We start from the raw sequence: 72,089 nt of genomic DNA on the forward strand, positions 1-72,089 counted from the left end.
CATCTCAAAATAAATACATACATACATACATACATACATACATACATAAATGGTCAACAATTTGCATCAGGTATCTGTGGGAAAAAAATGTGTAGCACATTTTCTCAGTTTAATAAGTGTTTTAATTACTCTGTCATGAGATAAACAGTGGACCATCCAAATAGTACAAAACATCTTCATAGTCACTCTCTGTGATGGTTTCTGGAAAGGTCCACAGGTTTTCTGACCGGTTTCTCATTCACAGAATTTACATCTCCTCCCCTTAAACCCAAGCAGGATTTTGTGATTGCTGTTCTACATGGATCAGAGTGAACTTTGAGCTAATGTAGAAAACGCCCCAGGGCTTTGCAGGTTTATATTGGGCCACTTACTCTGGGTGCTTGCAGCCACCATGTAAGAAGTCCTGCTACCTTGAGGCTGCCATACAGAGCAGCACAGAGAGAGAGACATGCAGGAGGAGTGCCCGCTGCTCTGCCCCAGCTGCTGCATCTTCACCTGGCCTTCAGATGACTGCAGCCTCAGGAGAGACCTCCAGCCTGCACTGCCTGCACGCTCCTGCCTCGCTCAGTGGTGAGACAACCAATAACTCTGGTCTTATCTACTCAGTTTTGGGGAAGCTTGTTATACAACACTAGATACTACACATATATTATTTCATTCTCACAATAACCCCGTGGGTTAGTGTCAGCCCTTTTTAAAAATGAAGAAATTGAAGAATGGAGAGGTTTGACTGTTAGAACATCTAGGATTTAGGCTGGGCACAGTGACTCATACCTGTAATCCCAGCACTTTGGGAGGCTGAGATGGATCACGTGAAGTCAGTAGTTCGAGACCAACCTAACCAACATGGCAAAAACCCCTCTCTACTAAAAATACAAAATTCAGCCGGGTGTGGTGGCACACTCCCGTAATCCCAGCTACTTAGGAGGCTGAGGCAGGAATTGCTTGAACCCAGGAGGCAGAGGTTGCAGTGAGCCGAGATCATGCCACTGCACTGAAGCCTGGGCGACAGAGCAAGACTGTCTCTAAAAAAATAAAAAATAAAATGATTTGTTTAAAAAAGAACATCTGGGTCAGGCTCGGTGGCTCATGCCTGTAATCCCTGCACTTTGGGAGGCTGAGGAGGGCAGATCACCTAAGGTCAGTAGTTCGGGACAAGCCTGGCCAACATGATGAAACCTCGTCTCTACTAAAAATACAAAAAATTAGCTGGACGTGGTGGCACACGCCTGTAATCTGACCACAATACCCGTGGTCCCAGCTACTCAGGAGGCTGAGGCAGGAGAATCACTTGAACCCAGGAGGTAGAGGTTACAGTGAGCCAAGATGGCGCCACTGCACTCCAGCCTAGGAAAAACTCTGTTTCAAAAAAAAAAAGAACGTCTGGGATTCAGTTTCTTTGTGGTCTCCCTCCACAGTTTGAGCGTGGAGTCCTCTGCCTCTCAGCAAAAGAGGACAGAAGCAAGGGTCAAAGGCAGAGGAAGTGATAGATCCAGGTGGGAGACTAGATGTGGGAGTTGGGGGAAGGGAAGCCTTTATAGAACCTGGAGGATTTGAGGAAACACAGGAAGAAAAATAAATTTAAGGAGGAAGATTGAGTTTATACATTTTTATTTTTTATTTTTATTTTTTGAGATTGAGTCTCACCGTTGCCCAGGATGGAGTACAGTGGTATGATCACGGCTTACTGCAGCCTCAATCTCCTGGGCTCAAGCGATCCTCCCACCTCAGCCTCCTGAGTAGCTGGGACCACAGGCACAGACCACCACAGTCAGATAATTTTTAAATTTTTTGTAGAGATGGTGTCTCTCTTTATTGCCTGGGCTGGTCTCAAACTCCTGGGCTCAGGTGATCCTCCCACCTCAGCCTCCCAAAGTGCTGGGATTACAGGTGTGAGCCACTGTGCCCCACTGTTTATACATTTTAAATTACATGTTTGAGTGGTCCACAGATACTGCAAAAGAAAGATGGCCCACATGCAGCTGTCAATTCAGGAACTGAGAGGTAAAGTTGAGGCTCTAAACATGGGTTCAGGAATCAAGTGCCTCTGAAGGTGAGATCATAAAGGAAAGGGTGTTCAGCCAGAAGAGGATGGAAGACAAAGGCTCAGGGAGTGCCTCCCTGTTTAGCTGGTCATACACCTTATCCTACGTGATTAAGTTCCCAATGTTTTCAGAATTTAAAAATGTGTGCTCCATAGTGCCTTTGGATGTACAGTGGAAGAATACACTCTCAGAAGCAGGCAACATTTACTAATCTTACATTTGCATAAGGAGTTTACAAAAATATAACAAATCACCAAATTAGCAAGGATTTTTTAGTTCACACTTTAGGAGTACTTCAGAAATGCATGAAAATAGCAGTATGCTGTGTTTCCTGGTGAAAAGCTTCAGAGGCGTAAGCTAGTATCACTTTCTGCGGCAGATGCTGACTGGCTTACTCCACGCCTCTCCTTCCTCTTCTAGTGTGCTTTCCTGCTGCAGAGCCTGGGATGATAAAACCTGTCATTCCCAAGATGTATTTGCAACTTGAGTTCTAGGAAGTGAGCAGGGAGAGGGTCACAGGGAGAATGGCCTTTCTTGCCAGCGTAATGTTGGAAGATTTCAGTACTTCTGGGACAGCTTTTGGGACATTTTGTGGCCAGTCCTGAGTGTCATAGGTGCTGAGGAGAGACAGTGCTGATAGTGAACTTCCTGCTACAACATCTGGGCATTTCTCTTGGCTACTATTGTTCCTGTCTTTGTAGCAACCAAATTTTGGGCCCAGGTTCTCCTAAAGATAACATAAGCTACCCCAATTCTCTAAGTCCCTTTCTTCCCCCTTTTTTTTTTTTTTTTTGAGACAGAGTCTCACTCTGTCGCCTAGGCTGGAGTATAGTGGTGGGGTCTCAGGTCACTGCAATCTCCACCTCCCAGGTTCAAGTGATTCTTCTGTCTCAGCCTCCTGAGTAGCCAGGACTATGAGCATGCACCACCACTAATTAGCCCAACTAATTTTTGTATTTTTAGTAGAGATGGGGGTCTCCCCATATTGGCCAGGCTGGTCTCGAACTCCTGACCTCGTGATCCGCCCGCCTCAGCCTCCCAAAGTGCTGGGATTACAGGTGTGAGCCACCGTGCCCGGCCAGTCCCTTTCTTAAATGAGCTAGAAGAGATCCCTAATGTATACCAGTTCCATAATAGACTTTACATGTATATTTATTTTCATACAGTAGTAAAACTGTATACCATCAATTTTATCACAGACTGACACATTTTAACAATTTGAAGCTAGATATACTTTTCTAGGATAACTTAGATGAGGTATTAGTTACGTCCAAATAACATTGGCTCAAACAAGATGGAAGTCTTCTGTTTGACTCTCACTTACTCTTCCAAGCGTAACTCTCTGGGGCTGTGATGGTAGCAAAACAGCATCTGGGACCCCAGTTCCTTCTCTTTGGTTGCTCTGCCACTCCTAGGGTGTTGCTTAGGAATGACATCTGCATGGCACACCCATTTTTCACCAAGTCCCTAAAAGGGTGTTTTCCCCTGGGGCAGGTTTAAAGGCTGGTAGAAAGGCACTAACTCAGGCTCTCCCAGCAAGTTTCTACCCTTGAAGGGCTGATGCACCGGGACAGTGAGTGGGCCCCAAATTGCTCCCTGACCACATGGGCAGTCCCTAAACAGAGATAGTGCAATCGTCATCCAAAAGTTTTAGTCCCAGTGTCCCCAAGTCTCTTCCACATTTCACCTCAAGTGTTCTTCCAGTTAGAATCGCATTCATCTACAGATATCCAAATCCCCCGAACAGTGGGGATTATTTTTCTCACCAGAAGTCATGAGGTAAGTAGCCTGAGCTGGTGTGGTAGCTGCAGGACACTGTTCTCCAGAGCATTTTGTAATGCCAAGGCATCCACGCCAGCGCTATAGCCTCCCTCCCACGTGCCAGCCATGGACAGAGGAGGAGGAAGCAGCCAGAGGAAAGGGCAGCCCTCTTTACAGGAAAGCAAAGTTTCCCTAGAAATCCCTAGTAAGTACCTGCTCATATCTCTTTGGCCAGAACTGTAACACGTGGCCATACCTAGCTGCAAAGGAGGCTGGGAACTGGTTTTCTCCTGTGGGCTATGTGGCCAGGCCAAAAGAAACCAGGGTTCTGTTAGTAAGAAAAGAGGGAGATGTGTTATGAGCTGAATTGTGCCCCTGTCCCCCCCCAAAAAGATATTGGAGTTCTAATCCCTAGTACCTCAGAATGTGACTTTGTTTGGAGATAGGGCCTTAACAGAGGTAATCAAGTTGAAGTGAGGTCATCAGGATGGGCCCTAATCCAGTATGACTGGCGTCCCTGTGAGAAGAGGAAACCTGGGCTGGGTGGTGTGGTTCACGTCTATAATCCCATCACTTTAGGAGGCTGAGGCCGGCGGATCACCTGAGGTCAGGAGTTTGAGACCAGGCTGGCCAACATGGTGAAAACCTGTCTCTACTAAAAATACAAAAATTAGCCAGGCATGGTGGTGCACGCCTGTAGTCCCAGCTACTCAGGAGGCTGAGGCAGGAGAATCACTTGAACCCGGGAAGCAGAGGTTGAAATGAGCTGAGATCACGCCACTGCACTACAGCCTGGGCAACAGAGTGAGACTCCATCTCACACACACACACACAAACACACACAAAAGAAAAGAGGAAAAAAATCTGGCCAGGCATGGTGGCTCACCCCTGTAGTCACAGCACTTTGGGAGGCTGAGGCTGGAGGATCACTTGAGCCCAGGAGTTTGGGATGAGCCTGGGCAACATAGGGAGACCCTATCTCCACCAAAACTTTGTTTAAAAAATTAGCTGGGCCTGGTGGCATGCACCTGTGGTCCCAGCTACTTGAGGGGCTGAGGTTGGCGGATCACTTGAGCCCAGGAGGTCGAGGCTGCAGTGAGCCAGGAGAGGAATGGAACAGATTCTCTCCACAGCCCTCACAAGAAATCAACACTGCTGATACTTCCAGCCTCCAGAACTGTGAGACAATACATTTCTGTTTTTTATGCCACCCAATTTATGGTACTTTGTTCCTGCAGCCTAGGAAATTAATACAAGAGGGAAGACAAAAATTGGGTAGGCAACCTGCAGTCTCTGACACATCTATTTTAAAAAATAGGGTTTATAATCATTCTCAGCAAACTACTGCAAGGACAGAAAACCAAACATCACATGTTCTCACTCATAGGTGGGAACTGAACAATGAGAACGCTTGGACACAGGGTGGGGAACATCACACACTGGGGCCTGTCGTGGGGTGGGGGAGAGGGGGAAGGGATAGCCTTAGGAAATATACCTAATGTAAATGACAAGTTAATGGGTGCAGCACACCAACACGGCACATGTATACATGTGTAACAAACCTGCATGTTGTGCACGTATGCCCTAGAACTCGAAGAATAATAATAATAAATATGGTTTATATTTAGAGCAGGTGTAGGGTCACAGAAAAATGGAACAGAAACCATCGAGTTCCCACAGAGCCCCTGCCCATCCATACACACACAAGGCCTCCCTCACTATGTACATTTATTACATTTGATAAACCTACATTGAGACATCATAATTATCCAGTCCATAGGTAACATTCACTTGTGTGTGTGTGTGTGTGACAGAGAGAGAGACAGGGTCTCACTATGTCCCATAGACTGGAGTGCAGTAGAACAATCTCAGCTCACTGCAACCTCTGCCTCCCAGGTTCAAGTGATTTTCCTGCCTCAGGAAAATAGCTGGGATTATAGGCGCCTGCCACCACGCCTGGCTAATTTTTGTATTTTTAGTAGAGACTAGGTTTCACCATGTTGGCCAAGCTGGTCTTGAACTCCCAACCTCAAGTGTTCTGCCCGCGTGGGTCTCCCAAAGTGCTGGGATTACAGGCATGAGCCTCCGCATCTGGCCGAGAATTCTTGTATTATCTCAGGCAAGGTTAGTCTTTATAATTATGACACAAAACTAGAGTAATGGAAAAGACTACTAAGTTACACTACATTAAAATTATTTTCATGCCAAAAACCATTAGGAGAGATGCCATTTGGCAAAAAAAAAAACTAGAAAAAAAAATAAAACTCTTATCACTAACTTTCCCAAAATATTCAGTATCCCTACAAAATGCAAAACAAAATACCCTGACAGAATATGAAGACAATTCAGCAGAAAACGAAATATAAACATTAAATATAAAGATGCTCAACCCTATTCATAAGATAAATGCCAGTTAAAACCACAGTGAGATATCATTTTTCACCTATTAATGTTCCAAATGTCAAAACCTTTGATAATAGACTGTGTTGTCAGTGTGTGAGGAAACAGGCATGCTTTTTATTACTAGCGCAACCTCAGAGGAGGGCGATTAGAAATCCAAATTGCAAATGCAGACACCTTTCATCTAGCAACGTCACTTCTAGGAATTTTCCCTTTGTATATACTCACACATTTGAGAAATGACTTATGTAAAAGGATATTCATTTCGGTAATGTTTATAATAGCAAGATTTGAAACAACCTAAATGTTCATCAAGAGAGGGCTGTCTAAATAATGGCCAACTAAAGGAACTCCATGATGCCTAAAAGAGAATGATGAAGCTTACATATTTTAACATTAATTCATCTCCAGGGTATATTGTTATGTGAAGAAACACACCAAATTCAGGGGCTGGGTGTGATGGCTGGTGTCTGTAATCCCAGCGTGGGAATCGGGGCGGGAGGCCAAGGTGAATGGATCACTTGAGCCCAGGAGTTCCAGAACAGCCTGGGTAAGATGGCAAAACCCTGCCTCTACAAAAAGTACAAAAAATTAGCTGGGTGTTGTGGCACACACCTGTAGTCCCAGCTACTTGGTAGGCTGAGGTGGGAGGATTGCTTTAGCACAGGAGATGGAGGTTGCAGTGAGCCGAGATCACACCACTGCACTCCAGTGTAGGTGATAGATTGAGACCCTGTCTCAAAACAAAAATGAAAACAAACAAACAAAACTTTATGGTACTGGTTCCTTGTGGTAAGAACTGGGGAGCTGGGAGAAAGAGTGGGAAGGAGAATTCACCATTTACTCTTTGTGAATGGTCCAAATATTGAACCATGTGAATCTATTTCCTATACAAAAATTTAACTTAAAAAAAGGAGTCCCATTACTGATCACATTTTATTGAAAGATGGAACTCTCCATTTCCAGCAAGATTAATAATGAGTTGAGAAGTAATAAAATGGCTCCATATACTCTGTTAAGTCTATGGAATGAATAACCAAAACAAAAGTTGAATTGTTTTCATAATTTGAAGAATGTTCTGGGACTCAAAGAAAAATATACAGAATCTTCTATAATTAAATTACTCAGAACAAGAAAAATATCAAAAAGCTTAGGATATAAAACTTAAATAATTTCAAATGACAAGTTTCATCTGACTCAAAACACTTTGAAAAACATATATGAAAATAACATCACAAGAATCAAAATTTTGATAAAGGCAAATTAAAGCAATGTAATAATCTAAAAAATAAAACCAAAGCCTGACTTTTTAAAAAAACATTTGGCCACATACATGAGTGCAACTAGTAGCCCTAGAAAAGAATACTGACTGTTTCATGCAATGAAATAGGAATTTCATTCAAGGTGATCCATTCACCTTGGCCTCCCGCCCCAATTCCCACGCTGGGATTACAGACGCCAGCCATCACACCCAGCCCCTGAATTTGGTGTGTTTCTTCACATAACAATGTACCCTATTGGTCTTTAACTCCTGGGGATTTTAGTTCTAAAGTGCCTCAAATCCGTACTTTTTTCTGCCAATGTTCCAGTTAAAGCTCTTTCTTCTAGGCTATTTCAGTAAGCTGACTGTCACCATGACTTCATCCCCTCATATCCTTCCCATTGCCGCTGGAATTTATGGCATAAATCTAATGGTCTCACTACCTTGCAAAATGCTTTCATTAGTTACCCATTGCCTAAATAGTAAAGTTTAAATGTTTTTGTGTGACTGTCTTCTTTTTTTGCTCCCCTTCCCCCAAAATACCTTCTCTCCTAAATGTGGAAATTGCTTATTTTATCTTTTTTGGCTCTTGGTCTTGGGTGGACACCTGGCTCTTGCCAGGCCAATTAACAGTCTGTGCTGGAAATTTCAACTTTGGGACTGAGAGTTCATCTCTCTTTGGATGCCTGTAGCATCCAAAAGTTCGGAAGTACTCAGTGGCCATGTTTTCTGCTAATTAAACCTAAAAAATGGAAAAGTCTAGTTATAAAAGAAAGAGAAAATGAAGATGTGCAGAGAAGCTGGACCCAGAGTTAGGAAATTGGGTGCTCAATCCCAGCTCTTCTTTGAGTCCAGTCACATCCTTGTCTTCAAGTCCAGCGAGACAAGTCAGACTCCTTACATTAAAATCCCCATTACAAGCTGGTTCAGACTGAGTTTCAGATACTGCACCTAAGTCCGTCCTAATCCCACTGCATATGGCAACTTGGCAGTTTAACCACAACCTACCTTGCTAGCTTCACTTCCGTGTTCTGACCACACCTCCTTTCTATCACATACTCACACTGACCTAGCAGTCACTCCCCACAAATTCAACTCCACTCTTGGGCCCTGCAGTGCATTCACCTGGGATGACTTTATTCCTTCTCCTTTACATGGAGAATGCCTCACATTTACCCTGAGATGCTGCAAAAATGCTTCCACTCATTGTGAAGCTTTTTGATTACCTACTGCTCCCATATCCAAGTCAAAAGACCACTCCATTCTCTGTGGCTCACTGTCCTTTGTATATGCTTCTTTGATTACACTGATCACATTATATTGTAGAATTCCTATTTGTTCATATACTGTTTTTTAAGTTCTTCAAGGACAGTGTCAATGTAGCTCCACTAACACAAATAGAGAACACATGACCCATACTTGATAAATGTTTGACCAATCAGGTTATTCCAACAAACCAAATGCATTCACCCTTGCCACACGGGCTGTAGCAAATGTGCTCTCAAAAGACATGACCAACTTCTTGTCTTAATATCTGATTAAGAAAGCAGTCTTTCATGAATAATGTCAATTTTGTGTTTGAACACAACAAGGGTAACTTATACGTAAACCAGGGGAAGCAGAATCAACATCAGAGGCCCCCACATCCCCAATCCTATGGGGTCTAAATCAGTAACTACAATCTTATACCTGAGATGTAGTTTGTTCTCTTTTCTCATACTTTTTATAGTTATTCATTCTGTTAAATGCTTTTACGTCTAAATACACATCAACCCCTCTTGCACCACTTGCTTTTTGCACCAAAGTATTCTAAAACAAGTTGGATTACTAAACCACACAAATGCAAAAGCTATGTTATCAGCTACTTTTAATACTCTGTTGAGTTTTTTTCCTGAAGTTCTTGTATACATTTAACCTCAAATGTACGTGAGAAAATAAATTTCCAATGGGTTGGGGGCTTCTTGTTGTTTTTAAGTGTATCAGATATATAACATTATCTGGAAACCAGGAGGAAAAAAAGATTGTTTTATTTTATACTCTACCCAGTAACCAAACAAAGGAAATAAAACACAATTTCTTTGTGGCTAAGCTGGTTTATTGAACTTCATTGGGGAAATGTAACAGTGACACTATTCCACAACAAAATTATTTAACTTTAGATTTCATGAGGAAACATGTATTTGCAATATACTTTCAATAATGCATTGTTATTAATAGCTAACTACATTAGAATCTGGGGTAGTTTCCTTTGGTGTTCTCAAATTAAGACTTTTCCAAAACATGTCTGATATTTTAATATTTTCAATTAAAGGTCATAGTTTAAATAAATTCTGCAGATTTTTAAAATGTGTGATTTGTTCCTTAAAAATTAATAATTGGTTGTTAGATAGCTATCATTTTGGAAGTGATCTGCAACAGTCAATGAACTGTTTTATAAATATTTTAAGATATTCAAAGCTTTATCCCCATTCAACTGGTAGGTTCTTTTTAAAAATAAAAACATACATATAAAAAATTAAAATTGTTACAAATGAGATACAAATATTTTAAAACTAATAAATATTAAAGTTAAAAAATAAGTCCTTTCACAGAACTGTGAAGGATACTACTAATTCCTTACAAAAAGAAATAAAGTTACTCTTTTTAAAACCATAATAACAGTAATAAAAAACCATAAATGTGCTTGGAAAGTCTATAAACTTTCTTCCCTAACTTTAGAAAGTATTTTGAAAAGCAATAAACAGATTCCCTTCTTAAAAAAAAAAAAGTTGTTACATCCATCACAGTTACTACAGCTGTCACTGTTTTATTACAAAAATAGTTATAAATCAAGGTTAATTTCCACACAAGTAAAACAATTTTTAATTTTTAATTCCAGCATGATTAAGTAAAATGATCTCCCTAAATGCAAATAAAGCCAATTTGAGTTCTAATACTTAAAATGGAATAATCACTTCCTATAGTTATTATTTTCAGTTAGTTCATTTAATAGAATTACCTTGTCTTTATATTTAAATTATCCAGTTAGGACCACCATGATGATTAAACAAAAATCTTAAACTAGATTAGATTACATTTTTAATTGATTTCCCACATTCTGAAAATACTTTAAGTACAATAATCTTTTGGCTTAATTTCCTCCAAAATTATTAAGGACAGCAATCTATCAAAATTAGTGAATGTGAACACTTTGGTTAAAAGTCATGGCTTATATTCCATTTACGTAAATAGTTTAATATGTAAGCTTGCTATATTTTATGTGCAAAGACTTAAATTCAAAATAAAAGTAGGTTAAAAAACTTTTTGAAATATTATTTCCATCACTGAAGGACAGGCATTTTTCAATATCTAATTTATTTTTCATACTGAGGAGGAACGGCTTCTTGTGACCATAAAATTTAGATATCTTAAAAATTGATAAACACAATACTATTACAGAAATACATGTAGACTAATAGCAATTAGAGCTGTGCCTTCACAGCTACAATCCAAATGCAAATTCATTTGTTAACTTGGCAGTTAGTAATCAAATTTATTGGAGTTGAAGGGAGAGCAAGAGATACCATACCAGATCCACTGCTTGAAATTACTAAAGGCCAAGTAAGAATAGGTCTCCTGTGTTAGCTAGAAGCTATGTTTACCTATTTTCCCCCAAGTTACAACTCTTCATATGCTTTCAGTTAGTTTTACACTGTTTAAATATACCAAAATAAAATATAAAGCACCTATGTCACTTTATTTGCCTTAAAATCTGACTTATTTTTGCATATTTTAATAGGATTTAGTAAGAAAGCAATTCGACCGGGTATGGTGGCTCACACCTGTAATCCCAGCACTTTGGGAAGCTGAGGTGGGTGGATCATGAGGTCAAGAGATTGAGAACATCCTGATCAACATGGTGAAACCCTGTCTATACTAAAAATACAAAATTTAGCCGGGCGTGGTAGCACACGCCTGTAGTCCCAGCTACCCGGGAGGCTGAGGCAGGAGAATCACTTGAACCTGGGAGGTGGAGGTTGCCGTGAGCCGAAATCGCGCCACTGCACTCCAGCCTGGAGACAGCAAGACTCCGTCTCAAAAAAAAAAAAAAAAAAAAAAGAAAGCAACTCAAATAACTCTTTTAAAAAATAACAATGATTTTTGTAGATCTGATAAATATTAATTAGAAAATCAAACATCTAGAACTCTTGGAAAAGTCATTCTTTATGGACTGGGAACCAGGAAATATTCTGTGCCTTCTTATCCCACTGGAACTAAAAGTGTTAGCTCTAAAACATATCAATAATAACAAAACTAAATATGTTAGTAAAACAAAGAAAGGCCAGATGCAGTGGTGAGTACCTACAGTCCCAGTTACTGGGGAGGTTGAGGTGGGAGGATTGCTTGAGCCCAGGAGCTCAAGGCCAGCCTGGGAAACATAGCAAGACCCTGTCTCTACCAAAAAACAAAAAAGGTACTCTGGGGAGAGGCAAATACCAGTTGTTACCCTATTAAGAACACTTCCCATTTCAAGGACATACTATTAGGTGTGTGCTAAACCTTTAATATTTTATTCCAATCCTAGGAACACAACATGGAACCGTTACTGATTCTTTACATTCCATCATGTTCTCGTTTGAAGCTTCCTTCATTGGGCTCTAGATGGACAGATGTTCAGATTCATCCTATCTTTGCTTCATTTGCAATCTCACCTGAAAACCAACTTTTCCTGTGTTGTCACAGTGACAAACTTAAGTAGATACAAAATACAAAAGCGTGACAATGACAAACAGCAAAGTGTCAAGATGACCCATTACAGTTGAGATTAAATCTTATGACTTATTACTGTCATACTTGAAAAGTATTTCTTTAGCCAAAATTAGATAATACAATAAAGACTGTTATTTAGCACCAGCATGTTGTTGCAGGCTTTGGTTCAGGCTTCAGGATAATTTCATTATCAGGGGGTTGACTAAGCATTAATGGTTTGTGGCTCTTAAGCTTATGAGCCAAGGTCATAAAGATAGCTTCCACGTGGTCATTATCATTGGGGTTTTTAGCAGACGTTTCAAACAAAGGCATACTGTGTGTGTCAGCAAATTTTTGTGCCAAGTCTGTGGGTACCTGAATGGCACTTCTCAAATCACATTTATTTCCAACAAGAATCCGTGGTATATCATTGGCTAGCAAATGTTGCTTGCATTCTTCTATCCAAGATGGTAGGCTATGAAAACTAGCCATGTTGGTCATATCATACACGAAGACAACAGCATGTACATTTCTGTAGTAGTGCTGAACCATGCTCTTTCTGAATCGTTCTTGTCCTGCTGTGTCCCATAGCTGGATCTAAAAATGGGAAGAAAAAGAAGAAAACTGAAAATCTCATTCAAATTATACATATCAAGAAATGTAATCATCTTGCACTGTCTTTATTATCTCTTCACTTAAAATATTTTGATTTCTCCCTTTTCAGTGTCTTTTCAGTGTTACCTATGGGATCCAGACTTCATGATACCAGTTACCTCATAATTAAATTATAATACAAGTATCGGAACAAATATTTCAATACAGGATTTTCTAAATTTCTGTAAATCCAATTTGTTTAAATAAAATTATAGCTCAAAATTTTATTTTAAAATGTTGAGAAAAACATAACAGGTGTTAACATGTTAAGCATTTAGTTCCTGTATATTTGGTTACTATATACTCCTCTTTACCTTTCACTAGTCTAATTTAAAATATTAAACCTAGGAAAGATGTTGTTATGAGATCCAGCCTCCAAACAAACATACATGTATGTGTATGTCTATGAAATCCAGGCCCCCTTGAAAATTTAAGAAGGCTAGAAAAAAAGCAAGAATAAAAATACTCAACATACAATTAAAATGCTTAAAACTATGGATGTCAAAACTTACTACAAAGCTACAGTAATCAAGACTGTGAAACTGGCCTAAGATTAATAAACACATAAATCAATGGACCAGAACTGTGGATCCAGAAATGAACCCATGTATCTATAGTCAACTGATTTTTAACAAGATTACCAAAACAATGCAACAGCAGGAAAGATTACTCATTTCAATAAATGGTGCTGGACAACATGCAAAAAATGAGGCTGGATCCCTACCTCACACCATATATAAAAACTTAACTCAAAATGGATCAAAGACCTAAATTTAAGAGCTAAAACTAATTTTTTGTAACCCTGGATTAGGCAATGGTTTCTTAGATATGATATCTAAAGCACAAGCAACCAAAGAAAAAAATAAACTGGACTTCATCAAAATTAAAAATATTTGTGCAGCCAGGTGTAGTGGCTCAGCACTTTGGGAGTCCAAGGCCTCAGGGTCACCTGAACTCAGGAGTTTAAGACCAGCCTGAACAAATAAAATTGGAGGGTGGAGCAAGATGGCAGAATAGAAAGCTCCACCTATCATGCCCCCAACTCCCCGACAAGGACACCAAGTTAGTAACTATCTACACAAGAAAAAAAAAAAAAAAAAAAACTTCATGAGAACCAAAAATCAGGTGAGCACTCATAGTACCTAGTTTTAACTTCATATTGCTGAAAAAGGAACTGAAGAGATAGAAAAAACAGTCCTGAATTGCCAACACCCACTCCCCGCACCCCCAGCAGCAGCAGTGTAGTACAGAGAGCTTCTCTGGGCACTGGGAAAAAGAGAACACAGCAACTGTGAGGCACTGAACTCAGTTCTGTCCTGTTAGAGCAAAAAGGAAAACCAGACCAAACTCAGCTGATGTCTACCCACAGAGGGAACATTTAACCCAGCCCCAGCCAAAGGGGAACCACCAATCCCAGCAGTCCAAACATGAGTTCCCACAAACCTTGCCCTCTGTGTCTCCAAGTAAACTTGAAAGGCAGTCTAGGCCACAAGCATTGCAATTCTGAGGCAAGTCTTAGTGCTAAACTAGGCCTAGAGACAGTGGACTGAGGCAGGCAGAAGACATACTAAGACTCCAGCTGGGGCAGCCAAGGGAGTGCTGCCATCACCCCTTCCCTAACCCCAGGCTGCACAGCTCACAGCTCCAAAAAAGACCACTTCCTTCCATTTGAGGAGGAGAGGAGAGGAGATGAGAGGATAGGACAGGAGAGGGAAGAGTGGGGACGACACTGTCTTGATATTAGATACCAGCTCAGCTATAGCAGGATAGAGCACTGGTCAGTTGTGAGGTCCTCATTCCAGGCCTTAGCTCCTAGATGACATTTCTAAGTACATCTTGGGCAGAAGGGAACCTGCTGCCTTGAAGGAAAAAACCCAATCCTGGCAGCATTCATCACTGCTAAATGAAGAGCCCCTGGGCCCTGAAAAACCAGCAGCCATACCCAGGCACTATGTTGACAGCCATGGATGAACCTCTGAGACTTGCTGGCTGCAAGTGAGACTCAGCATGTAATTAGCTATGGCGGCTATAGGGCAAAACTCCTGCTTGAGAAAAGCAGAGGCAAAAGTAAAGGGGACTTTGTCTTGTACCTTAAGTACCAGCATGGCCACAGGGGGGCCTGTGGGGTCCCAGATTTCAGGACTTGACTCTTGGACAGCATTTTTGGACCTGCCCTGGGCCAGAGGCGACCCCACTACTCTGAAGGGTAAGGCCCAGGCCAGGCAGCATTCATGACAACCTGACTTAAGAGCCCTTGGACCTTAAGGGAACACTGGTGGTAGTCTGGCAGTACTCCTCATGGCCTGGGGTGGCAGTGGCTACAAGTGGGAAGCTCCTCTCCTTGGAAAGGGGAGGAAAGAGTGGGAAGGATTGTGTCATGCAGTTTGAGTGCCAGCTCAGCCACAGTACAACAGAACACCAAGTGGACCTCTAAGATTTTTAACTCTAGTCCCTGACTTCTGGAAGGCACTTCTTGACCAATCTAAGGAAACTTGCCACGCTGAAGAGATGGACACAGGCCTGGCTGGCTTTGCCACCTGCTGATTGTAGAGTCCTAGGGCCTTGAGTGAACACAGGCAGTAGCAAGGGAGTGGTTACAGCAGGCCTTGGGTGAGACACAGTGCTATGCTGGCTTCAGGTCTAGTGCAGTCTAGACCTAGTGCAGAGGCAAAAGTAAAGGGGACTTTGACCTAGTGCAGTCATAGTGGTGGTGGTCACAGGGGTGCTTATGTCACTCCACTCTCAGTATTAGGTGGCTTAGAACAGAGAGAGAGAAAGAGAGACTCTGTAAGTTTGGAAGAAAGGGAAGGGAGCAAGCGTCTCTGCCTGGTTGAGAATTCTCCTGGATGTTGTCTAAGACCATCAAGGTGGTACCTCTACAAGTCTTCAAGAACCACAGTGTTACTGGGCTTAGGGTAACGCCTAAGGCAGATACAGCTTAGATCATGACACTTAAGCCCTTTCAAATGTCTGAAAAGCCTTCCCAAGAAGGACAGCTACAAATAAGCCCAGACAGTGAAGACCTAACCATTCATTGTCCAGACACAGAAGAATATCTACTAGCATCAACATCATCTAGGAAAACATGACCTCACCAAATAAACTAAATAAGGCACCAGGGACCAATCCTGGAGAAACACATATGTGACCTTTCAGAAGAGGATTCAAAATAGCTGTTTTGAAGAAACTCAAGATAACACAGAGAAGGAATTCAGAACACTACCAGATAAATTCAACGAAGAGATTCTTGAAGAATGCATCAGAGACCTTTAACAGAAGAACTGATCAAGCAGAAGAAAGAATAAGCAAGCTCGAAGACAGGCTAATTGAAAATACACGGAAGAGATAAAAGAAAAAAGAATAAAAAACAAGGAAGCATGCCTACAGGATCTAGAAAATAGCCTCAAAAGGGCAAATCTAAGAGCTACTGGCCTTAAAGAGAAGGTAGAGAAAGAGACAGAGATAGAAAGTTTATTCAAAGGGATAATACAAAAAACTTCCCAAACCTAGAAGAAGATATCAAAATTCAAGTATAAGAAAGTTATAGAATGCCAAACAGATTTAACCCAAAGAAGACTACCTGAAGGCATTTAATAATCAAACTCCCAAAGGTCAAGAATAAAGAAAGGATCCTAAAAGCAGCAAGAGAAAAGAAACAAATGACATACAATGGAGCTCCAATAGGTCTGGTAGCAGATGTTTCAATGGAAACCTTACAGGCCAGGACAGACTGGCATGATATATTTCCAACTGCTGAAGAAAAAAACCTTTTACCCTAGAATAGTATATCTGGCAAAAATTTCATTCAAACACGAAGGAGAAATAAAGACTTTCCCAGACAAACAAAAGCTGAGGGGTTTCATCAATACCAGACCTCTGCTACAAGAAATGCTAAAGGCAACACTTCAATCAGAAAGAAAAGGACATTAATGAGCAATATATAATCACCCAAAGATACAAAATTCACTGGTAATAATAAGTACACAGAAAAACACAGAATAACACTGTAACTGTGGTGTGTACACTACTCTTATCCTAAGTAGAAAGACTAAATGATGAACCAATCAAAAATAATAACTATGACTTTTCAAGACATAATCAATACAATAAGATATAAACAGAAACAAGAAAAAGTTAAAAAGTGGGAAGGATGAAGTTAAGGCACACAGTTTTTATTAGTTTTTTGTTTGTTTATATAAAGAGTGTTAACCTGTTATCAGGTGATATGGTTTGAATGTGTCCCCACCCAAATCTCAACTTGAATTCCCATGTGTTGTGGGAGGGATCCTGTGGGAAGTAACTGAATCATGGGGGCAAGTATTTCCTGTGCTGTTGTCATGACAGCGAGTAAGTCTCAAGAGATCTGATGATTTTAAAAAGGGGAGTTCCCTGCACCAGCTCTCTTCTCTTGTCTGCTGCCATGTGAGACATGCCTTTCACTTTCTGCCTTGATTGTAAAGGCCTCCCCAGCCACATGGAACTGTAAGTCCAATAAACTTGTTTCTTTTTTAAATTGCCCAGTCTCAGGTCTTTATCAGCACCACAAAAATGGACTAATGCATCAGGTTAAAATAATGGGTTATAAGATAGTATTTGCAAGCATCAAGGTAACCTCAAGCCAAAAAATATACAATGGATACACAAATAATAAAAAGCAAGAAACTAAATCATATCACCAGAGAAAATTACCTTCACTCGAGGAAGACAGGAAGGAAAGGAAGGAAGACTATAAAACCACCAGAAAACAAATAACAAAATAACAGAAGTAAAATAAAATACCTACGGATTAACCAAAGAAGTTAAAGATCTCTACAATGAAAACTATAAAACATTGATGAAAGAAATTAAAGCGTACACACACAAATATGGAAAAATATTCCATGTCAATGGATTGGAAAAATCAATATTGTTAAAAAATGTCCATAGTACCAGATTAATTTACAGACTCAATGCAATCTCTATTAAAATACCAGTGACATTCTTCACAGAAATAGAAAAAACAATCCGAAAATTTATATGGAACCACAAAAGACCCAGAATAACTCAAACTCTCCAAAGCAAAAAGAACAAAACTGGAGGAATCACATTACCTACCTTCAAATTGTACTTCAGATCTGTAGTAACCAAAACAGCACAATACTGGCATAAAAACAGACATGTAGACCAATGCAACAGAATAGAGAATGCAGACACAAATCCACACACCTACAGTGAACTAATTTTTGACAAAGTTGCCAAGAACACACTGGGGAAAAGACAGTCTCTTCAATAAATGGTGCTGGCAAAACTGGGTATTCACATGTAAAAGAATGAAACTAGACCCCTATCTGTCGCCATATACAAAAATCAAATCAAAATGCATTAAAGGCTTAAATCTAAGACCTCAAACTATGAAACTACTACAAGAAAATATTGGGGAAAATCTTTAGGACACTGGTCTGGGCAAAGAGTTCTTAAGCATTAACCCCACAAGCACAGACAACCAAAGCAAACATGGACAGTGGAATCATAATCAAGTTAAAAAGCTGCTGCACAGCAAAGTAAATAAAAAAGTGAAGAGACAACCCACAGAATGGAAGAAAATATTTGCAAACTATCCCTCTGATAAGGGATTAATAACCAGAATATATTAGGAGCTCAAATTCTATAGCAAAAAATCTAATAATCTAATAAAAATGCGCAAAAGATTTGAACAGACATTTCTCAAAAGAAGACATACAAATGGCAAACAAGTATATGAGAAGGTGCTCAACATCAACAATCATCAGAGAAATACAAATCAAAACTACCATGAGATATCATCTCATTCCAGTTACAATGGCTTGTATCTAAAATTTTAGACAGGCAGTAACAAATGCTGGGGAGGATGTAGAGAAAAGGTAATCCTCCTTCACTGTTGGTGGGAATGTAAATTAGTACAACCACTATGGAGAACAGTTTGGAGGTTCCTCAAAAAACTCAAAATGGAGCTACAATATGATCCAGCAATCCCACTGCCGGGTATATACTACAAAGAAAGGAAATTAGTATATCAAAGAGATATCTGGACTCTTATGTTTTTTGCAGCACTATTTATAACAGCTAAGATCTGGAAGCAACCTAAATGTCCATCAACAGATGAATATATAAAGAAAATGTGGTACATATGCATGATGGAGTACTATTCAGCCATAAAAAAAAGAATGAGATCCAGTCATTTCCAACATCATAGATGGAACTGGAGATCATTATGTTAAATGAAATAAGCCAGACAGAGAAAGACAAACATCACATGTTCTCACTTATTTGTGGGATCTAAAAATCAAATCAACTGACCTCATGAACATAGAGAGTAGAAAGATGGTTACCAGAGGCTGGGAAGGGTAGTGGGGTTTCAGGGTAGGGGAGATGGGGATGGTTAATGGGTACAAAGAAAATAGAAAGTATGAATAAGACCTACTATTTGATAGGCAAAAGGGTGACTATAGTCAATAATAATTGTATATTTTTAATAACTTAAATAATGTAATTGTTTTTTTTTTTTGAGACAGGACATTGCTCTATTGCCTAGGCTGGAGTGCAGCAGCACGATCTCAGCTCACTGCTGCCTCGACCTCCTGGGCTCAAGGAATCCTCCTGCCTCAATCACCTGAGTAGCTAGGACTACAGGTGCAAGCCAACATACCCAGCTAATTTTTTTATTTTTTTGTAGAGATGGGTTTTTGCCATGTTGGCCAGCTGGTCTAAACTCCTCAGCTCAAGCGACCTGCCTGCTTCAGCCTCCCAAAGTGCTGGGATTACAGGCATGACCCACTGCATCTGACCTGAATTGTTTGTAACTCAAAGGATAAATACTTGAGGGAATGAATACCCCATTCTCCATGATGGGCTTATTTCACATTGCATGCCTGTATCAAAACATATAATGTACCCGATAAATATATACACCTATTATGTATCCACAAAAACTTTTTGAAAAGTTTTAAAAATGAAATCAAAATGTTGTTTCATTAAAAAAAAAAAAAAAAAAAAAAAAAACCAGTCTGAACAACATAGGGAGACCCTGTCTCTTAAAAAAAAAAAAAAAAAATTCCCGGGGGTGGGCGGAGGGCCAGGCACAGTGGCTCGTCGCTGTAATTCCAGCACTTTGGAAGGCCAAGGCAGGTGGACCACATGAGTCCAGGAGTTCATGGCCAGCCTGGCCAACATGGTGAAACCCCATCTCTACTAATAATACAAAAATCAGCCAGGTGTGGTGGCAGGTGTCTGTAGTCCCAGCTACTCGAGAGGTTGAGGTGGGAGAATCACTTGAGCCTGGGAGACAGAGGCTGCAGTGAGCTGAGATCATGCCACTGCACTGCAGTCTGGGTGACAGAGCAAGACTCTGTCTCAAAAAAAAAAAAAAAAAAAGTTTGTGCTTCTAAGGACACTATCAAAGTGAAGAGACAACTCACAGAATGGGAGAAAATATCTGCAAATAAAATATACCTGAGACCAGGCATGGTGGCTCACGCCTGTAATCCCAGCGCTTTGGGAGGCTGAGGCAGGCAGACTGCCTGAGTTTAGGAGTTCCTTAAGACCAGCCTGGTCAACAGGGCGAAACCCCATCTCTACCAACAATACAAAAAATTAGCAGGGCATGGTGCATGTGCCTGTAGTCCCAGCTACTTGGGAGTCTGAGGCACAAGATTCGCTTGAACCCGGGAGGTGGAGGTTGCAGTGAGCTGAGATCACGTCACTGCACTCCAGCCTGGGTGACAGAACAAGACTATGTCTCAAAAACAAAAAACAAAACAAAAAACAAACAAACAAACAGAAAACAAAAAAAGGAAAAGACCCTTGAAATTCTATCTTTAGCATTTAGAAAGATATTTTGGTAATAAATTCGATGACCTATATAAAAGCTATCCAAGGGAACTAGAGCTGATTTTTTTCTCTTTTAATAACATTTTCTGTAACTCAGATGTTCAAGCATCACTTCATCAATGAAAAATGACTTACAATGTTTTAAGCAAATTATATTCACAAGATAAAAATGAGATACTATCTCACACCAGTCAGAATGGCTATTATTAAAAAGTCAAAAAATAACATATGCTGGCAAAGTTGCAGAGAAAAGACAACACTGCCGGTGGGAGTGCAAATTAGTTCATCCCCTGCGGAAAGTGGCGTGATTCCTCAAAGAGCTAAAAACAGAATTATCATTTGCCCCAGCAATCCCATTATTGGGTATATACTCAGAGGAACATAAATCATTCTGCCAGAAAGACATCTACACACGTATGTTCATTACAGTACTATCTACAATAGCAAAGACATGGAATCAGCCTAAATGCCCATCAATGGCAGACGGGATAAAGACAATGTGGTATATATATACCATGGAACACTATGCAACCATAAAAAGAACAAGATCATGTCCTTTGCAGCAACATGGAGCCGGAGGCTATTATCCTAAGCAAACTAATGCAGGAACAGAAAACCAAATACTGCATGGACACAAAGACGGGAACAACACACACTGGAGCCTCCTGAAGGGTGGAAGGTGGGAGGAAGAAGATCAGAAAAAATACCTATTGGTACTATGCTTAATATGTGGGTGACAAAATAATCTGTACACCAAAGCCTTGTGACATGAATTTAACTATACAACAAACCTGCACGTGTACCCCCGAATCTAAAATAAAAGTGTTAAGGGGAGGGGGGGACAGAGACAGGTTCTGCTGGAGTGGCTCGATCATAGTGCTCCGTACCCTTGAACTCCTGACCTCAAGCAATGTTCCCACCTCAGCCTCTGGAGTAGCTGGGACTACAGGCACAAGCCACAACACCCAGCTGGAATTTTATAATATAATGGGGAACCAGCCAGGGCGCTTGAGTTAGGGGAGATAAATCTCTTTGAAGTACAACATTCATCTGGCATTTCGGCAACAATGTACAAAATAGATTAACTGAGGACTGGGAGAACAGGTGAACTGCTTCAACTGTTAAGCTGCTCCAACAGTTCAAAGAGAGGTTAAAAAAAGGACTTGAACTAGAATGTTGAAGACAAGACAATTAACAGAAAGTGTGCAGGTGGAAAACCAATTGGACTCAGAGAGCAAAGGAGAGGGGTGACACTACAAGGATAAGAAGGATTACAGCAGTACAACCTAAGTGAATTTTGAATTTCATATGATTTTCATGTGTCATGAAATCTTATGATATTTTCCCTAAACATTAAAAAATGTAAAAAATCATTCTTAGATTGTGGCCATGTAAAAACAGGCAACAGACCATTTTTGGCCCTCAAGTATAGTTTGCTAACCCTTGTACTGTATCATAATTCTCTGTGCTTATCAAAATGTCTTCTTTCCAGCAACTACTCATTAAATATTTGTTTTACCAGTGTGGGGAGAGGTCCTGATTATTTTCCTTTAGTTAATATGTTAATATTAACTAAATTGCACTTAACATGGGAACACTTCATTTCCACCGCTACGAAAAAGTAAGTGACTAAAATGTTCAAGGAGGAACTGCTGACCTCTAATGGGAGGCTGGATTAAATACAACACCAGGCTTTAATAGGTTGGTGTGTGTCTGTCACTGGAAAATGACTGTGCAAAAGGAATACAATTAGTCATGAAGGGGATACACACACGAGGAAGGAGCATAAGGATTAGAGTTAGGAGTCTCAATTTAAAAGCCTAATGTATTTTTATTTCAGGAATTTAATTTTATAATTGTATTTGACTTCCAAAATTTCACAAACAAGATTTTCCTCTTTCAATTACACGCACGTATTGCTTAGGAATGGATTAGCAGATATAGGCTTTCTTACGTTTCATAAAACATTTTAACGGATTCTGAAAGGGCATTGTCGTTAAGTCATGCTTTCTGAAAATTTTCTAGTCCACGATTATCAAAACATTTAACACAATATCTCATTTTTATCAAACAAATAATGTCTAGAATGGCATTTTACTAGTAAAGTAACATAGACCTTTCCAGCTTTAAGATGAAAAACTAGGAAAAATGTCATTTTAGATCAGGCTACAATTTTCCAAAGACATAAATCGAACATTTCAGCAGCACTTAAGATGTATTACAGGTTAACAGAAAAGCAGCAGAAGCAGCACACAGAATAAAGCTCTTTATATCACTTTTCAGTTTTAGAAAAAAAGGGCACTAAAAAAAATTAAGCTCCTGGTTTTAAAAAGAATGCCCAACATAGCTATATCTTTTCCTACTATAGAAACCTCAGAACATGTCTGTAGTCATTTCAACCACAATAAAAATCTCTCTCAAGTCTCACCATTGGTGGCACAAATCAATGGCTAGGGCCTTAGAAGAAAAACAATCTCAGTATCCAAGTCCACATCAATATAACAGGTTAGGCTAAAGTTCGGTAGAAGTAATACCCCCCAAAAATATTTTCTCCTTGCTCTTCCCAACCAGAATTATCAACTCTGTGCTCCCAGATTTGTCATACCTGTGGTTCTGTCTTATTTATCACTGCCAGCACTCACTTCAGTAGTTAGGTAATTGACTTTATACACTGCACATGCTTTGTATTTTTTCAATACTATTATCTCTTAAATTTGCACCTGATTCGTCTGTGATCTTTAAGTATAAATGGCAACCCAGGAACAGATAAAGGGGCCTCAAATCCCAACTCCTCCCCCACCCTCATTCTCTCCACTTTTGAAAGAATTTCCTACTTCCGTTTTTGTTTTTGTTTTGTTTCTGAAATTTCTCTCCCCTTAGCTGTCTACCTATGCCCTCCACTATCTCTGCTTTCAATTTTGGGTGTACAATTGCAGAACTAATGGTGGCAAATAGGAAAAATAATGTTAAGCCACCAGGAAAGACAAAGAATCTTTTTAAAGGTACCAACTATGAACCAGGTGCTTCATATATGCCCTCATTTGATCCTCACAGCAGCCTAATAAGGTATTATGATCCCAGTTTTTCAGAAGAAAAAAAAACAGACTCTGAGAGGTTAAAGAATCTGCCTAAGGTCCATGGTGACCAACTATTTTGGTGTGCTCAATACAGGGAGTCCCCGGGATGTGAGACCCAGTTTCAAAACCTGGACAGTCTTGGGCAAAGTTTGTCACCCTAGTAAGGACACACAGCCCATTCCTACCCTTTCGTAGGTTCAGATTTGAATCCAGTTAGCTGGGCTCCAAAGCCCACGTACTTCCCAGATTCCTGCTTCTCCCGAACTGAACTCCCTTCGAACTTCAGAAGCTCCATTATTTTTCACCCCAAAGGCTTCTGGGCCAAACCTAATTCTGGTGAAAAATATTTAGCCTTTTATTCTATCTTTTCTTCTGCAAGTATACAAATCTTTCTAAACTCCCTAATACAAAGCACCCCCAAAACCACCACTGAGGGCTCATATGGGACATGAAATACTAATGTGAAAAATTAAAAGACAAAAGCACCAAAAAAAGGTTAGTTTCTTTTAACCCTGCTTACTTCACCTCTACCATCATCAGCAGACCTAATGGGGTGGGGGTCGATGATTAGGGAACTGAAAAATAAATTGTTCTTGCCTCAAAGATACGAGGGCAGGAATGTCTGAAGCAAGCCTGTTCTCCCACCACTCCCCACCAAGAGACTGAGGTAAAGATGATCTCTGATTTAAAGCAGTGGTATAAGGCAGGGGAGTTGCACCTATGTTTTAAGGAGTGGCATCAACAGGTGGCATTTAGTGGTGGCTTGCTATGAAGGTGTGTCTAAGGTTTATACCACCAAGAGGCCTAAGCCTTGTCATTGATCCTCATTTCACTGTTACATTCCAACCCCTCAGAACCTCAAACCTGCCCTGGGGCCTATACTACCTTCTCCACTATTACTGTCACTCAGTGTCCCCAGTACCAGGGACCATCAATAACGACTTAAAGGGAATAAAGAATTAGGAGCGTGTCTGAGGTGGCATCGTGAGAAATGCTTTTGGCAACCTGGGTAGGAACTATCACATATAGAATATTTCTGCAGGAAAATAGATTTTTCTAAAATCAGTATCATACAGAAACTACTACAGCAAAACTGTATGCAAGAGAATACCTAAGTACTTCCTCAAAGGCAATGAGCTTTACTTCCACAATACCTAAGGCATTCCTCAAATGAATGTTTAATAACTATTACAGGTTAAATGAATTTTCCATGCTAGCGAAATGTCACTGTTTTTCCTTCGTTCATATTTCACTGACTCCCAGCACATGACACACAGTCAATGGGTCGGTAGATAAACCCTACACTCTTGAACTCAAAGTGTGGTCCACGGACTAGCTGCACCTGCATCATTCGCGAGATTATCAAATCATAACCTGCATTTTCAACAACTAGATCCCCAAGGAAATCGCATGCACACTGAAGTCTGAAAAACAGTGTCTCAGAAGTTTGCAGTATATGAATCCTTCCAATCCCCAACTCCAATCTCATCAGCATGAGAAAAAAATGGAGCGCACACACACCGTGCACAGGGCCAGCGACCAGCCCACGGTGGGGCTGGGACACCTGTCATCCCGTCCTCCCCAACAGTTCCCCATCCGCTCACCTTGATCCGCTCCCCATCAATCTCCACCGCTCGTTCTCGGAAATCCACCCCTATCGTGGCCTCGGTGCGGTCAGGGAAGCGGCCAGCGCAGAAGCGGTAGGTCAGGCACGTCTTGCCCACATTGGAGTCGCCGATCACGATTATCTTGAAGATGCGCGAGCGGGCAGGAGGCAAAAACCCGGAGGCCCCTGACACCGCCCCGCTAGACGAAAAGCTTGCCTCGAGCGACGACTCCATCTCCTCAGCCATTCCCCCGACCCGCCCCAAACTGAGGCAGGGGAAAGGAGACACAGAAAGGCGGAGAGATTACGCCACCTCGAGCTCGCGCGCCCAGCCGGCCAGTTCGGCTGCGCAACTTCCCACGAGCCACCGCCCACCAGCCCAGAGCGCGCCTGCGCACCTTCCCACCCCACCCTCGCCCGCACAGGTGTGGCGCCCGCCCACCCCGCCGCACTGAGCCGCCTGCTCGCGGCCACGCGCCACGCGTCACTCGGGCTGGCGCCGGTCTACCTGGGCAGGCGTGGGGCCTGTCAGGGGCTTTACGGTGGCGCGGAAAGCCAGCCTGCCGAGAGGCTGAGCCGAGCGCCCCAGGCCCAGCGCCCCGGCTGACCCAGCCCCGCCACGTCCGACGTTCCCGCCCTCTGGAGGAAGCCGCGCAATCACTCCGGGGGCGGGGAGAGACAGACAGCTGAGAGGAAGGAGGGACCATGGGCGCTCTCTCGCGAGAGGGCCGCAGAGCCGCCTTTGACGGGGGCGTGTGCCTGGAGAGCGACGGTAAGGATGTCGCCGGGCTCCGGCGTCGGGTCGGTTCCAGCACCGATGTATCGTTTGGTTGCCCCGGAGAGGAGGCAGGTTCCCTCAGCTTGCCGCTGGGGATGTGGCATCGGCTGCGCTCACCACCGCCGCCGCCTCTGTGAACTGCGGGAGTTGGGACGGCGGCCAGGGCTAGATGGGTGGGACGCGAGTCATCGCCGAAAGCCTGCCAGGTGCGGGGCGCACTTGGAGGCGAGCTCTGAGCCGCACTGAGTTTTGAAGTCTAAGGTCTCGGCAGGCGCATTGCTGTGGGCTGCCGGGGAGCAGCCTGGAGTTCGAGGCCGCCCACCGGAGAGCAGGCGAGAGTTCGAGGCCTAGGCACAGCGCATTTCGCTAGGCATCCCCCAAGACCCCAAGAATATCCGCGTGATCCTTGTGACCACAGTTTGTTGGGTTAATGTCCCCAGCCCAAAAAGTAGAGCACATCACACGTCGGCCACCTGGGAGCATTGAACCTGGGAGTCACTAGGCGCCTCTGGTGGAAATAAAACTCATTATGCCCTAGTTGTGTCTTAGTAGTACCTGGGTGACGATAATGTAGCGGTTAAAGATTAACTGAGCGCACTTAGAGGTTGTCTTTGTCTACCTAAGGAAAATATCAATAGATTAAACTCCCAACCTTAAAGAATCTCCGTGAATTCTTCTGAGGAAACGTCCTATATTGTCATACAAAAGGTCCCAAATATGCAGATTGCTTTTTGTTAAAAGTTTGTTTTGTTTTGCAGTAACATCTGTTTGAGCAGATGAATATGCCATTGGCAAAGTCAAGGACTGTCGGAGAGGAGAACATGGCAGGCCTTAACTAAAGTGAGGGGGACAGTTGAGCACTAAAAGTTATAGGAAAGGAGATGAGCTGCTTATTCCGTCAGATGAGATGAAAATGTAGTCAGAACAGATGAGTGGTAGAACTTAAACATGCCCGGAGTTGCCGGGAATTTGCAACAGCCTTGAGATAGAGTAATTTCTGTTGCTCTAGAAAGACTTTCTATAGTCACTAATATACCAAATTATGTTCGCTAGAAAAAAAGTTTACTTACCAAGTTTATAGAAATGGGGTGAAAAATCCTAATTACTTATCTGTGAGGTTATTTTCATGAAGGTTAATCATCCAGAGACTGTTAGAGAGCCTCGGAATATATTTCTTCTAATCTACTCTACCTATCCCATTCAGAGGAGGGAATCTGAAGATTTAAGGACGAAGAGCAGTTGAAAACTGAAAGCTGTGGTTAATGGGAGAATTTCAAGGATGGTGAAAAAACTCAGCATCATTGCACCCCTGTTCTTTTTTGTATTGTGGACTTTTTAGTTTAGATCTTGGTAAGCTACATCAGAAATTCTTTATGCAGAAATTCTTTACGCTAACTCTAACACACTTTTTGGGGTATTGCTAATTTAATCTTTGAATACTGTTTTTGCTGTTTCATGATTATATGTTATGTCCTACCAGCTAGATTGCCAACTCTTGACTACTGACTGGAAGTTTATTGTTTATTCAGCAAATAATGAATTAAGTCAGTGAAGTGAGAGATTTTGTATGTAAGGATTGTTAACTTGAACATTTCACCAATTACACACAGTTCTGTCCCACTTAAATTTTAAAAATCATTGTTGGCCCTTGATATCGTTATAAGGAGTTTTGTATTTTCAGCTTGTATTTTGAGAGTGTCCTCATGTGACTGAAGTATGTGCTACTCTTATTAATTGAATAACCCCAGAATCTCCAGAATTGATAATTGGAGGAGATTCTGCTGTTGGGAAAAATGGATGGATTATGCAGCCCTGTTTTTTGACAGTTCATTTTGTCCTTGGAGTCACTGCCACGTGGCCTCAAAGTGTGAACATGTAACGCTTTCATTAATACTTCGCTACACAGCTGAGCAGAAACTGTAAATTTGGATCCTTTGTCAGTACAACTTAAAATGGAACAATTTCAATGGCTTAGGGTAAGATAAATATGTAAAGATACTTTTGTAATAGAAGAAAAAACATTGGATATTAAAATCACACAGTAGTACCTGGGTGTGGTGGCTCATGCCTGTAATCCCAATGCTTTGGGAGGCCAAGGCAGAAGGACTGCTTGAGGCCAGGAATTTGAGACCAACCTAGCCAACATGGTGAAACCCCATTTGTACCAAAAAATACAGAAATTAGCCTGGTGTGATGGCCCACGCCTGTAATCCCAGATACTCCGGAGGCTGAGGTGGGAGAATCGCTTGAACCAGGGAGGTAGAGTTTGCAGTGAGCTGAAATCGCAAAACTGCACTCCAGTCTGGGCAACAGAGTGAGACCTCCTGTCTCCGAAAAAAAAAAAAAAAAGTGGGTGTGGTTATGTACATGTACACCTCTACTTGCTGCTACTCAGGAGGCTGAGGCTGAAGGATCTCTGGAGCCCAGGAGTTCAAGTCTGCAGTGAGCTATAGTTGCACCGCTGCACTCCAGCCTGGTAACACAGTGAGACTCCCATCTCTAAAACATAAAAGGAAAAAACAGGCTGGGTGCGGTGGCTCATGCCTGTAATCCCAACACTTTGAGAGGGTGGATCATGAGGTCAGGAGTTCGAGACCAGCCTGGCCAACATGGCGAAACCCCATCTCTACTAAAAATACAAAAATTAGCTGAGCGTGGTGCTGGGCACCTTTAAACCAGCTGTTCAGGAGGCTGAGGCAGGAGAATCGCTTGAACCCAGTAGACAGAGGTTGTAGTGAGCCAAGATTGTGCTATTACACTCCAGCCTGGGCGACAAGAGCAAGACTCTGTCTCAAAAGAAAAGTAGAAAACAGAATAGCGTAAGGATAATCTTATATACAAAATAAGACTACTCAATTTCAGCATTTTTTTTTTAACTAGAGATGCCACCTCCTGATGACAGTGCCAATTTTCTAACTTGTCTTAGAAACAGCTCTTAGATGATTTTGCTCTTTAAGTTCAGGTCTGAGCACAGAGGACAAAGAATTCCCTTGATTGCCTACGAAAGAAAGGGTTCTCAACCTTGGTACTATTGACATTTTAAGCTAGATAATTCTTTGTTGTGGAAGGTTGTCCTGTGCATTGTGAGATGTTTATCAGCATCCCTGGCTTCTACCCAGTAAATCCCAGCAGCACCCCACCACCAACCAAAACTGTCTCAAAATGTTGCCAGATGCCGCTTGGGGACAAAAATCCTCTCTCCCTCCCTCCTTCTTGAATGCCACTGGCACTTCTTGAGCCTACAAAAGGGCTCTTCTCACAAGTCTGATACCCTGTGTATCCCAGTTGATAGTGGGAATTACTTCTCCTTTGAAGACACAATTCCAGTTACCCTGAGAAGTATGGCATTGGCCTTGCTGGCCTCCACCAAATTACCATATCACTGTGTTTGGTAATCCCAAACATCATACTAGGGCTTTAATTTCAGTACGTAAGTAGCAAATTAGTATCCTTTTATAGGTTAGCTTAGTCAGTTTCAGAATTTTTCAAGTCATATCTTCATAGTTAAGATCATTGTGGAGTTAATAGCATTTGAACTATGTATTCAGTACTATGCTAGTGGTTGGTGCAGGGGAAGATACGAAAGAAGGTGTGATTTTAGCCCATGAGGAATTAATACTGTATCTGCAGAGGCAAGTTAATATGGAACCGTTAGTGAACACCTGGATAAAATAGAATGCTAAATTTTACCCTAGAGGTGCTTGGCCTGGACTTCAAGAATTCTAAATGAACTGAAGTATGTTCACAGTAAGAAAGGTTAAAAATGACTCTGCCCACTTGTAGGCAAACAGGAAGCTAGGATGGCAGACCTGTATTGGGCAATAAACTGAAGATGAGTGTGCCTGTGGTAGTGGGATTCTTCTAGCTAATAAACCCAAATTGTGAATTAGCAAGACTTGCAAATATTTGATATATGTAAAAAGTACAATCATGGCCTCTTGTTGTTTCCTCATCTCGTTCTCTTTATTAGTCCAGGTTCTCTAGAGGGACAGAACTAATAGATACACACACACACACACACACACACACACACACACATATAGCTATAATAGGAGTTTATTAAGTAGTATTAACTCACATGATCACAAGGTCCCAGAATAGGCCATATGCAAGCTGAGGAGAAAGGAAGCCAGTCAAGTTTCAAAGCTGAAGAACTTGGAGTTCAATGTTCTAGGACAGGAAGCATCCAACATGGGAGAAAGCTGTAGGCTGGGAGGCTAAGCCAATCTAGTGTTTTCATGTTTTTCTGCCTGCTTTATATTCTGGTTGTGCTGGCAGCTGATTAGATGGTGCCCACCCAGATTAAGGGTGGGTCTGCCTTTCCCAGCCTACTGACTCAAATGTTAATCTCCTTTGGTAACACTCTCACAGACACACTCAGGATCAGTACTTTGCATCCTTTAATCCAGTCAAGTTGACTGTATTAACCATCACAAGTCCACCGCTTGTCAAGTTGAACACATACACATCTCCTGAGATCATTCATAATCTTCAAATAATGACAATAATAAGGTCATAATTACATCTAATACAGCTATCCTTTGTACAACTGGAAACACACCAGTCCCCAACCCAGATGCTATTACATAAAGTTAACAATACTTAAATGCTGATATGAAGTAAATCTTATATCACGTGATAAAATGAGACCGGGCGCGGTGGCTGACACCTGTAATCTCAGCACTTTGGGAGGCTGAGGCGAGTAATGGCTTTTGACAGTAATAGAGGGTCTCAACCTGAGTTGTCTTAAGTTTCCATAAGGCTTAGGAGAGGATAAAATAAAGCAGGATCTAGAGATTGGTGAGGAGAAATCAAAGTCCTCATTCTTGACAGCTCTCAGCACTTGCAGCCCTCCTCACACACACAGTCACACTCTCACACACTCACAACCAGATTCACACACATTCCTACACATGCACACACTAACACTCATGCACTTACACTTGTGCGCTTACACATTCACATTCGTATACTCACATGCACACATTCAAGACACTCACATACTCTGCAAACACTCATGTTGCAAAAGGGATTTGTAAGCTGAATGTTTAGACCTCAGAACACATTTTCACAAAAATAATATTACGGCTGGACATGGTGGCTCACACCTGCAATCCCAGCACTTTGGAAGCCCCGCTGGGTGGATCACTTGAGGTCAGGAGTTCAGGACCAGCCTGGCCAACATGGTAAAACCCCGTCTCTACTAAAAATACAAAAGTTAGCCAGGCATGGTTGTGCAAGCCTGTAATCCCAGCTACTCGGGAGGCTGAGGCAGGAGAATCGCTTGATCCCAGGAGGCAGAGGTTGCAGTGAGCCTAGATCTTGCCACTGTACTCCAGCCTAGGCGACAGAGCGAGACTCCATCTCAAAAAAAAAAAAAGAGTGAGGCTCTGTCTTAAGAAAGGAAATGAAGATATTTTCTTAATACAAGTGTATATATGCACGAACATGTTTTTAACAAAAGAAGAAGGAAATACTCAGGACAATTACAATCTTCATTTCTGCAGCTATTCACTTGGTTGTAGTTGGTATGGATGACTAGCCTTCTACTACCCATTCTGTTCCCTTTGCCTTCAGCAAGCACCTCAGCAGATCATGGTTTTTTTCCTGGTGGACTGACCCAAACCTTCATTCCTGAAGAGTCTGGACCATTTGTAGTCCTGCTTGGACTGGGCTTTTATAGTTTCCCATTGACTTCAACCACAGGCCATGGTAATACTGAGAGATGCCCTAATAGATCTCCTGTGTTCCATGCATATGCTTCCTTACCTCCGCTGTGGAGTAGTAGACTGATTTCATCTTGATAGTCTGGGTCAGTCACCCCAGCCAACACTGTAACTCCCTTCCTAGACTGTTGACTTAAAGGTAGGAGGAGCCCCAAGTGTCCAGTTGACAATCTTTCTGTTTAATGGAATCACTGTTGTGTTTCCTGGCGGCAGCGTTCCTCCCTTTGAAACTAAGACCTCTAATCCAGCAGAATGTAATGTTGTGGGAACAGGAAGCAAAAATTTTGCTAGTGGATCTTTAAGGGTGATGATGAGTGGTGCCACTTCCACCCCTTGATTCCTGGACCTGTGAATCCTGGCTATGAGAGAAATAATATCATATATTGGACACTGATTCAGGGCATACATGGCCTTCTGGAGAACTTTGCCCCAGCCCTGCAAAGTATTGTCACCTGGTTGATGTTGCAATTGTGACTTTAAAAGGCCGTTTTGTTCTGTCAGTCCAGCTGCTTCAGGATGATGGGGGACATGGTAAGACCAGTGAATTCTATGAGCATGAACCCACTGCCACACTTCTTTAGCCATAAAATGAGTGCCTTGGTCAGAGGCAATGCTGTGTGGAATACCATGACAGTGGATAAGACATTCTGTGAGTCCACAGATAGTAGTAGTCTTGGCAGAAGCATTGCATGCAGGATAGGCAAACCCATATCTGGAGTAAGTGTTTAGTCCAGTGAGGACCAACCTCTGCCCTTTCCATGATGAAAGAGGTCCAGTATCATCAACATGCCATTGGGTAGCTGACTGGTCACCCCAAGGAATGGTGCCATATTGAGGGCTCAGTATTGGTCTCTGCTGCTGGCAAATTGGGCACTCAGCAGTGGCGGTAGCCAGGTCAGCCTTGGTGAGTGGAAGTCCATGTCCCTGAGCCCGTATGTAACCTCCATCCCTGCCACCATGGCCACTTTATTCGTGGGCCCATTGGGCAATGACAGGGGTAACTGGGGAAAGAGGCTGAGTGGTATGCACAGAAGGGCTCATCCTATCCACTTGATATTAAAATCCTCTGCCGAGGTCACCCATTGGTGAGCACTCACTTGGGATACAGATATCCTCACAGTTTTTGACCACTCAGAGAGATCCATCCACATACCTCTTTCTCAGATTTCTTTGTCACCAGTTTTCCAATTATGCTTCTTCCATGTCCCTGACCATCCAGCCAAACCATTAGTTACAGCCCGTGAATCAGTATATAATCGCACATCTGGCCATTTCTCCTTCCATGCAAAGTGCACAGTCAGGTGCACTGCTCAAAGTTCTGCCCACTGGGAAGATTTCCTTTCACTGCTGTCCTTCAGGGATGTCTTAGAAAGGGGCTGTAGTGCTGCAGCTGTCCACTTTCGGGTAGTGCCTACATATCGTGCAGAACCATCTGTGAACCAGGCCCTAGTCTTCTCTTCCTCTGTCAGCTGATCATAGGGAACTCCCCATGAGGCCATTGGTGCAGGCTGGGAGAGAGAAGTCAGGGTGGCAGGAGTGGAGACCATGGGCATTTGAGCCACTTCCTCATGTAACTTACTTGTGCCTTCAGGACCTGCTTGAGCCCGATCATGTATATACCACTTCTATTTGATGATGGAATGCTGCTGTGCATGACCCACTTTATGGCCAGATGGGTCAGAAAGCACCCAGTTCATGATAGTCAGTTCAGGTTGCATGGTGACTTGATGACACATAGTCAAACGTTCAGTTTCCACCAAAGCCCAGTGACAGACCAAGGGCTGTCTCTCAAAAGGAGAGTAGTTATCTGCAGAATATCGCAGGGTCTTGCTCCAAAATCCTAGAGGCCTCTTCTGTGATTCACCTATGGGGGCCTGCCAAAGGCTGCAAACAGCATCCCTTGAGGTGTCACACCTCAAGCACCATTGGATCTGCTGGGTCATATGGCCCAAGTGGCAGAGCAGCTTGCACAGCAGTCTGGACCTGTTGCAGAGCCTTCTCCTGGACCCCACTCAAAACTGGCAGCCTTTCGGGTCACTCAGTAAATGGGCCAGAGTAACACACCGAAATGAGGAATGTGTTGCCTCCAAAATCCAAATGGGCCCACTAGGCGTTGTTCCTCTTTCTTGGTGTAGGAGGGGCCAAATGCAGCAATTTATCCTTCACTTTAGAAGGAACATCTTGACGGGACCCACACTACTGGACCCCTAGAAATTTTACTGAGGTAGAAAGTCCCTGAATTTTAGTCAGATTTATTTTCCATCTTCTGTGTCACCAGTAAGTCCAGTGTGTTTGCTACTTCTTGCTCACTGGATCCGATCAGCATAAGGTCATCAATGTAGTGGACCAGTGTGATAGCTTGTGGAAGCAAAAAGAGATCAAGGTTTCTCCAAATAAGATTATGACACAGCCAGAGAGTTGATAGACCTCTGAGGTAGTACAGTAAAGGTATATTGCTGGGCTTACCAGATGAAGGCAGATTGCTTCTGGTGGGCGTTATGGACAGGAATGGAGAAAAAGGCATTTGCCAAGTCAATGGCTGCATACCAGGTACCAGGAGATGTGTTAATTTGCTCAAGCAATGAAACCACATCTGATACAGCAGCCACAATTGGAGTTACCACTTTGGTTAAGCTTACAATAATCTACTGTCATTCTCCAAGATTTATCTGTCTTTTGCACAGGCCAAATGGGAGAGTTGAACAGGGATGTGATGGGAATTACCACCCCTGTGTCTTTCAAGTCCTTGATGGTGGCACTAATCTCTGCAACCCCTCCAGGGATGTGATACTGTTTTTGATTTACTATTTTTCTAGGTAGAGGCAGCTCTAATGGCTTCCATTTGGCCTTTTCCACCATAATAGCCCTTATTCTACCAGTCAGGGAGCCAATGGCGGGGGGAGGTTCTGCCAGCTGCTAAGTATGCCTGTGCCAATTATGCATTCTGGCACTGGGAAAATGACCACAGGATGAGTCTGGGGACCCATCGGACACACTGTCAGCTGGACCTGAGCTAAAACTTCATTAATTACCTGAATTTAATAAGCTCCTATGTTAACTGGAGGACCACAATGACATTTTGGGTCCCCTAGAATCAACGTCAGCTCAGAGCCAGTGTGCAGTAGTCCCTGAAATGTCAGATCATTTCCCTTTCCCCAATGCACAGTTTTACCGTGGTAAAAGGCTGGAGGTCTCCTTGGGGAAGAATGGGAGAAAGATTAACAGCCTAAATTGTTGGTAATGTAGTGGGGTCCTTCCTCAAAGGGACCAGCCTTCCCTTCATTCAAGGGATTCTGGGTCTATCTTCTGGACCCTCCCAGCTGGGATGAGTATATCTAAAGTGACTAATCCACTCTACCATCCCAATATCCTTAAGCCTTTGGATCCACCGTTCCTCTACATTAAACCAAGAGAGATCAGGCATTTCCAGCTTGCTCATAGTGGGCCATCTTTTAATCCATATTTCAGCTAACCAAGCAAATAAACTATTAGAACCTTTTTTAACTCCCTGAGCTACAGCATTAAATGCAGAATCCCCACTTAGTGGGCCCAAGTCAATAAATTCAGCCTGATCCAACTCTGTGTTCCTTCCACCATTATCCCACACCCTTAATATCCATGCCCATGCCTGTTCTCCAGATTTCTGCTTATATAAATTAAAAAACTCAAGCAATTATTTTCGAGTATAGCGCACCTCCTCATGGGTCACACTGTGAACCTCACCTTTAGGGGCCTGCCGGGACTTTAGTCTAGTTATAGATCTGGAAGCAAACAAGGGTGTTGGGGGTAGCTCCTGAAGAGAATCAACATTATCTTGCCTGGCAGCTGCCTCAGGGGAGGTCATCAGTGTTGCCTTAGGCAGCGTAGGGTTTATCTCCTCCGACAAAGGTAGAAAGGCTGATGGCAGTGTGGGAAAGGGAGGGGATGTTGCCACTACTGGGGATGGGGAAGCTGTTTCTTTTGGCAAAACAAGTTCATCAGTGTTTACAAGCTTAGTGTCCCCAACTTCATCAGGGTCCTCCCACACATCCCCATTCCAACTTGCAGTGTCTCATTCTTTTCCAATCGATGCTCTCACTTCAACAGTAGACACCTGGCGAGGCTGTGCATGCACCTTTCATTGCAGGTCAGCCACTTGCATGATAAGAGCTTGTGTCTGTTTTTCCACAATTGCAGTTCTTTCTCTACAGGAAATAAGACTCTCACTTAGGACAATCTTAGCAGATTTGAGGTTCAGTATCTGCTTCTGAAGCCAGGAGTTAGAATCCCTTTGGATTCACTTTGTCCAGTGAACTTAGGAACAACCAACCAACTTAATTGTGTGCCTTGGTTCTCCATATACAGTCAAAGGTATTACGTATAGAGTCACTAAACTCCTTGCCTGGTGCTCTCACAAGTGGTGAATCAGGAGTGTCAAATGCATTTATTTTTCATAACTCTCTAAAAAGTTTATGCCAACGACTATCAGTGTTCTCCATACTGTTAGAGTCCTTAGCATTTTGGGGTCTAATCGTATTAAGCAGCCAACTCCAGAAACCCCAAAACCAACAAAAGAACTCCATCCTTAATATTCTGTTCCTCTAGAATCACTCCTGATACCAAGATCTGTATTGGGGTTCTCTAGAGAGAAAGAACTAATGGAATGGATACATATATTTATATACATATATTTATATATAAAGGGGAGTTTATTAAGTAGTTTTAACTCACACCATCACAAGGTCCCACAATAGACCATCTGCAAGCTGCAAGAAAGGAAGCCAGTCTGAGTTCCTGAAGAACTTGGCATCTGATGTTTGAGGACAGGAAGCATCTAGCACAGGAGAAATATATAGGCTGGGAGGCTAAGCCAGTCTAATTTTTTCACATTTTTCTGCCTGCTTTATATTCTGGTCATGCTAGCAGCTGACTAGATGGTACCCACCCAGATGAAGGGTGGGTCTGTCTTTCCCAGCCCACTGACTCAAATGTTCAACTCCTTTGGCAACACCCTCACAGATACACACAGGATCAGTACTTTGTATCCTTCAATCTAATCAAGTTGACAGTCAGTATTAACCATCACATTCTCTTTCTCCTCACCTTTAGATTGTTTGATTATATACCATTCTTTGTATTTGAAACCTCAACAGGGAAGTAATAGACAATAATTTTCAAAAGAACCTAAGTATCTATACAAGATTTAACAGCTATATTAAATTTCATAACTTGCAGATAGAGAAGTTACCTTTAATGACCAGGAAACATTTATAAAAATTGATTTTTAAAATTTACACGAAAAAAATCTCAATTTTAAGTTACACACTCTGTTAACAGCACTAAAAATAATTTTTTAGATAAAAAGATAAAAGGAAATTCATCTAATTGGAAGCTAAAGGGAAAAATGCCTTAAATCTGGGTCAAGGAGAAAATCACAACTGCAATTGCAGATTTATAAACTATTTAGAAATTAATCACAATGAGAACAAAAAAATAGAAACATGAGAGTTCAGCCAAAGTAGTATATAAAGTCACAATATTAGATGTTTAATATTAATCAATATAGAATGAACGAAAATGAAACAAATAGAGGATTCTAGGAAAATGGCAGAATAGGAAGCACAAGAAATCTGTCTCCTTACCTAGACAAAAATTACACTGGCAGAGTCTGTCTTATGTACAGACAATACCTGACTTAATGATGGTTTCACCTACGATTTTTTTTTCCAAAAATGTTGTAGATTTTAATATGCTTCTTGACTTACAGTGAGGTTGTGTCCCAGATAAACCCGTTGTAAGTTAAAAATAATATGTTGAAAGTGTGTTTTGACTTAAGATATTTTCAACTTGTGATGGATTTATCTGGGATATAATTCCATCATAAGTCAAGGAACATCTGTATTTTAGAACTATAGAATTTATTGAAACTTGCAGCTTCCAGAGGAAGACTTGGACAGTACATTGTGGTTAATTTTGGTCAATTCTTTTAAAAAAAAACTTAGTGTGATAGACACTGTCATTGCCTGAGTCCCTTAAAAAATAAAGCCTAAGGCAAAATATATATGCTAATGCTTTGAAGAGGATTGCAGAAATGTCTGCAGTTCTGTTTCTCCCTATATTCATTCATTTGCAATGTGTCTCTGTAACTCTTCTCATTAAGGAGTGGAATCTATTTCCTCAACCCTGAGTCTGAGCTAGCCTTGTTATGAAGTTTTGCCCAATGGAATGTGGTGAAAATGATCATGTGGTTGTTTTAAGCGTAACCTTTAAGAGGTCTTGCGTGCTTCCACTTGCTTTTTTGGGATCCTGCTCCGCTGCTATAGAATAAACCTGGGCTAGCCTATTGGGGGATGAGATTATGTGGAGCAGCAGTGAGCCATCTGTCTTAGACTAGCCAACACTTAGCCAACCTAGCAACTGGGGAAAAAGTGCGTGAGTGAGTCCAGCAGAGACCAGAAGAATTGCCCAGCAGAGCCCAGCCCACATAGCCAATCTATAGCATGTGACCCAAATAAATGCATGTTGTTTTAAGACCAAAAAAAAAAAAAAGAAAGAAAGAAAGAAAAAGAGGTGGGATTCAGTGGCTCATGCTTGTAATCCTAGCACTTTGGGAGGTCGAGGTGGGTGGATCACCTGAGGTCCGGAGTTCAAGACCCAGCATGGCCAACATGGCAAAATCCGTCGCTACTGAAAATATAAAGTTAGCCAGGCATGATAGTGAACGCCTGTAGTCCCAGCTACTCTGGAGGCTGAGGCAAGAGAACCACTTGAATCTGGGAGGCAGAGGTTGCAGTGAGCCAAGATCCTGTCTCTTTACTCCAGCCTGGGTGACAGAGTGAGACTCTGTCTCAAAAAAAAAAAAAAAAAAAAAATTGATCAATTTCCACTCTTAGCATAGTAGCAGCTAACCATCTTCTGCCACTGAATCTCATGGCAGGCAGCTGTGCACATGTTCCTAGAGTGGTTTGCACACAGCTTGTAGGAGCTAGGGGGGCAAAAAGGACAATGTCCTCAAAACATTAGATCTGAGCTCTGATTCCTGACTGCTACTTGTGATCACAGAGGTGCAGAGAGTCATTAGCCATTGTTGCACTTCTATTATTGCAAGCCCCTCACCTGGTTGAAGTAACTTCCAGGAGAATTAAAGAGCTGATGCTTCCCTCTCCACTCCCATTCATTTTTCTCATTTTCCCCTTTTGGGAGCCAGACAAAAACACAATTGCATATATGAGAGAAATCAGAAAGTCATGGCGCATGCCTAGGGGATGGTGCAGGCTCAGAAAAGACCTGAGAAGGCCTTAGATTTATTCTTTAGGCTCATCCTAGGCAAAGAGGGCTTACAACAATCAAAAAAGAAAAATAAAAACAGTAACAAAAACAGCAAACCGTGGAGAAGAGGAAGAATCTGATTTCCAGAGTTAACACATTAGTAAATTCTAATGTCTGGTTTTCAACAAAAATATCACAAAGGATACAAAGAAACAGGAAAGTGTAACCCATTCAAATGAAACCTAAAGAGACTCAAAAAAAAAAAAAAAAGGAATTTAAAGTCAAGAAAATTACATATGAACAAAATGGAAATATCAAAAACAGATAGAAAACCTAAACGAAACCAAAAAGAAATTCTGGAGCTAAAAAGTACAATAACTGAAATGAAAAATTCACAAGAGGGATTCAAAGGCACATTGAAGAGTTAGAAGAAAGAATCAGAAAACTTGAAGAAAGGATAACAGAAATTATTGAGTCTGAGGAACAGAAAGAAAAGAGATTGAAGAAATGTGAAAGGAGCCTAAGGAACTTGTGGGATACCTCAAGCAGATCAACATACACATTGTGATAATTACAGAAGGAGAAGAGAGAGAAAAGGCTGGTGAGAGTATTTGAAGAAATGATGACCAACAACTTCCCATATTTGATGAAAAACATGAATATAAATATCTAAGAAGTTCAATAAACTTCAAGTAGGATGAACTCAAAGAAATCCATACTGAGATACATTATAATCAAACTATCAAAAGAGAATTTTGAAAGCAGCAAAAGAGAAATGACTCTTCACATACAAATGATCCTCAATAAGATTATCAGCAGATTTCTTATCAAAAACTTTGGAGGCCAGAAGACAATGAGCTAATATAGTCAAAATGGTAAAAGAAAAAAATCTGTCAATCAAGAATCCCATATCTGGCAGGGCGCGGTGGCTCATGCCCCTAATCCCAGCACTTTGGGAGGCTGGGGTGGGTGGATCACGAGGTCAGGAGATCCAGACCATCCTGGTTAGTACAGTGAAACCCCATCTCTACTAAAAATACAAAAAATTAGCTGGGCATGGTGGCGGGCACCTGTTGTCCCAGCTACTCCAGGAGAATGGCGTGAATTCAGGAGGTGGAGCTTGCAGTGAGCTGAGATCGTGCCACTGCCCTCCAGCCTGGGCAACAGTGTGAGACTCCGGGTCAAAAAAAAAAAAAGAATCGCATATCTGGCAAAAACTCCTTCGAAATTGAAGTAGGAGGTAAGACTTTCCAGATAAACAAAAGTTGAGGAAGTTCATTACCACTAGACCTCCCCTACAAGAAATGCTAAATGGAGTCTTGCAAGTTGAAAGGACACTAGACAGTAACTGAACGTGTATAAAGAAATAAAGATAAGTAAAGGTAAATACATGGGAAATTATAAAAGCTAGTATTATTGTAACAATGGTATGTAACTCCACTTTTTGTTTACAACATGACTTGAGACCAATACATTAACAAAAACCAATGATTAGTGCAAAAGCTAGTATTATTGTAACTTTAGTTTTGTTGGGAAAACTCCCTGCCAGGACTGAGAACTACCCTCTACAAGTGGAGGCAAATTACTGATTTGCCATCAGACCAAAGAAAGAGGCAAATGATTCCAGGTTGGCAGGTAGTCAAAGATTTATTCAGGGGAAATTTACAAGGCAGCCTCAGGCAGCAGCAAGACAAGGTAGATTTCAGTGCTTATAGCGCATGCCCATCTAGTCTTTTATATCATGAAGAGGGAATGGAGGGACTGGGGGAAGTCACTGATGGTATGTTAAGCCATCTGGTTGTTTTCTTAATCTGTTTACTCTCTGCTTACAGGAACTGATTGGGTTTTGTAGAGTCTGGTCAACATTCCTAAGGGGAGGAGGGATGTTGCAGACAGCCGCAGTTATTTTAGCACTGGTATGCATTTTTAGGTCACTGCATCCTACAATGCACTTTGTGGTCATATACCCAGAAAACATTTTCGCAACAGGTAGCTCCACATTTTATTTTCTACTTAATTTAAGGGACTAATATATTTAGTTTGTTGTGGACACACGTATAGAGATGTGATTATGTGATATCAACAGCTGAAAGGGGTGGGGGACAGGGCAGTTAAGGAGCAGTCTTTGTATGTTTTTCAAATTAAGCTGCTATAAATTTATGTTAGAAGCTTCCTTATTTAGAATGTTAAATGTAATCCCATGATAACACAAAGAAAATAGCTAAAAGAAGATAAGAAAGGAAGTTAAAGGTTTCATTACAAAAATCAACTAAACACAAAAGAAGACAGATAAGAAACGAGGAACAAAATAAAGCTGCAATATATAGAAAATAGCACAATGACAGAATTCCCTCATCAGTAATTATTTTAAATGTAAATGGGTTAAACCTCTATGAAAAGACAGAGATTAGAAGAATGGGTTTAAAAAACCATGATTCAAGACTCCCGTGCCACATAACATTTCAATGATGAAATGCCCATAGGATGATAATATAATAGTAAGATTATAATACCATATTTTTATTATGTATTTTCTATGTTTAGATATACAAACACCATTGGGTTACAGCTGCCTACAGTATATAATATGGTAACATGCCGTACAGCTTTGTAGCCTAGGAGCAATAGGCTATACCATACCATCTAGGTTTGTTTCTGTGATATTTACATGATGATGAAATTGCATAACTGCATTTCTTAAGAATATGTACCCATACATAAATGATACATGACTGTATATGCTGTCTGTAAGAGACATAAGACCTAAAAACAAAAACAGGTTGAAAGTGAAAGGACAGGAAAGGATATTCCATGAAACTAATAACCAAATATTAAGGATGGCGATACTAGTATCCAACAAAATACACTTCAAAGCAAAAAAGGTTACTAATGACAAAGAAGGACATTATATACTAAAAAATGGTTCAGGATGAGTACGTTGGCTCATGCATTTGTAATCTCAGCACTTTGGGAGACCAAAGTATGAGGGTGCCTTGAGACCAGGAGTTGGAGACAGCCTGGGCAACATAGGAAACCCTGTCTCTACAGAAAATTTAAAAATTAGCTGAGCATGGAAGCACATGCCTGTAGTCTCAGCTACTCAGGAGGCTGAGGCAGAAGGATAGCTTGAGCCAAAGCATTGGAGGCTGCAGTGAGCTGTGATCACACCACAGCACTTCAGCCTGGGTGACAGAGCACAATCCTGTCTTAGAAAAATAAAAAACATAAAAGGTTCAATACAGCACGAAGGTATAACAGTTGTAAACATTTATGCTCCTAATGACAAACCATCAACATATATGAAACAAAAATTGACAGAATTGAAGGGAAAAGTACAGTTCTGTATTAATAGTTAGAGACTTTAATATCCCAATCTCAATAGTGGATAGAACCATCAAAATCTAAGCAAGGAAATAGAGGACTTTCACAACACAATAAACCAAATAGATCTAACAACCATACACGGAACAGTCCATCCAACAATGAAATACACATTCTTCTCAAGTATACATAGGATAAATTCCAAGAGAGGTCATAAATTAAGTGTGAATTGATTTTAAAAGACAGCAAAGTATCTTCTTTGACCGCAATGGGATGAAGTTAGAAATCAAAAACAAAAGGAAAACTGGAAAATTTTTTAAATCATGGAAATTAACACACTCTTAACCATTAGATCAAAAAAGAAACCACAAGACAAATAATAAAAAGACAAGTGAAAATGAAAACACAGCATACCAAAACTTAGGAGATACAGCAAAAGCAGTGCCAAGGGGAAGTTCTAGCTATAAATTCTTACATTAAAAAATAAGAGTCTGGTCTGAAGAAAGCAAAATTTAAAATAATTTAAAAAAATAAGACAAATATCAAATCACCAATCTGACTTTCCAATTTAAGGAACTGAAAAGGAAGAGCAAACTAAACCCAGAGCTAGCAGTAGAAAGGAAGTAGTAAAGATTAGAATAGATATAAATGAAATAGAGACTAGAAAAATAATACAGAAAAATCAAAATGAAACCAAAAGTTGGTTATTCAAAAATCAAAAAACTTTGCAGATCTTTAGCTAGATCTACTCATGACAAAGGAGACAAATCAGAAATGAAAATGAGGACATTACTACCATTTCCACAGAAATGAAAAGGGTTATAGGGGAATACAATCAGCAATTGTGTGCCAACAAATTGGTTAACCCAAGTGAAATGGAGAAATTCCTAGAAACATTAAACCTACCCGGCTAAACCATGAAGAAATAAAAAATGTGAGTAGATTTGTAACTACTAAAGAGATTCAATCAGTAATCAAACATCTCATGTCAAAAGCCCTAAAACCTGATGGCTTCACTGATGAATTCTACCAAGCATTTAAAGAAAAATTGCATCAATCATTTCAGACTTCCCAAAAATTGAAGATGAGAGCATACTCTTAACACATTCTATGAGGCCTGCCTTAACCTAATACCAAGGCCAGTAAAGGTACTACAGGAAAACTACAGACCAATATCCCTTATGAAGACTGATGCAAAAATCCTCTGAAAGGTACTTGCATACAGAATTCAGCAGTATAGTTAAAGGATCATACAGTTTAAGTCATCACTTAATGTTGATAGGTACTTGGAAACTGTCACTCTAAGCAAAATGGTACATCAGGAAGCCAATTTTGCCATAGGCTTGCCAGGCACACTGCCTCACACCTGTAATCCCAGCCCTTTGGGAGGATAAGATGGGAGGTTCACTTGAGCTCAGGAGCTCAAGACCAGCCTGGGCAATAGAGTGAGACTCATCTCTACCAAAAAAAAAAAAAAAAAAAAGCCTATAGTCCTAGCTGCTTGGGAGGCTAAGGTAGAAAGTAGAAGGATCACTTGAGCCCAGGAGGTAGAGATTGCAGTGAGCTGAGGTTAAGCCACTGTGTTTTAGCCTGGCCAACAGAGGAAGACTCTGTCTCAAAAAAAAAAAAAAAAAAAAAAAAAAAAAAGACTAATTTCTATAAACAAGAATTAAGTTCCTACAGCATGTTTTTGGTCACAAAAACATCATCAAAGTCCTAAAGAAAGACCCAAAACATCTCCAGCTTTAAACACTGAAATAAATGCAAGCTACATGTACATTTAAGAAAGATTAATAAAAACAAGTAAAATATTTACCTAATTTCTGGCAAATCTATGACTGACAGTGGTTGTAGTAATTGTCGGTTAAATCAAAGAATAAATTCTTGCAAAGAGAAAATCGTAAAGAGCACACAGTTCATAAACAATAACAGGTCATGCCTGTAATCCAGGTACTTTTGGGAGGCTGAGGCCAGAGGATCCCTTGAGCCCAGGACATTGAGACCAGCTTGGGCAACATAGTAAGACATCATCTCTACAAAAAAATTAAAAACACAAATGAGTTGAGCACGATAGTGCACGCATGTAGTCCCAACTACTCAGGAGGCCGAGGTGGGAAAATCACTTGAGTCCCAGAGGTCGAGACTGCAGTGAGCCACTTTTGTGCCACTGTACTCCAACCGGGGTGAGAGTCTGTCTAAAAAAACAACAACAAAAAAAATGGAGGAGGCAGAGCAAGACAGCTAAATGGAAGCCTCCAATTGTGGAGGTGTCTCCTGACAGGGACACCAAATTTAACCACTTTCTGTATTAAAAAGCACCTTCATAAGAACCAAAAATCAGGTGAGCACTCGTAGTACCTGGTTTTAACTTCATATGACTGGAAGAGGCACTGAGGAGGGTAGGAAAGACAGTCTTGAATTGCTAACACCTCCCTCCCCCAGCCCCCAGCAGTGGCCACGTGGCACACAGAGAGAGACTGCACTTGAAGGAGGGAGAGTGCAGTGATTGTGGGACTGTGTTGGAATTTAGTGCTCCCCTGTTGCAGTTGAGAACAACACTGGGCAGAACTCAGCCAGCACCCACAGAGGGAGCATTTAGACCAGCTCTAGCCAGAAGGAATTTGCCCATCCCAGAGGTCGGAACATGAGTTTCAGCAAGCTTTGCCACCATGGGCTAACATACCCCACAGTTCTAAATAAACCTGAAAGACAGTCTAGACCACAAGGACTGCACCTCCTAGAAAGGTTTTTTTTTTTTTTTTTTTTTTTCTTTCTATTTTTTATTTTTGAAATGGAGTCTTGCTCTGTCACCCAGGCTGGAGTGCAGTGGCATGATCTTGGCTCACTGCAACCTCCACCTCCCGGGTTCAAGCAATTCTCTGCCTCAGCCTCCCAAGTAGCTGGGATTACAAGTGCCCACCACCACACCCAGTTAATTTTTGTATTTTTAGTAGAGATGGGGTTTCACCATCTTGGTCAGGCTGGTCTTGAACTCCTGACCTTGTGATCTACCCACCTCACCCTCCCAAAGTGCTGGGATTACAGGCGTGAGCCACCGCACCTGGCCTGGAAAGTTCTAATGCTGTGCTGGGCTCAGAACCAGTGGACTTGGGGGACATGTGACATAGTGAGACACCAGCCCAAACTTCAAAAAGATATCAATATTCAGGCCGGGCATGGTGGTTCATGCCTGTAATCCCAGCACTTTGGGAGGCCAAGGCGGGCAGATTGCCTGAGCTCAGGAGTTCAAGACCAGCCTGGCCAACATGGTGAAATCCCGTCTCTACTAAAAATACAAAAATTAGCCAGGTGTGGTGGTGCGCACCTGTAATCCCAACTATTCGGGAGGCTGAGGCAGGAGAATCGCTTAAACCCGGGAGGCAGAGGTTGTAGTGAGCTGAGCTCACACCACTGCACTCCAGCCTGGGCGACAGAGTGAGACTCTTTCTCAAAAAAAAAAAAAAAAAAAAAAAAAAAAACCAAGTACAAGGTGGTTATAGAACACTAAGCCCATTTAACCCAAAGAAGACTACCTCAAGGCATTTAATAATCAAACTCCCAAAGGTCAAGAATAAAAAGAGATCCTAAAAGCAGCAAGAGAAAAGAAACAACATACAATGGAGGCCAGGAATGCTGGCTGACACCTGTAATTGAGCACTTTGGGAGGCTGAGACCAAGTGGATTGCTTAAGGTCAGGAGTTCAAGACCAGCATGGCCAACATGGCAAAACCCTGTCTCTACTAAAAATACAAAAATTAGCCAGGCATGGTGGTGTGTGCCTGTAATTCCAGCTACTCAGGAGGCTGAGGCATGAGAATCATTTGAACATGGGAAGCAAAGGTTGCAGTGAGCCAAGATCGTGCCGCTCTACCAGTCTGGGTGACAGAGTGAGACTGTCTCAAAGAAAAACAAACAACCACGTACAATGGAACTCCAATAGGTCTGGCAACAGACTTTTTGGTGGAAACCTTATAGGCCAGGAGAGAATGGCATGACATATTTCAAGTGCTGAAGGAAAAAAACTTTTACCCTCAAGTAGTATATCTAGCAAAAATGTCCTTCAAACATGAAGGAGAAATACTTTTCCAGACAGACAAAAGCTGAGGGATTTCATCAACACCAGACCTTTCTTACAAGAAATGCCAAAAGGAGTTCAATCTGAAAGGAAATGATGTTAAATGAGCAATAAGAAATCATCTGAAGGTACAAAACTCACTGGTAACAGTAAATACACATAAAAATACAGAATATTATAACTGTAATTGTGGTGTGTAAGGGACTCATATCTTAAGTAGAACAATAAAAATGAATCGATCAAGCTGGGTGCAGTGGCTCACGCCTGTAATCCCAACACTTTGGGAGGTGGACTCCTGAAGTCAGGAGTTCGAGACCAGCCTGGCCAACATGGTGAAACCCCATCTCTACTAAAAACACAGAAAATTAGCCAGGTGTGGTGGCGGGCACCTGTAATCCCAGCTACTTGGGAGGCTGAGGCAGGAGAATTGCTTGAACCCAGGAGGGGGAGGTTGCAGTGAGCTGACATCAGGCCCTGTACTCCAGCCTGGGCGACAGAGACTCTGCCTCAGAAAAACAAAAAACAAAAAACCTGGGACCTGATGGCTTCACTGCCGAATTTTACCAAAGATTTAAAGAAGAACTATTACCAATCCTTCTCAAAGTATTCCAAAAAATAGAGGTGGAGAGAATACTCCCAAACTCATTCTATGAGGTCAGTATTACTCTGATAGCAGAATCAGACAAAGATGAATCAAAAAAAGAAAACTGCAGGCCAATATCCCTGATGAACGTTTTTGCAAAAGTCCTCAATAAAATACTGGCAAACCATATTCAACAACACATTAAAAAGATCATTTATCATGATCAAGTGGGATTTATCCCTGGGATGCAAGGGTGTTTCAACAAATGCAAATCAGTCAGTGTGATAATATGATAACATCATATCAACAGAATGAAGGACAAAACCATGTGGTCATTTTGATTGATGCTGAAAAATCATTTTATAAAATTCAATATTCCTTCATGATAAAAACCCTCAAATAACTGGGTATAGAAGGAACATAACATAATAAATGCCATATATGACAGACCCATAGCTGGTGTCATATTGAATGGGGAAAAACTGAAAGGCTTTCTTCTAAGATCTGGAACACAACATGGATGCCCACTGTGACCACTGTTATTCAACAGTACTGTATATCCTAGATAGAGCAATCACACAAGAGAAAGAAAAGGCATCCAAATTGGAAAGGAAGAAGTCAAATTATTGTTGTTTGCTGACAATATGATTTTACTTTTGGAAAAACCTAAAGACGCCACAAGAAAAGTATTAGAACTGATAAATTCCGTAAAGTTGCAGGATAGAAATCAACATACAAAAATAAGTAGCACCCTTTCCACAGCTTCCCATTCTTTAGAAACCAGGCTGCATATTCCCGATGGTGGCAGGCTGGATTCCGGGCTCTCACATCCCCACCAGCCTCCCTGAAGGCAGATGGGTGGCCATGGAGACCCATCCGGACCCATGGTCTCCAATGTAATACAGGGTGGGTGATGCCAGTGTGCCAGAAGCCATATTTGACCAGAACATTGGGAAGGTCATAGCCATGCAGGAGGTTCTTGTGAGAAGATGAATTGGTGAAGAGAGAGGCCAAGATGAAGATGCCTCCAGGAGTGGGCCTGTTTGGGACTGGCAGCTCCACCCAGGTTCTGCTCTCGCTGCTGAGGGCAGAGGGGTTCACTGGTGAGACCCTTTGGGGAAAGACTGAGGAGGAGGCAAAGCAGCTTGCTGCTTCTGTGTCAGCCGGACCAATGACATCTTGCTGCACCAAGATAAGGATCTGGTGTGCATTAGCATCTCCCCTCCACTCACCCAGCAGATACATGTCAAGGCTCTAGATTGGCTGTGTCTACGATTGTTTCTGCTGCAAGTTGGCCAGATGAGTTCCCCTCCTGAGCCTGTGTGAACAGAATCCATCTTGGTATGATATGGTTTGGGTTCCTGTCCCCACTCACATCTCACCTTGAATGATAATCCCCATAATCCACATGTGTGGAAGGAAGGACCCAGTAGGAGTTGATTGGATCATAGGGGCTGTTTCTCCCATGCTGCTCTCATGATAGTGAGTGAATTCTCAAGAGAGCTGATGGTTTTATAAGCTTTTGACATTTCCCCTGCTTGCCCTTGTCTCTCCTGCCACCAAGTGAAGAAGGTCCTTGCTTCCCCTTCACCTTCTGGCCATGATTGTAAGTTTCCTGAGCCCTCCCCAGCCACATGGAACTGTGAGTCAATTAAACTTCTTTCCTTTATAAATTACCCAGTCTCAGGCCAGGTGCGGTGGCTCATGCCTGTAATCCCAGCACTTTGGGAGGCCAAGGCAGGTGGATCACGAGGTCAGGAGTTCAAGACCAGCCTGACTAATAATAGTGAAACTCCATCTCTTCTAAAAATACAAAAATTAGCCAGGCGTGGTCGTGCACGCCTGTAGTCCCAGCTACTTGGGAGGCTGAGGCAGGAGAATCGCTTGAACTCGGGAGGCAGAGGTTGCAGTGAGCCGAGATCATGCCACTGCACTCCAGCCTGGGCGACAGAGCAAGACTCCATCTTGAAAAAATAAATAAATTACCCAGTCTCGGGTATTTCTTTATAGCAGTGTGAGAATGGACTAATACACAATCCATTAGGGTATTGGGAAGAACGTGGTTTGCAAGAACACAGCAACATCAGTGGATGCCTTTTGGATGGTGATGGCCTTGTGCTACTGCCTGCAGCTGATGAGCCTGGTGGGGAACATGCTGCGTTTGCTACCTGCCTTTGTGTGCACGTGAACCAACCAATTTCGAAGCACTAAGCAGGAGTGGTGATGATCTGCGACACCTGCATCTACTCAGGTAGCCTGCTGAGCCCCAGCCATAGCTGGATCTGTGACGAGCTCATGGGCAGCAGGGGCCTGACACAATGGGGACCTACATCATGGACCTACTGACCCACCCGACCTTCTGGAGAGCTGAGAAGGTGCACACACCGCTCAAGACATACATGAGGCAGAATGCTACCATCTGTGGCATCCGGCATGTCACCAGTAATGATTCTGTTTCAAAAAAAATAAAAAACTGCCCTGCAAAACAGGATTCAACACTGTGTAAAAGAAGGAAACAACCTCACAACATCAGGATACTAAGCAATGTAACATTTACCACTATACAATAAAAAATTACTAGACACATGAAGATTCAACAAAATGTGATCCATACCAGAAGAAAAATCAGTTCAATAGAAACAGGATCAGAAATGACAGAGATCATGGAATTAGCGGGAAAAAAAGCCATTAAAACAGCTATTACTAATATAACTAAGAATTTACAAGAAAACATGAACATAAGAAAAGTTGAAGATATGAAAAACAAATGTAACTTTTAGATATGTAATATCTGAAAAAAATTTAAATCACTGTAGGAGTTTAAAGCAAATTTAATGTAGAAGAAAAATTGGTGACCTTGAAGCATAGCAATGGAAGCTATTCAAGCTGTAGCACACAGAGAAAAATATACCGGAAAGCCAAACGGCTATGAGTGTCTGCAGAAATAACCTTCAATAGATGTGCAACTCCAAGGACTATAGGTAGTGGAATTGGCAGATATGAAAAGTATAGAATTTCTGTGTTCCAAATGTTTTAAAAGGTAAAGGATGTTGTTATAAAGATGAGCAAGAGATTACCAGGAATGAACAGACAGGTTGGAAGGTAGGTGGAGATGGGGAGATGCTCTAGAAATATAAAATATAATTGTTAGAATAACAAGACTCAATGGAAAGGTTAAAGAGCAAATTTGATACAGATGAAGAGAGAATTAATAAATGAAGCCACTGCGGTGGCTCATGCCTATAATCCCAGCACTTTGGGAGGCCGAGGTAAGACGATCACTTGAGGCTAGGAGTTCGAGACCAACTTGGACAACATGGTGAGACCCTGTCTCTACCAAAAAAATTTAAAAATTAGCTGGGCATGGTAGTGCATTCCTGTAGTCCTAGCTTATCAAAAGGCTAAAGCAGAGCATGACTTGAACCCAGGAGTTTGAGGCTTCAGAGTGCTATGATTATGCCAGAGTGCTATGATTACTCCAGCTTGGGCGACAGAGTGAGACCTTGTCTCTTAAAAAATAAATGAGAAGATATCTTTAAAAATTACCTGGAGGCCGGGCGCGGTGGCTCAAGCCTGTAATCCCAGCACTTTGGGAGGCCGAGACGGGTGGATCACAAGGTCAGGAGTTCGAGACCATCCTGGCTAACACGCTGAAACCCCATCTCTACTAAAAATACAAAAAACTAGCCGGGCGAGGTGGCGGGTGCCTGTAGTCCCAGCTACTCAGGAGGCTGAGGCAGGAGAATGGCGTAAACCGGGAGGCGGAGCTTGCAGTGAGCTGAGATCCAGCCACTGCACTCCAGCCTGGGCGACAGAGTGAGACTCCGTCTCAAAAAAAAAAAAATTAAAAAAATTAAAAAAAATAAAAATTACCTGGAGTATACTAAGGAGAGGCAAGGAAGTAAAAATATGAAAACAATATTAAGAGATGGAAGCTTGGATAAGAAAGTCACACATATGACTAATTGAAATCTCAGAAAGAAAAGAAGAGGCAATATTCCCTGCCACCCCCCCCAATATTTTGTGAAATTGTTCAAACATACAGAAAAGTTGAAAGAATTATAGAGTGAACTTTTACATTTACCAATTAATTCTAGAACATTTTGTTATATTTACTATATCATATAGGTATTCACTTATCCATCCATCAGTCCTATTTTGTATGCATTTCAAAGTAAGTTGTAGACATCACCACTAAACATTTTACTATGTTCATCATTAGTATTCAATATTGTTTTATAGCTTTTCTGTATTTAAAATGTGCATATAATAAAATGCACAGATCTTAAGTGCAACATTTGATCAATTTTTACAAGTGGATACACCTGTGTAACACAAACTATCAAAAAAAAAATATATACTGCTCTTCAGAAAGTTCCCTTAAGCCCCTTACTAGTCAATCCCTGCCCTTTACCTCCCACTGGTAAGAAGTGTTCTAATGAGAGGTATCATTTAGATAAATAGTGCTGTGATTTTTGCAAAAATGATGAAAAAAATGAATTACCAGATCCTAGGAATCACAGCATAATGAAAGCAGGATACATAAACAGAAATATATGACATTATATAAAGAAATGGCAGAACTCATAAGATCTTACAAGCAGCTAGAAAGGGCAGATCACTTGCAAAAGAACAGCAGTGAAAATGACAGTGAATTTATTATCAGCATCAATGGAAACCAGAAGTTAATGGAATAATATCTTTCAAGTGCCGAAAGATAATGGTCAACTAGAATTATGTACTTGCCCAGACTACCTTTTAAGAACAAAAGTGAAATAGAGACATTTAAAGATAAGTGATAATTGAGAGTTTAGCTCAGAGATATGCATGAAACTCCTAAATGACACATAGTCATGCACTACATGACAAAGTTTTGATCTATAACAGACCACGTATACAATGCTGGTCCAGTAAGATTATATTGGCTGAGTATTGCTAATCCAAAAATCCAAAATCCAAAATACTTCAAAATTCGAAATTTTTTGAGTGCCAACATGATACTCAAAGGAAATGTTCCTTGGAGCATTTCTTTGGATTTTCAGGTTAGGGATGCTCAACACCAAGTATCATGCAAATATTCCAAAAAAAAAAAAAAATTCAAAACCAAAATTTTCTTGTCCTAAGCATTTAGGGTTAGGGATACTCAGCCTGTAATACTGTATTTTTACTGGACCTTTTCTATGTTTAGATATATAAATACTTACTGTATTACAGTTGCCTATTCATTACAGTAATATGCTATACAGGTTTGTAGCCTAGGAGCAGTAGGCTATGCCATGTGTAGTAGGCTATACCATCTAGGTTTGTGTAAGTACACTCTGTGGTTTGCACAATGATGAAATCGCTTAAGGACACATTTCACCTTTCTCAGAATGTATCCCATCATTAAGTGATGTGTGGCTGTAGTTGAGAGATAGTATTTTACAGGAGTTAAGAATATGCACTTTGGAGACTCCATAGGTGTGAATCCCTGTTCTACTATTTGCTAGCTGTGGAACATTGGACAAGTGAGTTAACACCTCTGTGCTTCAGGCTTTTGTTTTTGTTTTTTCTCACTTGTAAAATTTTGACCATAATTGTATTCACTTCATGGAATTGTTATGAGGATTAAATGAACTAATATAAAATAAAGCACTTAGAACCAAACCTGGAATATAAGTGCTTTGTTAAGTCAGAACTTTAAAAAAGGAAATTATCATAGAAGAATGGTCTGAAGTACAAAACAGAATGGTGAGTGAATAAAATGGTGAACAAGCTTGTCAGTCCAAACATTAATCAGTCTAGAAAAATAAGGTCTGATTTGTGAAGTTTTGAACTAATGCCTTCAATAACAATAGCATGTAGGCATTTGGGGAGGGGTCAATGTAATTAAAATTATTCTAAGATCATTGCTTCGTTTGGAAGGAAGGTTAAGATATGTTTGCCTTTACATTTTGTTAAGTTAGACACTTATAAAGTGCAGGGACAGTTGTAAAAAAAGGAATAGGCCGGGCGCGGTGGCTCAAGCCTGTAATCCCGGGAGGCGGAGCTTGCAGTGAGCTGAGATCCGGCCACTGCACTCCAGCCTGGGCGACAGAGCAAGACTCCGTCTCCAAAAAAAAAAAAAGGAAATAAATGGAATTTTAAAAATCTAATCATAAAAGCAGTTTTTTAAAAATGCAAAAACAGGCCGGGCACAGTGGCTAACGCCTGTGATCCCAGCACTTTGGGAGGTCGAGGCAGGCAGATTACGAGGTCAAGAGATTGAGACCATCCTGGCTAACATGGTGAAACCCCGTCTCTACTAACAATACAAAAAATTAGCCAGGCATGGTGGTGGGCACCTGTAGTCCCAGCTACTGGGGAGGCTGAGGCAGGAGAATGGCGTGAACCTGGGAGGTGGAGCTTGCAGTGAGTGGAGATCGCGCCACTGCACTCCAGCCTGGGTGACAGAGCGAGACTCTGTCTCAAAAAAAAAAAAACCAAAAACATTGGGGCTATAAAAATAGTAGCTCAGAGAAAGCAAGGCAAATATAAACAAACAAGTAAGGTGTATAAAGAAATCCAACAATATCAAGAATCACAATAAACATAAATGTATGACATTTACCAATTAAAAGACAGTTTGTCAGACTGAAATGAAAAGAAAAATCTAGCTGTATGACATATACAAGAATCTGAAAACATACAGGCGAAACAGTAGAAGATAAGAGATAGAAAAACATACACTAGGCAGATCTTAATACAGAGAATTCACATATATATATTAATATCAGAAAAAGGATTTTAAGACAAAAAAGGTTATTAGAATAAAAAGGTCATTACCTACTGATAAAAGGTTGAATTCACCAGAAAAACAGAAAAATTCTAATCCAGTTTGTAACTAATAAAATGGACTTAAGCTATATACAGCAAAAAATGTTAGAACTATAGGAGGTGGCAAATTTCTATGCAGCTCTCTCAGTTCTTGATAGATTAAGCAAACAAAAACCAGTGCGTTGGTCTAGGACCTGGGAATACAGAAGTGAACAGGGAGACTATCACCTGCATGCTAGTGGGAAGATAAATTAACAAAAATGTCAAGTTTTGGATAATGATAAATGAATGAAGAAAATAAAATCAAATATAAAGGTAGAATCTGATGGGAAGAGGTGGTTATTTTATGAGGGTGGTTAAGGGAAGGCTTCCTTGAAGAGGTGCCATTTATGCAGACACATGAATTAGTTGAGGGAGACATTAGTTGAGGGGAACATTTTTTCAGACAAAAGGAAAAGCAACTGGAAAGACCTTGAGGCAAAAATGAGTTTCACATAATGCAAATATACATATTTAGCTTTTTGAATCTGCTTAGAATGTCTTTTCCCCCAATTTTAAGTAGAATGTAGAAACCTTACTACCATACAGGTCCACTTATCCTCTACCCCTTACATTAGAGTTGTCATGAATTACATCTACATACGTTGAAAACCCCGTCAGACAATGGTACAGTTTTTATTTTCAACCATCAAATATATTTTTAAAGAACTTAGTACCCGTCAGTGATAGACTGGATAAAGAAAATGTGGCACATATACACCATGGAATGCTATGCAGCCATAAAAAAGGATGAGTTCATGTCCTTTGCAGGGACATGGATGAAGCTGGAAACCATCATTCTCAGCAAACTAACACAGGAACAGAACAGCAAACACCACATGTTCTCACTCATAAGTGGGAGCTGAACAATGAGAATGTATGGACACGGGGAGGGGAACATCACACATCGGGGCCTGTTGGGGGATGGGGGACTAGGGGAGGGATAGCATTAGGAGAGACAATGTAGATGACGGGTTGATGGGTGCAGCAAACCACCATGGCATGTGTATACCTATGTAACAAACCTGCACGTTCTGCACATGTATCCCAGAACTTAAAGTATAATTTTTTTAAAAAAAGAGGAGAATAGGAGAATAGATTACTATTTTTACACAGATATTTACCATTTCTGGTGCTCTTCATTCATTCCTGATGTTTCAGGTTTCCTTCTGGTATCATTTCCCTTTGTCTGAAGAATTTTCTTTAGCAATTCTTTTAGAACAGCTCTGCTAGAAATGAATTCTTTTAGTTTGTCTTCATATGAGAATGCCATTATTTCATCTCAATTCCTGATGGATATTTTCACTAGATGTAGTATTCTGTGTTGACACTTTCAGAGCTTTAAAATTATTGTATCACTTCTGTGGTTTGCGTGGATCCTGCTGAGAGATTTGCTGTGATTCACATTGTTTGTGTGTAGGTAGTACTTTCAATTTCTCTAGCTGCTTCCAAGGTTTTTTTCTTTGTCTTCATTTTTCAGCATTTTGATTATGATGTATTTGGTTATAAATTTATGTGTTCATCCTGTTTGGGGTTTGTTGAACTTCTTGAATCTGTAGATTTGTCTTTTGCCAAATGCGAGACCTTTTCTTCCATTATTCTAAATTTTTCAGCGCATTTTGTCAGTATCCGAGAGGTCTCTGAGATTCTACTCATTGTTTTTTCAAATCTTTTTTCTCTCTGCTGTTAAGATTGGTTAATTTTTATTGATCTATTTACAAGTTCATTGACTCTGTCGTGTTTACCTTGCTATTGAAACCATCCAGTGAATTTTTTTTTAATGTTGGCTATTGTATTTTTCAGTTCTGAAATATCCATTTGATTCTTCTTTATGTCTTCTATTTCTTTGCTGATACTTTCTATTTTTTATATTGGCTTCAAAAATGCTTGTGATTGCTTGTAGGAGAAATGTTATAACAAAGTCAAGAACTTCGGAGGGTCTGAGATTTTACCTTACTTGCAAGTTAACGAGTTAGGTTGCCACAATTTCATGAATAGTGACAGAAGACACGAGACTCTGGGTCAGAGATAAAGGACAGTTTATTACCCACACGAGTAGCAGGAGGCAGAGTATCAGCATTTAACCCAGTTTTCTGAGCCTCAGTTCCCACACAGTGATGCTGTGAGGCCTGGTGATACCTGTATATGTTGTGGGATTTGTTATAGAAGAACTCTGTGGGAAACACCAGTCTTTGATAAAGGGCCAGTAAACCTGCCCAGCCTTGTCCTGGAGAGAGACATTATCTTTTTTTTAATCCTGGAAGGAAAAAACATCTGTCCTTGTTCCCAAAGGAAGACATTCTATCTTCCAAGGATGTTTGCTGTACAAACAGCTAAAAAAGATAGTTCAGAGAAAAAGCTGTTAATGCCTTTGCCTAGAACACATGTGGAAATGCAAGAGATCTATGAAGAATAGTCTCCTAACAAATATTAATAGTTGCTTTAAAACCTTCATCAGATAATTTTATAATCTGTGTTATCTCAGCATTGTCCTTTTTTTCCCTATATGAATTGAGATTTTCCTGTTGTTTTTTTTTTTTTTTTTTTTTTTTGTATGCTTTGTAATTTTGGACTGTACTGTATTATGGATATTTTGGATATTCTGTTTTGAGATGCTGGATCTTATTTAAATCCTATTAAGAATGTTGATATTTTTGGCCAGGCGCGGTGGCTCAAGCCTGTAATCCCAGCACTTTGGGAGGCCGAGAGGGGCGGATCACGAGGTCAGGAGATGGAGACCATCCTGGCTAACAAGGTGAAACCCCGTCTCTACTAAAAATACAAAAAACTAGCCGGGCGAGGTGGCGGCACCTGTAGTCCCAACTACTCGGGAGGCTGAGGCAGGAGAATGGCGTGAACCCGGGAGGCAGAGCTTGCAGTGAGCTGAGATCCGGCCACTGCACTCCAGCCTGGGTGACAGAGCGAGACTCCGTCTCAAAACAAAACAAAAAAAAAAAGTTGATATTTTTGTTTTAGCAGGCAGTCAAGCTGGGTAGGTTCCTGCCACAAGTTCAGACTAGTCTTCTCTAGGTGAAAAAGCACATAATGATATTCATATCCACCTCCCAAACCCCAGTGTGTATTAAATTCCTGGGTAATAAACCTAGAGGGGCCTTCTTCCTCCTCCCAAAGGAAATTCACTTACATTTCAAGATAATGAATAATTTCTCTCCTGAATGGGAGGAATGGGTAGGTCACCAGCAACTTTGATAAAAGCTTGGAGTCTTCTAAATTTAAGATTCTTCTCCAGCCAGGCGCGGTGGCTCAAGCCTGTAATCCCAGCACTTTGGGAGGACGAGATGGGCGGATCACGAGGTCAGGAGATGGAGACCATCCTGGCGAACACGGTGAAAACCCCGTCTCTACTAAAAAATACAAAAAAAAAAACTAACCGGGCGAGGTGGCGGGCGCCTGTAGTCCCAGCTACTCGGGAGGCTGAGGCGGGAGAATGGCGTAAACCCGGGAGGCGGAGCTTGCAGTGAGCTTAGATCCGGCCACTGCACTCCAGCCTGGGTGACAGAGCGAGACTCCGTCTCAACAACAAAAAAAGAAAAAAACAAAAAAAGAAAAATTTAAGATTCTTCTCCTGTGATACAACCCACTGCACGGGAAACATCTGTTGCCTTATGGAAAATAGGGCATGGGAAATGACACAAGGTGTTGTAAATGCTTTGTGCTTTCAGTAACAAATCTTTTACGGCCCAGTAGTCTGGTGTCTTCTGGCAGTATGTGTATATGAAACTGTGGCAAGCTAACCTATTAGCTTGCAAGAGGGACAAAATCTAAGACACTTCACAGTTTCTGACTTAACAGGGGAGAGTGGCAGGATGTGAAGGTGAAGAAGCAGGCAGGGCAAATCACGTAGCACCAGCCATAGCTAAGGTAATAGATGAATTGTTAAAGTTAAATATAATGACAGCTGGCCAGTCGCGGTGGCTCACACCTGTAATCCTAGCACTTCAGGAGGCCAAGGCGGGCAGATCACAAGGTCAGGAGATCGAGACCACCCTGGCTAAAATAGTGAAACTCTGTCTCAACTAAAAATACAAAAAATTAGCTGGGCATGGTGGCAGGTGCCTGTAGTCCCAGCTACTTGGGAGACTGAGGCAGGAGAATCGCTTGAGCCCAGGAGGCAGAACTTGCAGTGAGTTGAGATTGCAACACTGCACTCCAGCCTATGTGACAGAGCGAGACTCCATCTCAAAAAAAAATAATAATAATAATGACAGCAGTAGCAGTGGAAAGGAAAACAAGACACTGCATGCTAAGAAGCCCTTCTGCGATGAGGGTGAAAGACCAGGAGGACAATAGATGACTGTACAAAAAAAGGAGAATGGATATGGTCAAGGAAACTGGAATTTTCAAAGGAGAAAAAAGGTCTGGAATTGACAGTGGGAAATAAGCAGGACACCTACCTCATCTCTAGGCTCCTTTGGTAAGTGGGTTGAGTAATTTTTAAAAGCAGACACAATTTGAGAGTATTGTAGGGAAAGCAACATTATTAGGAGATGGATAGGTTTTGGTTAGAGTAAGAAAATGAAAGGAATGTTTAGAAAAGGTATTAAAGATTAGGGAATTTGACTGATGACAGTACAATGGAAGGGTCAACACAGATTAAGAGGAGGGGGAGGCTGGGCACAGGGGCTCATGCCTGTAATCCCAGCACCTTGGGAGGTCGAGTCAGGCAGATCACCTGAGGTGAGGAGTTCGAGACCAGCCTGGCCAACATGGTGAAACCCCGTCTCTACTAAAATACAAAAATTAGCTGGGTGTGGTGGCTCATGCCTGTAATCCCAGCTACTTGGGAGGCTGAGGCAGGAGAATTGCTTGAACCCGGGTGGAAGAGGTTGCAGTGAGACAAGATTACACCACTGCACTCCAGCGTGGGCGACAGAGCAAGACTCTGTCTCAAAAAAAAAAAAGAAAGAATAGAAAAGAAAGGAATGGGAAATTAGGCTAGATTAGAGCAAAGCATGATGGTGTTACAATTCTGTACAATGGACTTTAAAAGACTCAGGTAGGCAAATGAGGTATGACAAGGTTATTTCTATTTTTTTTAAAAAAAAGGTCTCATTATATCTCTTGGGATTGTTCTTTTAAGCAGTTTGTGGTGTGTTAGTATAATCTCTTGGAATTGTTCTCTTAGGCAGTTTATAAAGCAGGTGGATATTGTGATGGGGTCGGGGGTAGATTTACCAGGATCACACTCAGCTCTGTGTGCCTCTAAAATCCAGCTGGAGTTGTGACATCTGGGAGGAACTCTGGATGTGTTATTTAAATCCAGGAACACTGGGAATTTTAGAGGCTTTCTTTATAGTCTTAAGTCTTTGGTGTTGCTGCCACGGGACAGGCAATCTCCAGGAGCTTGGAAATCCTGCTGTGACTGGGAAAGAGCATAGTGATATAAATAAATATCTACCAGGAAAACCTAAGAAAAGCAACATCACTTTAGGTGTCTCCTCAAACTTCAACTCATCAGAGGGGGCTTATTTTAATACACTATCTGAAAGAGTATCTTTCCTGGTCACTTTCCATCCTCCTTTCTATGCTTTTCCCCACCACTACTTCCTTAGCACTTATCACCACCTTTCCTATATTTCTCTGTTTAGTATTTCCTCTCAGTAGGATATAAAGACCTGGAGAACAGATGTTTTACTGCTATTTCCAGGACCCTGAATAGCATTTGGCACATTGTACACACTCAATAAATATTTGTAGAGTGGATGAATAGATAAACTGAAGAATATTAGAACCATTAAGCAAGTCTAGTAATGTGACCAATTAAAAAATCAGTGATTCTGCTGGGCATGGTGGCTCATGCCTGTAATCCCAGCACTTTGGGAGGCTGAGGCGGGCGGAACATCTGAGGTCAGGAGCTCAAGATCAGCCTGGCAATCAAGGTGAAACCCCGTCTCTACTAAAAATACAAAATTTAGCTGGGTGTAGTGGCATGCGCCTGTAATCCCAGCTACTTGGGAGGCTGAGGCAGGAGAATCACTTGAACTCAGGTGGCAAAGGTTGCAGTGAGTCGACATTGCACCACTGCACTCCAGCCTGGGCTACAGAGTGAGACCCTGTCTCAAAACAAAACAAAACAAAAACCAACTCAGTAATAGTAATAAAAAATATAAAATATTCAGAAGTAAACTAAATGGTAAATAACACCCAAATTTTACCAACAGAGGAAATGGATGAATGGAGGAGAGTACCATGCTGCTGGATGGAAAGACACAATATTGTAATAATGTAAACTCTCTTCAAGTTAATCTATAAATTGGATAAAAATTCCAGTGGAATCTCTTCAAGTTAATCTATAAATTGGATAAAAATTCCAGTGGAATTTTTGGAGGAAAGGAAGGGGCAAATTTGACAAAATGATTGTAAATTTCACCATGAAGAATAAATGCTTCAGAATAGTCAATTCATATTTTGAATAAAGGCATTGATAAGGGACCTTGCTCTATTAGACACAAAACCCTATATAGGAAAAGACAAATGGATGGTATATATTAAACGTTTTTTTTTTAAGTACATACCTTTTGCCCAGACATTCCACTTCTGGAACATTTCCCTGAGAAATAATTAGATAGTATATGGCAAAGATGTTTATTGAAACATTGTCTATAATGTTATAATGCCAAACCAATTAAAAACATTGATTGTTTGACAAGTAGAGGATGGTTTTAACAAAGTATGGTTTAAACACATTCCTGTGGAATACCTCAGGGCTCTTAAGCATGATGTTGTAGAACTACATTAATTGATATGGAAGGTGATTGCCATATATTATGTTTTTTTAAAAGCTGATTACAAAACAGATGTCTAATAGTATCCACATTTTTGTAAAATAAAAATTGGCATATACCTGTGAAGAAAAAACCTAGATGGGAGATTATATGTCAAAATGTTAACAATAGTTCTGCATCTGTACGCTGAAAAAAATGATAAGCTTTCCCCAAACTGGGATGGTACTTAAACTCCTCATTACTGCCACCTGGTGGCAACCAAGGGAGGTTTCTAATTTCTTTTCTACCACCTTGAGTACAACGCACATAGCATCATAATTATATAAAGTTATAAAGAAATCTTCAGTATCACCTGGTTCTATCCATCATTTTGTAGCTGAAGAAATAAAGGGGAAAGACTTTAAGCCACTTGTCTAAAGTTGCACTGTTAGTAGCAAACATTTGTTGAGCCATTTTGCTAAGTACTTCAAATGAATTATATCATTTTATTGTCACAGGAGCCTATGAGGTTGGTCCTATTTTTACTCTCACTTATCCCTACTTACCAGATGAGGATCCTGAGGCTCAGAAAAAGTAAGCAACTTACCCAAAGCTGTATACTTGGGATATAGCCAGTCATTGAGTTTTACCTCCCTCTTCTGAACCTTCTGTACTATACCTTCTTAGTCCATTAATTGCTCCTGCCCCTTCCACTAAGTGCCCTTGCCCTTTCCTTGTCCCTTTCTTCAGTATTTTGGTTGCAGCTCTTAGCATATGCCCAGTCTTTGTGTTATGTTTCTCATGGATGAAAAGACAGTATAGGCCAGGTGTGGTGGCTTATGCCTATAATCCCAGAACTTTGGGAGACCAAGGCAGGTGGATCACCTGAGGTCAGGAGTTCAAGGCCAGCTTGGCAAAACCCCATCTCTACTAAAGTAATTCCAGCTACTTGGGAGGCTGAGGCATGAGAATCACTTGAACCCAGGAGGTGGAGGTTGCAGTGAGCCAAGATCGCACCACTGCACTCCAGCCAGGGGATAGAGTGAGACTGTCTCAAAAAAAAAAAAAAAAAAGAAGAAGGAAAGATTGATTTACTGAGAGAAGTATAAGGAAACAAAATACCCCAAGACCCTTGTCTGGAAGGAAGGAGAGCAAGGGAGGGAGGGAGGGAGGGGAGGAAAAGACAGTAAAGACAGTATAAACGTTTACTGAGAGAAGTATGAGTATCAGGGAACCTGCCCCCAATATTTCAGTGTAGGTTCTTTCTATTTTCCATAACTGTTGGCCAGCTGAGAAATAAAGAGAAAGAATACAAAGAGAGGAATTTTACAGCTGGGCTGCCAGGCGTGATATCACATATCGGTAGGACCATGATGCCCACCCAAGCCTCAAAACCGGCAAGTTTTTGTTAAGGATTTCAAAAGGGGTGGGGGTGTACAAACAGGGAGTAGGTACAAAGATTACATGCTTCAAAGGGCAAAAAGCAGAACAAAGATCACATGCTTCTGAGGAAACAGGACAAGGGCAAAGCAGAACTCCTGATAAGGGTCTGTGTTCAACAGTGCATGTATTGTCTTGATCAACATCTTAACAAAAAACGGGTTTGAGAGCAGAGAACTGGTCTGACCAACAATTTACCAGGATGGAGTTTCCCAATCTCAGTAAGCCTGAGGGTACTGCAGGAAACCAGAGCATATTTCAGTCCTTATCTCAACCGCATAAGACAGACACTCCCAGAGCAGCCATTTATAGACCTCACCCCAGGAATACATTCTTTTCCCAGGGTATTAATATTAATATTCCTTGCTAGGAAAATAATTAGTGATATCTCTCCTACTTGCACGTCCATTTATAGGCTCACTGCAAGAAGAAAAATATGGCTCTTTTTGCCTAACCCCGCAGGCAGTTAGACCTTGTGGTTGTCTTACCTTGTTCCCTAAAAATCGCTGTTATTCTCTTCTTTTTCAAGGTGCACTGATTTCATATTGTTCAAACACACATGTTTTATAATCAATTTGTACAGTTAACACAGTTATCACAGTGGTCCTGAGGTGACATACATCCTCAGCTTGTGAAGATAACAGAATTAAGATATTAAAGTAAGACAGGCGTCAGAAATTATAAAAGTATTTGGGAACTGATAAATGTCCATGAAATCTTCACAATTTATGTTCCTCTGCCGTGGCTCCAGCCGAAATCTTCACAATTTATGTTCCTCTGCCGTGGCTCCAGCCGGTCCCTCTCTCCGGGGTCCCTGACTTCCCACAACATACAAGGAAAGAAAATACCCCCAGCTCCTTACCCCAAGATCCTTGTCCAGATAGAAACTTACACTTATTAATATATTGAATTGTTCAAGTGTCCATATACTAAGAATCTTACATCAGCAATGTGGAACTATGGATAGGCTTCCTTGGCTTCCCAGCTCCACACTATAACCCTCCCTCCTCCCACCCCTTAAGTTTCTGTATAGCAGAGTTAAGAGTGTATATCACCATATGCAGTTGTTCATGTGCTTCTTCCCCTTTCTCTTCTAGCTCTTGACAAAATTCTCAGGGAAAACTCTTCAGCTCTGGATATCTCCCTTTTTGTGGATCAAACACAAAGGGCATCATTCTAAAATATATACGGAACCATAAAAGCCCCAAATAGCCAAAGCAACCCTGAGCAGAAAGAACAAAGCTGGAAGCATCACACTACCAGACTTCAAAATTTACTACAAAACTCTGATACCTAAAACAACATGGTACTGGCATTAAAAAAAATAGGCATATAGACCAATGAAACAGAATAGAGAATCCGGATATACCAACTCATCTTTAACAAAGGTGCCAAGAACATACAATGAGGAAAGGATGGTCTTTTCAATAAATGGTGTGGGGGAAAGCTAGATAACTATATGCAGAAGAATGAAACAAGATTCTCACCATACACAAAAATCAAATCAAAATGGATTAAAGGCTTAAATCTAAGACCTGAAACTACGAAACTAGAAGAACACACTGGGGAAGTGCTCCAGGACCTTGGTCTGGGCAAAAGATTTTTTTTTTATAAGACCTCAAAAGCACAGACAACAAAGCAAAAACAGACAAATGAGATTACGTTAAGCTAAAAAGTTTCTGCACAGCAAAAGAAACACTCAACAGAGTTAGGGAGACAACCCACAGAATGGGAGAAAACGTTTTCAAACTATCCATCTGACAAGGGACTAATGACCAGAATAAAGAGACTAAACAATTTAAGCCAAAAACAAACAACAAAAACCAAATAATTTAAAAAGTGGGCAGGCTGGGCGCGGTGGCTCACACCTATAATCCAAGCACTTTGGGAGGCCAAGGCAGGCAGATCACAAGGTCAAGAGATCAAGACCATCCTAGCCAACATGGTGAAACCCCATCTCTACTAAAAATACAAAAGAAAAATTAGCTGGGCATGGTGGCATGCCCCTGTTGTCCCAGTTACTTGGGAAACTGAGGCAGGAGAATCACTTGAACCCGGGAGGCAGAGGTTGCAGTGAGCCAAGATCGCGCCACTGCACTCTGGCCTGGTGACAGAGCGAGACTCGGTCTTATGAGAAAAAAAAAAAAAAAGTGGACAAAAGATCCAAACAGACTTTTCTCAAAGGATGACATAAAAATGGCCAACAGGTATATGAAAAAATGCTCAACATCACTAATCATTAGAGAAATGTAAATTAAAACAACATGTTATTTCACCCCAGTTAAAATGGCTTGTATTAGAAAAACAGATAATAACAGATGCTAGTGAGGATGTGGAGAAAAGGGAACCCTCGTACATTGTTGGTAGAAATGTTAACTAGTACAACCACTGTGAAGAACAGTGTGGAGGTTCTTCAAAAAACTAAAAATGAATTACCATATGATCCAGCAATTCCGCTACTGAGTATATATCCAAAAGAAAGAAAATCCGTATATCAAAAAGATACCCGCACTACCATGTTTATTGCAGCATTGTTCACAACAGCCAAGATACAGAATCAACCTAAGTGCCCATCAATGGATGAATGGATAAAGTGTGGTATATATGCACAATGAAATGTTAATCGGCCATAAAAAATAATGAAACCTTCTCATTTGCAGCAACATGGATGGTACTGGACACCACTATGTTAAATAAGCCAAGTACATAAAGACAAATATTGCATGTTTTCAGTCATACATGGCAGCTAAAAATGTGGATTTCATGATGACATGGAGTACATTGGTGGTTACCAGAGGCCAGAAAGGAGGGGATGGAGTAGGAGATGAAGGGGGAAAAAGGATATAAGTGTATTTATTACCACTGAACTGTACACTTAAAATGGTAAAGATGATATGTTATATATTACCTCAGTTTACAAAAGTAAAAACAAATGGCATCAATGTCAATAAGTGTAAAAGTTGTACTAGGGATAAATCTGCCATTTGAAAGGGAAATTAGAAATCTGAAATAATGAGTGCAGTTAGCCTGTGAAACCCTTGAAGACCCCAAAAGTCTCATTCAGAACTGGTCCCAAAATGAATACGTACTTTTGTATCATTGTCTAATTAAAGGTGCTTTTATTCAAGTATTAGTTTGCTTCAAAATAAATCTTTTTATTTGTACTAGTATTATAAGAGTGTTATTTCCTATTCTTCAGCTACATTTTTTGGGGGAACAGTGTTAGTAAAAAGAGCTTAACTGTTAGACAGTCTTGAGTTAAAATTCACATGTTAGCTGTAATGAGGAAACTATTACATTAAATTTTAATTACTTAATTTTATTATATAAAATTAAGGATAATAATATCACCAAAGGTGGTGGAGACGATTTAATGGGATGACACATAAAACTAGGACGTAGAGGCATCTAGCAAATACACATTTCCTTCCCTTCTCCCTTGTTATATACTTAACCACATGGGCTAGGATTTCTTTGAAGGAACCATTTCTATCTTAGCCAGTGTTCTATCTGAGGTATTTGCGGTTCTCTGCTTTTTTCTTTCATACCCCACTTTCAATCTCTCAATACATACTGTGAGCTCTGCTTTCAGACTAGATTCATAACTCAGTGATTTCCTGCTCCTCCGCAACCACCTCCCTGGTCCAGGCCATCATCATTTTTCATACAACTGTAGTCACTTCCTAATTGGACTCCCAACTTCCACTCTTGCTGCTTCCCATTTATTGTTCACATAGCAGCCAAAGTTATTCTTTTATAAATTAGATCATGTCACTTCTCTGCTCAAAACCTTCCAAGAGCTCCCTATCACTTTTAGACTAAATATCTGAAGTCCTTACCAAATCCTACTAGATCTATGTGATTTGACCCCAGTCTATCATTCTGACTTCAAACCTCTCTCCTGCTACCTTACTCTGCTCCAGCAGCACTGGCCTCCTTGCTGTTATTTATTTATTTATTTGTTTGTTTGTTTGTTTATTTATTTTTGAGAGAGAGTTTTGCTCTTGTTGCCCAGGCTAGGGTGCAATGGTGTGATCTCGGCTCACTGCAACCTCTGCCTTCCGGGTTCAAGCAATTCTCCTGCCTCAACCACCCAAGTAACTGGGATTACAGGCACCTGGCTAATTTTTTGTATTTTTAGCAGAGATGGGGTTTCACCATGTTGGCCAGGCTGGTCTTGAACTCCTGACCTTAGGTGATCCACCTGCCTCGGCCTCCCAAAGTGTTGGGATTACAGGCGTGAGCCACCGTGCCCAGCCCTCCTTCCTGTTCTTTGATGGTGCCAAGAATACTCCTGCCTCGGGGCCTTTACATCTGTTGTTCCCTCTGCCTGGAATGCTCTTTCTAGATCTTTAATGCCTTGCTTTCTCATTTTCTAACTCAGAGAGGCTGAAGCTAGGTACCTCATTTTAAACAGATAACCCTGCAAGGCTTTCTTTCTCTCCTTATGCTTATTTTCCTCATAGCACTTACCCCACATTGATATGAGATACTTCCTTCTTTCTTTTCTTTTTTCCTTCCTTCCTCCCTCCCTCCCTCCCTTCCTTCTTTCCTTTCTCTCCTTTCTTCTTTCTTTCTCTCCTTCCTTCCTTCCTTCCTTCCTTCCTCCCCTCCCCTCCCCTCCCCTCCCCTCCCCTCATATAGGAATCTCACTATGTTGCCCAGGCTCTTGGACTTAAGTGATCCTCCAACCTTAGCCTCCCAAGTAGCTGGGACTATAGGCACACACCACCACACCTGACTCTATATGTAGTCCCACCTGAAATGTAAGCTTCCCACCTGAAATACAGGTTCAATACTTTATTTTGTTCACTTTGTATCATCAGCATTTACATCTGCCAGGCATTCAAAAATATTCATTGAATAAGTAAGTGAGCAAACTTACCTGCTTCCACAGCCATCCTTTCCCCCTCCCCCTCCTTTTAAGTAGAAGAGATGTTTTTCTTCCTCTCTGAGATTATCATGTCTCCCCCATGTCCTGCCTCCTCAGCATTCCTTAATATTGCCTATCTTCTATATTCGATTCTCCCCAGCTACATTTTTTGTTTTCTGGCAAGCACACATCTCTCCCATTTTAAATTAAAAGAAAATTCTCTCTGGGCATCCCCTGCCAGCTGCCAGTCTCTGTCTCTCCTGCTCTTAACAAACTTTTGAAATATTTATTTATACTCTTTGCATTGCCTCACTTCTCTTTTATTCTAGTTCCTCCAAACCCATAGAAACTGTTCACTCCTGCTTTAAACAATTTCTTTCCTGAGCTCTTCCAGGATATTACCCTCATGTTTTTTTTTTATCTTACTTCCCTGATTGCTACTTTTCCTGTCCCTCCCTCAAATTTTGTGTATCACAGCATTCTGATACAAGTTCTTCATGTTCTCCAGATTCTTCCTTGGCAACCTTACCACATCCATTGCTTTAGTTACCACCCAAACCTGGATGCCCAGCTCACATTTCTCTGTACTAAGCTCGTGACTTATTTGACCTAGTGTCTACTTGATATCCACCTTGGTTTCCACAAGCACCTCAAAATAAAGATGCCCTCTTCCATCTCCAAACTTGATTCTCCGCCAGTGTTATTTTAGTGAGTGGTAGCATCATCCAGTTGCTCAAGTAGAAAACATGGATATTGTCCTTGATATATCCTTTGCCTTCTGCCCCCTTCCCCCATCTAGCCAACTGTTGGCTTCCATTAATTCTATTACAGTGAGAGGAATTGTATCCCCCCAGAAAGATATGTCAAAGTCCCGGCAGTGCATCCTGGGTCGGCGTAGCTATGGCGTCTCGTGTCCTTTCAGCCTGTGTCCGCTGCCTGCCCGCAGCCTTTGCACCGCTGCCCCGGGTCCGGATGCAGACCGTGGCCCGGCCTCTCAGCACCGGTCGGTGCTCCGCGGGGACCCAGACGAGGCTCGGGCCTTTGCAGCCGGCCTTAAAGTTCGCGCAGGTTCCTGGTAGAGTTACACAGTTGTGCCGCCAGTATAGCGACATGCTCCCTTTGACGTTAGAGGGCATCCGGGACTGTGTTCTTTACGTATTGAAACTCTATGACAAGATTGACCCAGAGAAGCTTTCAGTAGATTCTCATTTTATGAAAGACCTGGGCTTAGACTGTTTGGACCAACTGGAGATTATCATGGCCATGGAAGACGAATTTGGGTTTGAAATTCCTGATACAGATGCTGAAAAGTTAATGTGTCCACAAGAAATTGTAGATTACATTGCAGATAAGAAGGATGTATATGAATAAAGTATCAGACCCTTTGGCTTTGGGGAGAGAGGACTCAGATGATAGTGGCGAATGTCTGGCAGTGAGGACACATTTTCGCATCATTGCTGACTCTGACAGAGTGATTCTGATGGACTTGTATTTAAATTGTGTAAGTGTTTTACTCTTTGAAAATAAATCTATAAAACCAAAAAAAAAAAAAACAAAGTCCCAGCCCCCACTGCTTATGAATGTGATCTTAGGATCTTTATAGATGTAATTCAGGATCTTGAGAGGTGATTATCCTGGATTAGGGAGGGCTCTAAATCCAATGACTGGTGTCCTTAAACATGAAAGGAGAGGGAGATGTGAGACACACACACAGGGGAGAATGCCATGTGAAGATCCCTATAAGGCTGGAGAGAGAGATTGGAGTGAGGCTGCCACAGGCCAAAGAACACCAAGAATTGCCAACCCCGCTGACACCCTGATTTCAGACTTCTGGCCTCCAAAACTGTAAGAGAATAAATTCTGCTTTTTTAAGTCATGAAGTTTGTAGTAATCTGTTATGGTAGTCCCAGGAAATTAATTTTCTTAGCTCTGAAATCCATCTGTGTTTCTCTACCATCACTGCCTCTAACTAGTTCAGATCATGATTACAGTAATCTTCTGCCTCATCTCCTTGCTACTAGTCTCAGCACATCTTTCTAAAATGCATGAAATTCATTCCACTATTTAAAATCTGTGAGTGGTTTGCCAGTGACTTGGATTAAGTCTAAATACCTAGTATCATGGTTTATGGGACTTTATAATTTGCCTTCTGCCTACTTGTGTAGCTTCTTTTCCCACTCACCCTCAATTCTGTTTGTTTGTTTGTTTGTTTTTTGGTGGTGGTGGTGGTGGTGGTTTTGTTTTTTGGGTTTTTTTGCTTGTTTTTGAGACAGAGTTTCACTTTTGTTGCCCAGGCTGGAGTGCAATAGTGCAATCTTGGCTCACCACAACCTCCGCCTCCCAGGTTCAAGCGCTTCTCCTGCCTCAGCCTCCCAAGTAGCTGGGATTACAGGCGCCTGACACCATGCCCGGCTAATTTTGTATTTTTAGTAGAAATGGGGTTTCTCCATGTTGGTCAGGCTGGTCTCAAACTCCTGACCTCAGGTGATCCGCCCGCCTCAGCCTCCCAAAGTGCTGGGATTAGAGGCGTGAGCCACCGCACCCGGCCCCCACTTACCCTCAATACTATGGTCCAGGCATAGTAATAATTTCTGATATTTCTTAGCATTGATTCTATGCCAGCCACTATTCTAGGGGCTAAGTCGCACAACAACCTGTAAAATAGAAAGGTTTCTTTCAATGTCTCAGCCTTTCTTTCTCTTACCTCCAGGATTTTGCACATGCTGTTCACACTGCTGTCTGCCTGAAACACTCTACTTTCTTTTCCCTTGCTCTTTGACCCTCTCCTCAACTGGCTAATTCATACTAATACTTTAGGCCCCAGTTTATTCAATACTTCCTCCAAGAAGCATTCCTCACTCTTTCTAAATGTGGGTATATGTGCCACCCTCACTGCCCATATTCCCATTACACCCTGAACTCCCCCATCAGAATACAAAATATTATGGTTATCTGTTCACTGGTCTATACCCCACACTATATGTTTCCTTTGGGAAGGGCTGTATCTCTATTACCATTGTAACTCCATTCCCAGAATCTAGCACAGTGCCTGGCATAGAAGAGATGCTCAATCACTATATGCTGAGTAAATGAAAAAACCTTAAACAAAGGTTGCTAATAGCATTATGTCTCTTATACCAGCTAGGGCAGAAAGAAATGCATCCCAGACCTACTTGCCAACTGTTCTCTTCCTCATAATTCTGATGCCTCTGCCTGGACCAGTCCTGAAACATCTTTTCATATGAATTCCATGAGATCTCTAAGGCCAGTTAATCTTCAGTTACCTATCATACTCATCACTTCTCCAAATACAAGCCTCTCCAGGTGGCTCTCCTCTCCCAGAGAGCTTTGCAAGTTCTCCCAAACCCTCTGCTTACTGCTCTCCTTTTTCCTGGGCTTTCTGGAACTCCAGCCTATTCAAAACAAACTCACCTATATTTTCATCCTTTTTTTGTTGCTTTATTTTATTTTTATTTTTATTTTTATTTTTTTTGGAGACAGAGTCCCACTCTGTCACCCAGACTAGAGTGCAGTGGCACCATCTCGGCTCACTGCAACTTCTGCCTCCCAGGTTCAAGTGATTCTCAGCTTCCCAAGTAGCTGGGACTACAGGTGTGCACCACCACACCTGGCTAATTTTTGTATTTTCAGTAGAGACAGGGTTGTACCATGTTGGCCAGGCTGGTCTCGAACTCAAGCAATCCACTTGCCTCAGCCTTCCAAAGTGCTGGGATTATAGGCATGAGCCACTGTGCCTAGTCGTATTTTCATCCTTTTAACAGAATATTCTTTCCATCTCTGGCCTAAAATAGAAACCTGTTTTCCATTAGAAAAATTATCTTCCTACTGCTATCTTGGGTGGAAGTTGTGAATTTGTCTCACCCTTGTAGAAAACCCTCTCCATTCAAGCTTTTATTTTTATTTATTTATTTATTTGAGATGGAGTTTCGCTCTTGTTGCCCAGGCTGAAGTACAATGGCGTGATCTTGGCTCACTGCAACCTCCGCCTACTAGGTTCAAGCTATTCTCCAGCCTCTGCCTCCCGAGTAGCTGGGATTACAGACACCCTGCCACCACACCCGGCTAATTTTTGTATTTTTAGTAGAGACGGGGTTTTGCTGTGTTGGCCAGGCTGGTCTCAAACTCCTGACCTCAGATGATCTGCCCACCTCGGCCTCCTAAAGTGCTGATATTACAGGCGTGAGCCACCACGCCCAGCCTCAAGCTTTTATTTTCAACAATCCATCTCTCTACTGCTTGTTACTGACATCTACTAAGCTACTAGTTATTCTTCTCTCTGGTTTATGGTCCCATCATCATCTGAGATGACTTTACTGTCCATATGAACAGCCCTAGTCTCCATTTCCTTCAATCCTCTCAATTTGATACCCTTTAACACATTCCACTTGGTCTGTTCTATGGCTATACCTAAGTTTGCCACTATTAGGTGGTTTGTCACAACTTTATTCTGTTCTTTGGTCTATTCTATAGCTAAATCTAAGTTTGTTACAAGCCAGGTGGTTTATCACCTCTTAAATCCTAAATTTCAATGTCTTCCATTCCTTTAGCTCATCCATTTTCTTACTAAAAGCCCTCCTCTGCCACTTCCTTCCTTAAATCAGCCTAGATGCATCATCCAGGTTTCATGATCCAACTTTTCATAAACACCCTCACTCCTTTGTGCTCTTGTTCACCTGGCTCAAATTTGCCCTGGGTTTTGCCATGATACTGTGCTCCACCACATTCCACGTTTGTGGCCTAAGTACTAGAATAGGTACTTTTGATATGGCAGGGGTATCTAAGATGAAAAAAGAAAATCATTCAATATAAAATGAATCCAGCCAGTATGCAATATAACAACATAATCATTTACTTCCCATCCCTGTACCTAGCCTTGTACAGGTAAAAATTCTCTCATCCTCTTATTTTTAATGTTGGTTAGGGGCTTTATGTAAAGCTCCTGTGGCTCCAAATGTATTCAAGTGTTCAATGGATATGCTCCTTTTGAAATGTTGTCACTGTTCTCATGTAGGCTAAAAATGGAACTATAACTTTCTTGCTTCTTATTGGTAGGTTTATTTACTCATGCAGCAAATATTTGAGTACCTA

At 41.3% G+C, this 72,089-nt stretch overlaps 2 protein-coding genes across 2 annotated transcripts; one reads left to right on the plus strand and one right to left on the minus strand.

Moving 5' to 3' along the window:
* Window positions 1-9,543: 9,543 nt before the first annotated feature.
* On the minus strand, window positions 9,544-26,036 carry RAB33B (RAB33B, member RAS oncogene family). The gene is made up of 3 exons (XM_023226032.2): window positions 25,886-26,036; window positions 25,376-25,643; window positions 9,544-12,792 (listed from the first exon to the last, which is right to left on the minus strand). Exons 2-3 carry the CDS (start codon window positions 25,622-25,624, stop codon window positions 12,352-12,354), a joined length of 690 nt encoding a protein of 229 aa, XP_023081800.1. The 5' UTR covers window positions 25,625-25,643; window positions 25,886-26,036; the 3' UTR covers window positions 9,544-12,351.
* Window positions 26,037-67,776: 41,740 nt separating this feature from the next.
* On the plus strand, window positions 67,777-68,537 carry LOC111551947 (acyl carrier protein, mitochondrial-like). The gene has a single exon (XM_023226033.2). The coding sequence runs from the start codon at window positions 67,881-67,883 to the stop codon at window positions 68,349-68,351; it is 471 nt and encodes a 156-aa protein (XP_023081801.1). The 5' UTR covers window positions 67,777-67,880; the 3' UTR covers window positions 68,352-68,537.
* The last annotated feature ends 3,552 nt before the right edge of the window (window positions 68,538-72,089 follow it).

The sequence above is a fragment of the Piliocolobus tephrosceles genome, chromosome 3 (genome assembly GCF_002776525.5).
Source record: "Piliocolobus tephrosceles isolate RC106 chromosome 3, ASM277652v3, whole genome shotgun sequence".
NCBI lineage: Eukaryota > Metazoa > Chordata > Mammalia > Primates > Cercopithecidae > Piliocolobus > Piliocolobus tephrosceles.

What these genes read in the sequence shown, in the direction of transcription:
- RAB33B (XM_023226032.2), bottom strand. Translation starts at nt 25,624, where the DNA reads ATGGCTGAGGAGATGGAGTCGTCGCTCGAGGCAAGCTTTTCGTCTAGC. An exon ending in TTGATGGGGAGCGGATCAAG is followed by an intron (nt 12,793 to 25,375) that starts GTGAGCGGATGG and finishes TCCCATTTTTAG; the next exon opens with ATCCAGCTATGGGACACAGC.
- LOC111551947 (XM_023226033.2), top strand. Translation starts at nt 67,881, where the DNA reads ATGGCGTCTCGTGTCCTTTCAGCCTGTGTCCGCTGCCTGCCCGCAGCC.